At 42.3% G+C, this 72,089-nt stretch overlaps 3 non-coding genes across 3 annotated transcripts; 1 reads left to right on the forward strand and 2 right to left on the reverse strand.

The window, feature by feature from the left end:
* The first annotated feature begins 6,862 nt into the window (after window positions 1-6,862).
* On the forward strand, window positions 6,863-6,969 carry LOC148578413 (small nucleolar RNA R71). Its single transcript, XR_015903696.1, has one exon. It is a non-coding gene; the product is annotated as a small nucleolar RNA R71 (small nucleolar RNA).
* A 37,408-nt stretch (window positions 6,970-44,377) lies between these two features.
* Window positions 44,378-44,485, reverse strand: LOC148578414 (small nucleolar RNA R71). The gene has a single exon (XR_015904497.1). It is a non-coding gene; the product is annotated as a small nucleolar RNA R71 (small nucleolar RNA).
* A 4,556-nt stretch (window positions 44,486-49,041) lies between these two features.
* Window positions 49,042-49,149, reverse strand: LOC148578415 (small nucleolar RNA R71). Its single transcript, XR_015903394.1, has one exon. It is a non-coding gene; the product is annotated as a small nucleolar RNA R71 (small nucleolar RNA).
* Window positions 49,150-72,089: the final 22,940 nt, after the last annotated feature.

The raw sequence follows: 72,089 nt of genomic DNA on the forward strand, positions 1-72,089 counted from the left end.
CTAAGTTAACGTGGCAACTAACGTGGCCACTTATGAGCTTGGTCCAACGTTAGTGATAATGTTTAGTATCACTAACGTTGGCTCCATTTCCTTTCTTCCACGTTAACTTAGTTAACGTGACTCTTAACGTGGGCAATGATGGCTTCGAGAGCGTTATTGGCAATTACTTTTCTCATTAACTTTGCAAGTTACTCCCATTCCACGTTAGTGTTAACGTTAGTGTAACTAACGTAGCCACTAATGTGGTTCTTCTTTGCTTCCTTTGTCCTGAAATCAAGCAATAAAGTGCATCAAAGTTCTAGTCCAAGTCATGGGAAATGCAACATCCAATTTGTCCTTAAATTCATGCAAAATCCTCATGAAATCATGTAAAGTGCACAATGTATGCTTGAATCAAGATGTAAGTGAATATCTACCCAAAATTAGCTTATTTCCTAAGAAAATGCATGAAACTACCCTAAAAACAGTAAAGAAAAGGTCAGTGAAACTGGCCAAAATGCCTTGGCATCATAACACCAAACTTAAAGCTTGCTTGTCCCTAAGCAAGTATTGGAACAAGAGAATGATGAATGGAATGCCAAGAGAAATGAGTCATTCTTGTGGAAGTCATGTCCCTGGTTTTATGGTGGTTTCATGCATAGCAACTTAGGTTCATTCCTGGCTTTCAGACCTTTATCATGTCCTAGAATACTCACTGTGATTGCATCCCATGAGACTTTTATTCATTGTTCCTTTTGTTGTTATTTCAGGGCTTATTTTTGTTCTTAAGCTATGTGCTCTGTAAGGGGGCAACTCTTTAAAATAAGCTTTCAGCCAACACTCCCGAACCAGTTGGTTCAAGGTGCTAGGTGTTGAAGCACCCCTAAGGACTTACTTGCTCAAGCCTCTCCCCCATACATACACACCACAGGCACATGGTTTGTTTGTTTTCTTTCTTGAGACCTTGGTGTCCAGCACCTCTTTGGGTTACTAAATGCTCTGTAGTGAAGGTTACTCTTGATAGTGGACTTTCAGCTGATAATCCCGAGTTAGTTAACCCAAGTTACCAAGTGATAAGGCACCCCTAAGAGCTTATTCATCCAAGTAGATCCCTCACACAGAAGCACCACAGACACATGCCTCAAGATTAAAAACTATTGGTGCCTAGCCTTATTGCTTATTCTTTTTCTTTTATTCCTCAACTTTGATTGTTCTTTCCCTTTTTCTTATTAGGATCTTCTTATTTAGCTAGTCTCATGGGGTGTGTCTCAAGCATAGTATTCATGACAGATAGTTGTCCTCCCACCTTGTGGTTGAACCAACTTAGCTAACTTATGACTATACCATAAACTCATGAACTTATTCCATAGTATGAACTCCTCTTTGGTCTTTAAAAACACTCATTCTCTTTTCATTTGATTTAAAGGGACAAACATACAAGTAAGCAAAGTAAGGGTGCAGTGACATAAAGACCAGCAAGCATAGACCTCTTCAACACAAAACTCAAGAGACAGAGTTGAAAAAGGTTCCAACTACGAGTAACTATTAATCAAAAGTGCATTCGGACTTCCAATTTTCAACAATTCCGAGTATAATGGAATTAAGTAACAATGCAACCTTCGGGTGATGATTTCTAGTTGCCCTCTTTCTTTGTCATCATCCTAGTCCTTGCTACTTCACTTCCTTGGGTGAAGATGCACCATTTCCTCATAAGATTCCTGCAAAGTTATTGGAAGTTGCTTGTTCCCAAAGCACTTGAGACATAGTTAGCTTGCATGTATGCTTGTGGCTTTTGAATTTAATTTAGTGTGTGAACACCAAACTTAGTTCCTTGCCCAGTACAAAACATTGCATATATGCAGAGAACCTCATATCTTGTTGTTAACAAAACAATTATTACTTAAGTCTAACTACATCTAAGTGGTTTCCCTTGATTGGTTGGAGCTAGAAATGTGTTTTGGGAATGGGGTGTAATTCTAACTAATGTCTTTGGTGGAACACCAAACTTAGAATCACACTTTCACTCTTGAATTATTTTGGTGTGGAACACCAAACTTAGCTCCTCGCAATACAGGGGAAACAACTTGCGATCCTTATTGAAATAAAGATGAAAAGGAAACTACCTGAGGTTGGGTTGCCTCCCAACAGAGCGCTTTTTTATCGTCGCTAGCTCGACGGTTCCTCCTTTACTTGAGATGGTAATTTACTCTGGGGTTTTCCCCCATGTTTCCCAGATAATGATTGAGTCTTTGTCCGTTCACTGTAAAAGTCCTCTCTGAACCTTCATCCATGATTTCGATGTGTCCATATGGCGAAACTTTTGTAACAAGAAAAGGTCCGGACCACCTTGATTTGAGTTTTTCTGGGAATAGTCTCAATTTGGAATTGTAAAGGAGTACTCGCTGCCCCTTTTCGAAACTCCTGGGTGCAAGATGCATGTCATGTCTTCTCTTTGATTTCTCTTTATACATCTTGGTATTTTCATAGGCTTGTGACCTGAATTCCTCCATCTCTTGCAGCTGCAAGATCCTCTTTGCACCAGCAGCAATGCTGTCAAAATTTAGTATCTTGATAGCCCAGAGAGCTTTGTGTTCTAGCTCCAGTGGTAAATGACAAGCTTTCCCATACACTAGTTGATATGGGGACATTCCAAGTGGTGTTTTGAATGCTGTTCTGTATGCCCAAAGAGCATCATCTAGCTTTTTCGACCAATCCTTTCTTGATGCACCCACAGTCTTTTCCAGAATCCTCTTTAGCTCTCTGTTGGATATCTCAGTTTTTCCACTTGTTTGGGGATGGTAAGGTGTGGCTACCTTGTGTTTTATCCCATATCGTAGGAGAAGAGCTTCTAGTGGTCTGTTACAAAAATGGCTCCCTCCATCACTGATGAGTGCTCGTGGGACTCCAAACCGGCTAAAGATATTCTTCCTGAGGAAGTTCATGACTACCCTGTTATCATTCGTTGGGGTTGCAATAGCCTCTACCCACTTGGAAACATAATCCACTACTACCAAGATGTACTTGTTTGCATATGAGGTTGGGAATGGTCCCATGAAATCGATTCCCCACACATCAAACAATTCCAGTTCCAAGATGAAATTTTGTGGCATCTCATCTCTTTTGGGCAAGTTTCCAGATCTTTGGCATTCATTGCAGCTCTTTACTAGTTCTTTGGCATCCTTGAAAAGGGTGGGCCAAAAGAATCCGCTTTGTAACACCTTAGCTGCAGTTCTATCCCCTCCAAAATGGCCTCCATAGCATGAGCCGTGGTAATTCCATAGGACCTCTCGTCCTTCTTCTTCCGAAACACATCTTCTAAGGATTCCATCTGAACACTTCTTGAATAGATATGGCTCATCCCAGACAAAGTACTTTGCATCATTCATGAGCTTTCTTTTTTGATGTTTATTGATCTCTGGAGGTAATGCCCCAGTTGCCTTGAAGTTGGCAATGTCTGCGAACCATGGTGCTTTATGAACTATCATCAACTGCTCATCAGGGAAGAACTCGTTCACACTTGTATCATGTGTTCCACCTTTATCATGAGGAATCCTGGATAGGTGATCTGCTACCTTGTTCTCCACTCCTTTCTTGTCTCTGATTTCAATATTGAATTCCTGCAGCAATAAGATCCATCTTATTAGTCTTGGTTTTAATTCTTGCTTGGCAAACAAATATTTAAGTGCTGTGTGATCTGTAAAAACAATCACTTTAGCACCAATGAGGTATGATCTAAACTTGTCAAATGTAAAAACTATTGCTAGTAACTCCTTTTCAGTAGTGGTATAATTTCTTTGAGTATCATTAAGGACTTTGCTAGCATAGTATATCACATGGACTAAGTTGTCTTTCCTCTGTCCTAACACTGCCCCAACTGCAAAATCAGATGCATCACACATTAATTCAAACGGTAAATTCCAATCAGGTAGGGAAATGATAGGAGCAGAGGACAACCTCATTTTCAAATTTTCAAAGGCTAACATGCATGTTTCATCAAAGATAAATGGTGTATCAGATACAAGGAGATTGCTTAAGGGCTTGGCTATCTTTGAAAAATATTTAATAAGCCTTCTGTAAAAACCAGCATGCCCCAAAAAGCTCCTAATTGCCCTGACATCACTGGGTGGAGGCAGTTTTTCAATAAGTTCTACTTTAGCTCTGTCAACCTCAATGCCTTGGTTAGAAACTTTGTGACCAAGGACTATTCCTCCTGTCACCATAAAGTGACATTTTTCCCAGTTCAAGACCAAATTGGTCTCTTGGCATCTTTTCAATACCAAGGCGAGGTGATGTAGGCAACTAGGGAAGGAATCTCCGAATACCGAGAAATCATCCATAAAAACTTCAATGAATTTTTCTATCATATCTGAAAAGATAGAAAGCATGCAGCGTTGGAAAGTCGTAGGTGCATTACATAGCCCAAATGGCATGCGCTTGTAGGCAAATACTCCATATGGGCAAGTGAATGAGGTTTTCTCTTGATCTCTGGGATCAACCACTATTTGGTTATATCCTGAATAACCGTCGAGAAAACAATAATATGCGTGCCCTTCAAGTCTTTCCAACATCTGATCCATGAATGGGAGGGGAAAATGATCTTTTCGTGTAGCCTCGTTGAGCTTCCTGTAGTCTATGCACATCCGCCATCCTGTGACTGTCCTTGTAGGAATTAGTTCGTTCTTCTCATTGGGAACCACGGTAATTCCTCTCTTTTTTGGGACGACATGCACGGGGCTAACCCAGGGGCTGTCTGAGATTGGGTAAATTACCCCCCCTTGCCATAACTTCATAACTTCCTTCTGTACCACTTCCTTCATGATTGGGTTCAACCTCCTTTGGGATTGAATGGATGGTTTGGCATCATCTTCCAGCAGTATCTTGTGCATGCATATGGCCGAACTTATCCCCTTCAGGTCAGCAAGTGTCCAACCAATGGCATCCTTGTGCTGTCGCAGTACTTTGATCAGTTCATCCTCTTGATCTTTGCTGAGGCATGAGCTTATGATCACTGGGTAATTTTCATTTTCTCCTAAGTATGCATATTTGAGAGTGGGTGGAAGTGCTTTGAGTTCAAGTTTAGGTGCCTCTGACTTTTCATTCTCTTCCTTTGGTGCACCTGGTATGCCAATTTCTGTTGTTGCAACCTCTTCACTTGATGTACACTCTTCTTCTATTATTATTTCGGGTTCTTCAGACTCTTCTTCTTCAAGACTCTCCTGTACCTCCTCTTCAAGTGAGTCCAACCTCATACATTCTCCATGTTGTTCTTGTGGGTAACTCATGGCCTTCAACACATTGATTGTCATCTTTTCCTTGTGTAATCTCAGGGTGAGATCACCTTTTTGGACATCAATGACAGCTCCAGCAGTGGCCAAGAACGGCCTTCCTAAGATAATAGAGGTCTTGGCTTCCTCTTGCATGTCCAGCACTACGAAGTCTGCCGGGAATATGAAGTCTCCCACTTTCACCAGCAAATCCTCTACTACGCCATGAGGGAACTTGAACGATCTGTCTGCCAACTGTAAGGCCATTTTTATTGGTTTAGCTTCCTCTATCTTCATCTTCCTCATCATAGCTACTGACATCAAGTTGATGCTGGCTCCTAAGTCACAAAGAGCTTTCTCCACTATGATTTCCCCTATAATGCAAGGGATCTGAAAACTCCCAGGATCCTTCAATTTCTGGGGCAGTTTGTACTGAATGATAGCACTACATTCTTCAGTTAGTATCACAGTCTCGTTATTCTTCCAGCTTCTCTTCTTAGTCATAAGCTCCTTCAAGAACTTGGCGTAGAGTGGCATTTGTTCTATTGCTTCAGCAAAGGGTATGTTGATTTGCAGTTTCTTGAAGATTTTCAAAAATCTCGAAAACTGATTGTCATCTCCCTTCTTCTTTAATTGCTGAGGGTATGGGACTCTTGGGACGTCTGGCTTCAGCACTCCTTCCCCTTTTTGTGAACTCAAAGTCGGAACTCGAGCTTCGTCCTGCTCTTCTTCCTCTTTATTTGAGTCCTCTTCTTGTGGTTTCTGGGGGGTTTCCTTCAGTTCCTTCCCACTCCTAAGGGTGATAGCCTGACACTCCTCCCTTTTGGTTGAGTTAGTATTACTGTGAAGGTTGTGGCTGGAAATTTGCTTGAATAAGTAGCCAATTTGTGTCTCAAGTTTCTTGATGGCAGCATCCTGATTCTGCATATTGGACATCACTTCTTCTCGGAACGCTTTACTGTCTTGAATCTCTTTGCCTATGCCTTCAAGTAGATTCTCAATCCTTGAGAGTCTGTCATCAAATAATTGTAGATCGGGATTAGATGTGGAAGGATGAGGTAAGTTATTTTGGTTTTGATATGGATGTGGAGATGTGTTGTTATGGGGGTGTTGATATGGTCTAGATGTGAAATGTTGGTGGGCTGCATTGTTGGGATTTGGGCGTCTTTGATCAAGGCTTTGGTCTTGTTGATTTTCCCACCCAAAGTTTGGGTGATTCCTCCATCCGGGGTTGTAGGTCTTGGAGTATGGATCATGGTTTTGCTTAGGTGAATTCCCAATGTAGTTGGCTTGCTCCTGACTACCCTCTGCTTCTTCATTCACTCCTTCTTGGGTTGTTGATGAAGTGGTGATTGCTGCTACTTGGTTCCTCTCTATCTTCTTGGTGAGGTCAGCCAGCTGCTGGGTAATGAGCTTGTTTTGGGCCAGCAGAGCATCTACATTGTTTAACTCCATTACTCCTCTTGAAGTAGTTATTCTCTGCTACAGTTTCAATGACATCTATGGCCTCCTCTATGGTCTTCTTCTTGTTCAAAGATCCTCCGGATGAATGGTCTACGGCCTTCTTTGACTCATAAGAGAGCCCTTCATAGAAAATGTGCAGCTGCACCCATTCATTGAATATATCTGGTGGGTACCTCCTTGTTAGGTCTTTAAACCTCTCCCATGCTTCATACAGAGTCTCACCATCTTGTTGCCTGAAAGTTTGGACCTCAGCTCTTAGCCTATTGATTTGTTGAGGGGGGTAAAATCTTGCTAAGAATTTGTTTACCACATCTTCCCAAGTTGTCAAGCTCTCCTTCGGGAAAGACTCCAGCCACTTGGCTGCCTTATCCTTGAGTGAGAATGGAAATAAGAGCAGTCTATAGGCGTCAGGATGAACACCATTAGACTTCACTGTGTCACATATTCTCAGGAAGGTGGTTAGATGTTGATTGGGGTCTTCTTGGACACTTCCTCCGAACGAACAGTTGTTCTGCACAAGGGTGATGAGCTGTGGTTTTAGTTCAAAATTGTTGGCATGGATGGTTGGCTTTTGAATGCTACTTCCACAGTTTCCTGGGTTTGGATTGATATAAGAGCCTAAAACTCTTCTATCCTCCCCAGCATGATTTGCTCGTCCTCCTCCGCCATGGTTGTGAGCTTCTTCTTCAGGATGGTTTTCCATGTTTTTTTCCATGTTTGGTTCAAAGTATTCCTCAAAGTGTTCCTCCTCTTCTTCAGCACCAACTACACGTTTTTCTCTTGCCTCCCTCCTTAGTCTAAGGAAGGTTCTCTCAGGTTCAGAATCAAAGGAAGTTGAAGCCCCGCTTCTTCTCCCTGTCATACAACCAACAAGTACAAGCAAAGAGAATAGGTGCAGAAAGTATATCTGTCAGAATTACTGTTAGTGTGAGTGATGCAATATATCAAACACTTAGTGGGTTAGTGAAATAAATGGTAAATAACAAAGAAAAAATAGGGGGAAGGGAAGAAATTAACTATAACAGAATGTAAATGACTCAAACAGAAAATTAAATCAAACAAAAATAAAATGCTCAATCTAGTTATCCTCCAATTTAATCATTGTTGATGCACAATCAATCCCCGACAATGGTGCCATAAACCTGATACACGGATAACTTGTCTCGCAACAAATTTCCTTCGGTAAGTGTACCAAATTTGTCATCAAGTAAAAACTCACAATAGAGTGAGGTCGAATCCCACAGGGATTGATTGATCAAGCAACTTTAATTAGAGGAATGTTCTAGTTGAGCGAATCCAGAATTTGAGTTGAGAATTGCAGAAAATTTAATGGCGGGAAAGTAAATAACAGAAAAGTAAATGCTAGAAATAAAAAGCTGAATGTAAATGACGGAAAGTAAATTGCAGAATCTTAAATGGGGATGGGGTAATTGCTCATAAAAGTAAATGACAGAAATTAAAGAGAATGGGTAAGATCAGAAATGGGGAGTTCATTGGGCTTAGGAGATGTTGCATTCTCCGGATCAATTTCATTTTCCTCTCTTCCTCAATCAATGCACTCATTGATCTCCTTGGCAATCTTAAGTGATTGAATTACAATTTCTTGTAATTCAATCTCTCAAATCTTGATCAATAGCCAATTCCTTGGTCAATTGCTCATGAGAAGAGATGAAGTATGGTCACTGATTATACCACATGCATTTCCCAAATCAAGTATTGAGAGGATTATAGTCACATATCCATCCAAACCCAATTTGGTCCAGCATGAGAAAGCATTTCTAGCATGATCTCTTCATTCCTCTTTCAAGGTTCAGAAGAGATCCAAGTATGAATAGCTTCTTTTCCAAGATAACTACCCAATTGGATGAAGATCGAAAGCTTTCAAGTAAAATCAAGAGAAAAGATAGAAGAAGAATAATGAAAACTAGTATTGATCCATCAAATTACAACAGAGCTCCCTAACCCAATGAAAGGGGTTTAGTTGTTCATAGCTCTAAAAAATGAAAACAAAGATGGAGAATACATGATGAAACTAGAAGTGTAGAGAAAGTAAATACAGAGAGTAATTCTATGCCCAGAGTCTCCCTATAATTTCCAACTCCCAATTTAATTCAAAGCTACTCCTATATATACTACTCTTCTGTTCTTCTAGTTGGCTCTTCAAGTCTTGGGTATGGGCCTCTAGATCTTGAGTTTGAAGCAGTTCTCTTCTTTATTGGGCTTGGCTTTACTTGCAGAGAGAAAGTGTGAAGTGGGCAGAGACTTTAGCTCAGGACGTTAGTGGTGTTAACGTTCAGTGAAAATATGGGTTCGAGAACGTTAGTGACAATCACCTTTTTCACTAACGTTCCTCACCCAAGTAAGAGCCATGTTATCTTCAACGTTAGTGGCACAAACGTTGCCACTAACATTGCCTCTTTGTCCTTCGCACACGTTATTGGGACTTGCCTTTCCCAATAACATTGAGAAGTCTCCCCTTTCCCCACGTTAGAGTCCACGTTAACTTAGTTAACGTGGCTCTTTTAACGTAGGCTTGCCAACCTTCGAGAACGTTAGTGACACTTACCATTGTCACTAACGTTCCAATGTGCCCCTATTTCTCACGTTAGAGTCCACGTTAACTAGGTTAACGTGGCTTCTAACGTGGCCATGCTAGCCATCTCCAACGTTAGTGACAAAAAGTTGAGTGTCACTAACGTTGGCTCATCATTCCCTTATCCACGTTAGCTTCCACGTTAACTAAGTTAATGTGGGAGTTAACGTGGCTCATAGTGGCTTATGTGGGCTAATTCCAACGTTATGACAATGTTGGGTGTCACTAACGTTGGCGATCACCTCCCTTCTTCACGTTAACCTCCACGTTAACTAAGTTAACGTGGGAGTTAACGTGGCTTATTGGGGCTTGTGTGGGTTCCTTCCAACGTTAGTGACAATGTTTGGTGTCACTAACGTTGTCGACCACTTTGTCTCCTCACGTTAGCTTCCACGTTAACTAGGTTAACGTGGAAGTTAACGTGGCTTATTGTGACTTGGCCAACATTAGTGACAATGTTGAATGTCACTAACGTTGGCTTCCCCTTTACTTCTTAACGTTAGAGGCCATGTTAACTAAGTTAACGTGGCAACTAACGTGGGCACTTATGAGCTTGGTCCAACGTTAGTGATAATGTTAAGTGTCACTAACGTTGGCTCCATTTCCTTTCTTCCACGTTAGAGTTCACGTTAACTTAGTTAACGTGACTCTTAATGTGGGCAATGATGGCTTCGAGAGCGTTATTGGCAATTACTTTTCTCATTAACTTTGCAAGTTACTCCCATTCCACGTTAGTGTTAACGTTAGTGTAACTAACGTAGCCACTAATGTGGTTCTTCTTTGCTTCCTTTGTCCTGAAATCAAGCAATAAAGTGCATCAAAGTTCTAGTCTAAGTCATGGGAAATGCAACATCCAATTTGTCCTTAAATTCATGCAAAATCCTCATGAAATCATGTAAAGTACACAATGTATGCTTGAATAAAGATGTAAGTGAATATCTACCCAAAACTAGCTTATTTCCTAAGGAAATGCATGAAACTTCCCTAAAAACAGTAAAGAAAAGGTCAGTGAAACTGGCCAAAATGCCCTGGCATCAAGGGAGTCCGAAGACCCCTCCCAATGATTGATGATGATTCCCCCAGCATAGCATCTCTAATTCTATGAAACTAAGGCCTCTATATAAGCTCTCCTAAATTACAAACTTAAATGAAATTAAAAGCAAATTACAATTAAATAAAAATAAACTATTCTAGATGCTTCTTGTGGCCTTGATTGGTTGACAATTATGGCTTGACTTGGGCTTGGTTAAAGGTTGGGGCTGCAGGGAGAGTTGGCGTGTGGTTTCAAGTGCCACGCCCAATAGATGGAGTATGACCCACTTTGCACGCTGAATAGATGGAGTAGTTTAGGCCTCAAATTGAATGTCCACTATGAAATATTATATATTGTTGGAAAGCCCTTGATGTTAGCTTTCTAATGCCTCTAGAATCAACACATTTGGATCTCTGTAGCTCAAGTTATGCCCATTTAAAGGTGAAGAGGTCAGTCTGTCAAGTATCTCGGCGTGCCACGCCCACTTCTGAAGTGCCACGCCCCTTGTGTTGTAAAACTGGCGTGCCACGCCCACCCTTTGGTGTGCAACACCTTCAACGATGCACAAAATCTTCCTCTTTGGCCATTAGAACTGGCGTGCCACGCCCAGAACCTAGCGTGCCATGCCCATCTTAGGAAAGGGATTGGCATGCCACGCCCTCGAGCTGGCGTGCCACGCCCAGGTTTTACAATGCTGAAATAATGGCCTCTTGTAGCTTCATATTTAACGTTCACTATAACCTGTTATATATTTTTGGAAAGCTCTTGATGTCAGCTTTCTAATGCTACCAAAATCATGTCATTTGGATCTCTACAACTCAAGTTATGTTCCTTTGAAGATGAAGAGGTCAGGCTGGTAACTCTGTAGGGACATGTTTTGCTCCTTGTATTTTCGGGGTCAATATCTTCTTCAATTCCAGTGTTCATTATAAAGTGTTATATATAGTTGGAAAGCTCTAGATGTCTACTTTTTAATGGAACTGAAAGGACCTCATTTGAAATCGTGTAGCTCAAGATATCTTCATTTGAATGAAAGGGAGTCAGGCTGGCATATGCCCTGGCGTGCCACGCTCATAGTGGGGATCAAAATCACTCCTCTGGAACATAAGCCTGGTGTGCCACGCCCAAAACACCAAGTGGCACGCCTTCTTTGAGATCTTGGCTTCACAAACTTGGCGTGCCATGCCCATAGCACCAAGTGGCACGCCCAAGTCAAAATTAAGGTTGGCGTGACACACCTTCGATATCAAATGGCACGCCCATGGTGAACTCTTCAATCTCCCTTGCTGGAATGTTGGCCTGGTGTTCCGATGGTTACCTGAAAATGTAGGTCGATCTCGGACGAGATCTTCTGTACTGGTCGGAGCTGACGTGTCCGGCTGGTGGGTGGCGGTCAGAGCTGTCGTGTCCGACTTGTTTGACTAGCTATGCTGCTGATCCTTTGTCACCGGGGGGTGGTGGTACCTGCAAGGGACTCTGATGCTTAAGTTAGCAAGGGTATTAAGCAGGTTTTTAGTAGAATCAGAGTATGAGTTATACCTGGGTGCTCCAGTGTATTTATAATGGTGAGGAGTGACTTCCCTAGAGATAAGATAGTTATCTTATCTTATCTTATCTTTGAGTGAAGTCATCTTATCTTTAAGGGAACCGCCTTATCTCTATAGGCTTGGGCTGCCTTTGGATTTGGGTCGTGTTCCTCTGTTTGGGCCCTTTTTGGGCTTTCCTGGTGATTTGGCCGAGTTCTTTGAGAAGAGGTCGGATAGTCCTGACCTGAAGAGGTCAGTCGACTTGCCGTCAATCAACCCGGGTCGGACAGCTCGACCCAAGGTATGAACAGTGCCCCTGCTTGAGCTCGGTCTTTTTTAAGGTCGAGTCCTTTATACTTCGATCCTTTCCGGGGGAAGCCGAGCTCGAGCATTTTGTTGATCTCTTTTTTTGTATAGCTTCCTTTTGAATGCTGAACATTTTTAATTTTGAAAACATGTGTTCCTTCCCTTGGAAATGTGCGAGGGTTTTTTAATGCCCCATTAACTCTTTTTCGTTTTCCTTCTTTCATTTTGAATTGCCAAAAGAGACTTTTGCTTTCGTTTCTTCTCTTCGCTTACTGTAACTCCATCCTTTCCTTCCATTTTTCTGGCTTGCCTGTGACTTTTGTTTTCACGCTTCTCTCTGCGGTGTCATTGGTGGTTTACTGGAGCTTCACTTTATTTGAAAGGTGATTCTTGGTCTCGTTCCCTGCTTTCAACCTATTCATCGCCTTCCTCCTTTTGCAGGTTGGTTCTTCTTTCTGTTTCTTTCTTTTACTTCTTTTGTCGTTCTTTCCTTGCACTTGCATTGTTCTATTTTTGGTAAAGTTTTGGCTTTGCTTGAGTTTACGTTTGGAAAGCTTGAAGCTTTTCGTATTACCGTGCTTGGTTGTCACTGTGCATGTTTTCAAGTATTTCTTTTGATTTTATGTATGCTCCTAGGTGGATTCCCTGGTAGTTTGACGCTTTTAGGGTTTCGCCTGCTGTTGCTGCTTCTGATCGTACTTTGATTTTTGAGGTTTATAAACTGCTGTTTGTTTCTAAAAAAAGATTGCTCCTTTGATGACTTTCGCCCTGTTGATAGTTTTCTTTGCTGATAGATTTGTAAAAGATAACGATTTTCTGATGACTTTTTGATTTGCGATTTTCTTCTCGAAGTGTTGCTTGTCGGAAGAGGGTTATTTTCTTTGTTTGAGAGATTTGTTGGGATGTAGCCTTGTAGACTTTTCTGAGAGATTGCTCTGTTACTGCCTCCAAAGGATGCCCCTAGACCTTGGTGTGCGTCTTGGGGTTTTTCTTTTACTGCTTGAGTCATGTGTGCCTTAGGTCGAGTTATATCTATTTTTGTCTGAGCTGCTTTTTGTTATGCCCGAGTTGTTTTATTTAGTAATCTCTTTCTCTGTTTTTTTGCTGTAGGACTAGTTGACCATGTCTTCTCGCAAAAATATTGTCGAGACCTCCTCCAAAGTCCTCGTGGATATGTCTGATTGGCTGGACTCCCTCGTTCTGATGTGTGTTTCAGTAGTTAATTCCGAGTACCTTGTGGAACTTAGAAAACATCACCGTATATGTAGTCGTAGAGATCAGGTGAAAAACTATGAATTGGTAGCACCTGACTCCGATGAAAGAGTTTTCTTTCCTTCTTTGACCCATGGAGAACGTCCCTTCTTCTATGCCTACGACTATTTTTTCAGCCAGCTGATCATTAATTTTCCTTTTACCTCTTTTGAGACCGACTTGTTGTGGTCGTGTAATGTGGCTCCATCCTAGCTCCTGGGGCTTTATCAAGATCTTTCAGTTGCTTTGCCAAGAGTTGGATGTCACACCTTCTCAAACTCTCTTTCTATATCTTTTTGTTTTGACCAAGCCTGGGACTACCAAAAAGAAAGCTTCTTGGGTTTCTTTCAGGTCTGCCCAAGGGCACAAAGTGTTTTCTATGTACGATGAGTCTTTTAGGGATTTTAAGAACTACTTTTTAAAGGTCCGAGCTGTTGAGGGAGCTCGACCATTTTTCTTAGAGTCGAACGGTGAACCTGCCTTCCCCTTATGTTGGCAAAAGAAAGTTATAGTATCTAGATATACGTGGAAGATGCTTGATGAGGTTGAGCAAGCTTTTGTGACTTTGTTGGAGGGGATTTGGGGACAACCTCCTCATCTTGACACAAAGAGATTTTTAGGAGACCCTTCCCTTGTCCGAGCCGAGCTGGGTAGTGGTCGACTTCTTTTTACTTTGGCTTACTTATTTCTTATTTTCAATTTCTTCCAGCTTTGTAACTTATTTTGTTTGTATTTTTCAGAAATGGTTAAAAATAATGACTCCATGAGGGACTTTAAGAAGGCGGAAAAGGCCACCGCCGCGCAGAACATCTCGGCAAAAGCTGCAGGGGAGGGATCTTATCAAGTTCCTCCTAAGAAGCCGATCTTGAGCTCTACTGGGCCAAGGAAGATGATTCCAACTCCTCAGGTTCATTTAGTTGATCCTCCCCCGACTTCTGCTGCTACTTCTTCTACTATTGGTCCTTCTCCAAAAAGACAGAGGACTGTCGAGCCATTCAATTTGGATGCCCCCGACTTTGATGCCGTTGGGTTTGTCGATCAACAAATTGCTCCTTATGGTGGGGTTCCAACTGACGATGTATCCATTCTTCGTCATTTGGACTTCATCACTCGGAGTAGTATAAAGATGGCTCATATGGGAGCGGCTTTATACCGAACTGCCCAGGATCTTTCTGTTCATGCAACAAAGGCTTTCATGGAGGAAGCCAAGTCGTAGTTCGACCAGATCAAGGGTTTGAAGGAGGAGCTTGAGGTGAAGCTGGCGAGGCTAGAAAAAGAGTTGGAGGGTGAGAAGACTCAGGCTACTGCTGCTGTGGCTTCTGCAAAGTTGGCTGAGGATATGGTGCTGAAGCATAAGGAGAGCTATGTCACAACTTATGGGGAGATGATGGATCTTAGGAAGAGTTTGGAATCTGTTCGAGCTGACTATGCCGAGCTCCAGGGTCATCTTGTAGGCAGTGTGAATGCTGCTTATGAGAATTTGAAGGATCAGGTTTGAGTTCTCGCACTTGAGCTCGACCTCACCCTTTTTAGCTTGGACAACATTGTAAAAGATGGTAAGATTGTTCCTGACGATCCTGATGATGATTATGTAGATGTGGATCCCCCTCCTGTGTCATCTGCCAAAGCCTCTGTTGCCCTGCTTTCCTCAACTCCGGCAGTAGAGGTCGGTCAGCCCAAGTTCGATCCTGACGTCCAGATCCTGAACCGGGATGATGGGACGGTAGATGCGGTACCCCTTCAGACTCGTCCTCTTTCATCCTGAGATGATGCTACTGGAAGTCTTTGGATCCTTTATAATTTTCCTTTGATGTATCTGTGTATAGCTCGGTCTTGTGGGTTTTTGAACTCTTTATTTCTGTAATTGGTGGTTTGTTTTGACTTTGGATATTTTAGTTGCTTTTCTGTTAGCAACTTTATTTTTAGAAAAACAAAGTAGTTTCTCAGGCTCTTGGGGTCGACTTCAAGTGACTTCTTGAGTCCGTTATTACAATAGCCTTGTCTCTTTGTGATATGTTTGTCTGCATCTTTTTCTTGACACTTTTTGGCATCTTGAGAGTGCTGGAATCTTACTGTCTGACCTCTTTTGATTGCCTTTGTGCTTTATTTCCTGCTTTAGTTGAAGCTAGCTTTGTTCAGCTAGTCTTTTTTGCATTCTTTGATATAATACTTGTAGATTACTTTTATTGAGGTCATGGCTTTCGGGGTCCAACTTGGGTCCCTTGTAGCGCGTGCCTTCTGTTGGCCGACTTTTTCATCTTGGTCTTTTCGAAGTTATTTCTTAATAATCCATTTTTTGCTCGGACTTTGTCATGTCTCTTTTTATGGATTACTGATTTATAACTTTTTGTAGCTTTGTCGGGCCGACTTCGTCATGTTGGTTCCTTCTAAGTTATTTATAGTAATCCATATTATTTGGACATTGGTCAGGTCTCTTTTATGGATAACTTTTATAACTTTGTGATTTTGTTGGGCCGACTTCATCATGTCGGTCCCTTCTAATTTATTTCTAGTAATCCATTTTATTTGGACCTTTGTCTGGTCTCTTTTATGGATTACTTTTATAACTTTGTGATTTTGTTGGGCTTACTTCATCATGTCGGTCCCTTCTAAGTTATTTCTGGTAATCCTCTTTTTAGGGCTGGCCAGGCCTCTTTCTAGGGATTTACTTTTTATAACTTTTGTTTGTTGTGATTGATTGGTCCGACTTCTTTACGTAGGTCTGTCTTTAAGTTATTTTTAGCAACCCATTTTTATTAAGACTTCGTCAGGTCCTTTCATATGGATTACTTTCGATAACTTCTTGCATTATTCTATTTTTGTCGCTTTTCATCTTTGCCGATTTTGTAGAAATTGAGTTTGATCCTCGTTTGGTTGACCTTTGATGAATTTGGTTTTCATCTTCATTAGTCTTTATCGTGATCGAGCAGTGAATTTGATTTTCACTTTTTGCCGATCTGTAGCTTTATAATCGGGCGATGAATTTTTTTGCGTTTCAGATTAATGCGTCTTGATAAAAGGATTTGTGAAAAATCTGAAAAACTTTATTCAAAAATAGAAAATATGCAAATATATACATGTGGGAGTTTTACCCCTATAAGTCAGGTATTTCATGGATCTTGGCTTGGTGCCTCGTTGAAAAACCTTTTTCAGGAAAAAGAGTGCACCTCATCCTAATATCTTTATTACCTCCTAACTGTAATACCTTCTTAAGTTGCAGGCGTACCATGATATTGGAAGCTCTCACCCTTCGAGTTTGGACAACCTGTAGTAGCCCTTTCCGAGTACTTCTATAACTCGGTAGGGTCCTTTCCAGTTTGCTGCCAGCTTTTCTTCTCCAGGTTGACTTGTTCCGATATCATTTCGGATTAGGACAAGGTCGTTCTCGGCAAAACCTCATTGTACTACCTTTCGGTTGTATCTTGAGGCCATTCGACATTTTAATGCCTCTTTCTTGATCCGAGCTCTTTCTCGGATCTCTGAAAGTAAGTCGAGTTCTTTCCTTTGAAGTTAGGAGTTGGCTAGTTTGCTATAGTGGATCACCCTGGGCGATCCTTCTTCGACCTCCATTGGGATCATTGCCTCCATTCCGTAAGCTAATCGAAAAGGTGATTCCTTTGTGGTGGAGTGTGGAGTTGTCCGATATGCCCATAGGACTTGTGGGAGCTCTTCAGCCCAGGCTCCTTTTGCGTCCTGTAATCTCCATTTTAACCTAGCCAGTATGACTTTGTTGGTGGCTTCTGCTTGTCCATTAGCCTGGGGGTGTTCTACGGATGTGAATTGGTGCTTTATTTTCAAGTCGGCCACCAATTTTCTGAAGCCTGTGTCTATAAATTGAGTGCCATTGTCTGTGGTGATGGAGTATGGAACCCCAAACCTTGTGACAATGTTTCTATATAGGAATTTTCGACTTCTTTGAGCAGTGGCGTTAGCTAAAGGTTCTGCCTCAATCTACTTTGTGAAATAATCTACTCCAACGATGAGGAACATGACCTGTCCTGATCCTTGGGGGAAGGGCCTAAGGAGGTCGAGTCCCCATTTTGCAAATGGCCAAGGTGAGGTTACGCTGATGAGCTCCTCTGGTGGGGCGATGTGAAAATTGGCATCTTTCTGACATGGTGTACATGTCTTCACGAATTCTGTTGCTTCTTTTTGTAAAGTTGGCCAATAGAATCCGGCCCGGAGTACTTTTTTGGTGAGAGCTTGTGCTCCGAGATGGTTGCCACAGATGCCACTGTGTACTTCTTCTAAAACTTCCTTTGTGTTGGAAGTCGGCACACATTTTAATAGTAGTGTTGAAATTCCTCTCTTGTATAGAGTATTGTTTATGATGGTATAGTATTGTGCCTCCTGTTTTAACCTCTTTGCCTCCTTTTTATCTGTAGGGAGTGTTTCTGTTTTGAGGTAGTTAATTATGGGAGTCATCCATCCTTGATCCGGACCTGTTATGGCTAGCACTTTTTCTTCTTCCGAGATTGATGGGCTCTGCAGCATTTCCTGGATGAGGCTTCTGTTGTTGCCCCCTGGTTTGGTGCTGGCTAGTTTTGAGAGTGCATCAGCTAGAGCATTCTGTTCCCGAGGTATGTGGCGGACCTCGTATTCCCCGAGTTGTCCGAGCTGTTCCCTGGTTTTGTCCAAGTACTTTTTCATGGTGGGATCCTTAGCTTGGTAGCTTCCTGCTATTTGTGAGGTGACTACTTATGAGTCGCTAAAGATGATAAGTTTTTGAGCTCCGACCTCTTTAGCCAGCTTCAAACCAGCTAGTAATGCCTCATATTCGGCTTGGTTGTTCAAAGCAGGGAACCCGAATTTGAGGGAAAGTTCGATTTGGGTTCTCTGATCGCTTTCTATTATCACGCCTGCGCCACTTCAGGTTTTGTTTGAGGAACCGTCTACGTAGAGATTCCATTCTGTAGAATTTTTGGGGTGTCCGTAAACTCTGCAATGAAGTCGGCCAGATACTGTTATTTGATGGCTGTCCGAGCTTCATATTGAAGGTCGAATTCGGACAACTCGACTGCCCATTGTAAGATTCTTCCTGCCAAGTCTGTTTTCTGTAGAATGCCTTTTATGGGTTGGTTGGTCCGAACCTTGATGATGTGGGCTTGGAAATATGGGTGAAGTCGTCGAGATGTTAGTATGAGAGCATAGGCAAATTTTTCTATTTTTTGGTAGTTCAGTTCGGACCCTTGTAGTGCTTTCCTGATGAAGTATATAGGTTGTTGTCCACTGTCGCCCTCTCGGACTAGTGTTGAGGCTACTGCCCGATTGCCTACTGCGAGGTACAATACAAGTGGCTCTCCTTCCCATGGCCGAGTTAGAATAGGTGGTTATCCCAGGAACCTTTTGAAATCCTGGAAGGCCTGCCCGCACTCCGTTGTCTATTCAAACTTCTTTCCCTTCCTTAGAGTGGCGTAGAAGGGGAGAGATCTTATTGCCGATCTAGCTAGAAATCTGGATAAGGTTGCCAATCTTCCATTGAGTTGTTGTACCTCTTTGACACAGGTTGGACTCTTCATGTCGAGTATAGCCTGGCATTTATTTGAATTTGTCTCGATTCCTCTTTGTGTGAGCATAAAACCCAAGAATTTGCCAGCTTCTACTGCGAAGGTGCATTTTGCAGGGTTGAGTCACATGTCATGCCTTCTTATAGTGTCGAATACTTGGGTGAGGTCGGATAGTAACGACTCTTCACTTTGCGTCTTTATTAATATATCGTCCACGTAGACTTCCATGACTTTTTCGATGTGGTCTGAGAAGACCTTATTCATTAATCTTTGATAAGTGGCTCCCGCATTTTTGAGTCCGAATGGCATGACGATGTAGCAGTAGTTTGCCTTTGGGGTTAAGAATGAGGTTTTTTCTTGATCAGGTGGGTACATCAGGATTTGATTGTATCCTGAATAGGCGTCCATAAACGAGAGGTATTTGTATCCGGAGAAGGCGTCCACCAGAGCGTCGATACTTGAGAGTGGATAACGGTCTTTTGGGCAAGCTTTGTTGAGATCGGTGTAGTCAGTGCACATCCGACACTTCCCATTTGATCTTTCCACCAAGATGACGTTTGCTAGCCATAGTGGGTACTTGACTTCTCTTATGAATCCTGCCTCGAGTAGAGCTTGTATGGTCTTCCACAGCTTGGGATCGTTCTGGTCTGAGCTTTCTACGTCTTTGCTGTACTGGCAGAGATCCTGGGTAAACTGCCAACTTGTGGCACATTAACTTGGGGTCTATGGGCGGCATGTCTGTGGCCTTCCATGCAAAGAGATCGACATTGTCTCTTAAGAACTGTATGAGGGACTCCCTTACGTCTCTTTTTAGGATTGTGCCAATACTGGTTGTTTTATCTGGAGTATCTCTGATTTGGACTTTTTCTGTCTCGCCTTTAGGTTGTGGGTGAAGTTCTTCCCGACCTCAAACTCTCCCGAGTTCAATGGTGTGGATTTCTTCTCCTTTTCCCCTGAGGTTCAGACTTTCGTTGTAACAGCGGCGTGCTGTCTTCTGGTCTGCTCTTACTGTAGCGATCCCTTCTATGGTTGGGAACTCCATGCACAGGTGTGGAGTCGAGACTTCTGCATCGAGCTGATTTAGCGTTGTCCGACCTATCAGTGAATTGTAGGTTGTACTCACATCGACCACGATGTAGTCTATGTTGAGTGTCCTTAACCGATTTCCTTTTCTGAATGTTCTGTGAAGTGATATGTATCCAAGTAGTTGGATTGGAGTGTCTCCCAGTCCGAATAGGCTATTCGGATATGCTCTTAGTTCTTTTTCCTCTAGGCTGAGTTTGTCGAAAGCGGTTTTGAACAGTATGTCAGCCGAGCTTCCCTGGTCTACCAATGTGCGGTAGAGATTAGCATTGGCCAATATGAATATGATAGTGATGACCATGGGATCGTCATGTCCCGAGATGATGCTGGCTGCATCTTCTTTGGTGAAGGTGATAGTGGGGAGTTCGGGTGCTTCTTCTCCTCCTTCGACATGATATACTTCCTTCAGATATCTTTTGCGAGATAATTTGGAGATTCCTCATTCCGCAAATCCTCCATGTATCATGTGGACATGTCTCTCTGGGGTACGAGGTGGTCGTTCAGTTCGTCCGACCTCTTCGTCTCTTCTTCTTTTTCTTGGCTCATCTGTTTTGCTAGCTAGGTACCGATCTTGTCTTCCTTCTCTTACTAATTTTTCTATGACATTCTTCAAATCAAAGCACTCGTTGGTGGGATGTCCATAGATTCGATGGTATTCATAGTATTCTGTCTAATTTCCTCTTCCTTTCTTGCTTTTGAGTGGGCGAGGTGGGTGTATCTTTTCAGTGTGGCATACTTCTTGTTCATACCCTGGGTCGAGATATCCGACCCGGGATGTTTAGCGACAAGACGACCGACCTCTTCAAGTCAGACTATCTGACTTCTTCTCAAAGAGTTCGGCCAAATTGCCAGAAAAGCCCAATAAAGGGCCCAGATAGAGGAACACGACCCAAATCCAAAGGCGGCCCAAGCCTACAGAGATAAGGGCGGTTCTCTTGAAGATAAGATGACCTCACCCAAAGATAAGATAAGATAAGATAACTAACTTATCTTATCTAAAAAGGTCACTCCACACTACTATAAATACACTAGAGCACCCGGGTATAACTCATACTCTGATTTTACTAAAAACCTGCTTAATACCCTTGCTAACTTAAGCATCGGAGTCCCTTGCAGGTACCCCCACCCTCTGGTGACGAAGGATCAGCAGTGCAGCTAAGCTCAACAAGTCGGATACGATAGCTCCGGCCGCCACTCACAGCTGGACACGTCATCTCCGATCAGCACAGAAGATCTCGTCCGAGATCGACCTACAGTTTCAGGTAACCCTCGAAACATTGGCGCCGTTGTCGGGGACCTGGAAGTCATCCCATCACCATGGCAGACAACCATGACAACGACCACGATTCAGATTTAGAAGATAGAACGCCGCACAAGAACGCGGACACTACACCAAAAGATACCCCTCAACCTAACAAAAATAATAATTCACCAAATATGGGAGCAGTGGAGGCACTTCAGGATCACTTGAAGCAACTCGAAAAGGAGGTGGAGCATCAACGAGAAGTTGAGAGAGACCTACGAAGGGAAGTTAGGCGACGCTGTGAGTTAAAGGACAAGCTCCTAAAACTCGAAGCCGATCTCAAAACCAAGACTACTCGATCAAGTCACGAAGATGACTCCCGTAAAGACCAAGATCCGTTCACAAAAGAGATCATGAGGGCCAAAATCCCAAAAGACTTTAAACTTCCCGACATGACTCTGTATGATGGGACTACAGATCCCGGCCATCATCTCAGCAATTTCAGAAGTAGAATGTACCTCACCGACGCCTCAGATGTAGTTTACTGCTAAGGCTTTCCGACTACTTTAACAAAGACAGCAATTAGATGGTTCCACAATCTACCTCCTAGGTCCGTCTCAAGCTTCGACGACCTAGCCAAGAAGTTTCTAGCCAGATTCTCCATCCAAAAAGATAAAGCTAAGCACGCCCCAAGTTTATTAGGAATCAGGCAAGGAGATTGAGAAAGTCTTCGCAACTACATGGAAAGATTCAACACAACATGCCTGGACATACAAAGCCTACCAATAAAGGCTGCCATTATGGGCCTCATCAATGGCTTGCGAGAGGGACCTTTTAGCCAATCTATATCGAAAAAACACCCTATATCTCTGAACGAAGTGCAAGAACGAGCAGAGAAGTACATCAATATGGAGGAGAACTCACGACTAGGAGAAACTTCAAAATCCGGATTCACCTATTCCTCTCGAGATAAGGATAAAGAGTCCAAAAAGAAAGAAGATCGACATGGGGAAAAAAATCAAAAAATACCATAATTACACCCCTCTTCGGGTATCCCTTGTGGATGTCTACAGAGAAGTCTGCCATACTGAAAAAATACCCCCAGCTCGACCACTCAAAGGCAAAAAAGGAGGAGGAAATCGGTCTGAATATTGCGAATACCATAGAATCCGCGGACATTCCACCAACGAATATTTTGACTTAAAGAATGTCATAGAAAAACTAGTAAGAGAAGGAAAATTAGATCGGTACCTGGCCACCTGAGAAGATGAGCAAAGAAAAAGAAGAAGGGACGAAGATGTCGGATGAACCGAGCGATCACCTCGTACACCAGAAAGACACGTCCACATGATACATGGTGGATTTACGGGAGGAGGAATCTCCAAATCATCTCGCAAAAGATATCTTAAAGAAGTATATCATGTTGAGGGGAAGGAGGAAGCACCCGACATACCCGTAATTACTTTCACCAAAGAAGACGCATCCAGTATCATCTCAGGATATGACGATCCCATGGTCATCACCATTATACTGGCAAATGCAAATCTCCACCGCACACTGATAGACCAGGGGAGCTCCGCCGACATCTTATTCAAAACTGCTTTCGACAAGCTCGGCCTGGAAGAAAAAGAACTCAGAGCATATCCGAACAGCCTGTTCGGACTAGGAGACACCCCAGTTCAACCACTTGGATACGTCTCACTACACACAACCTTCGGAAAAGGAAGCCAGTCAAGAACACTCAAGATAGACTACATCGTGGTCGATGTAAGTTCGGCCTACAACGCCTTAATAGGTCGGACAACGTTGAATCAGCTCAGCGCAATAGTCTTGACCCCACATCTATGCATGAAATTCCCAACTGTAGAAGGGATAGCTACAATAAAAGCAGACCAGAAGACGGTGCACTGCTGCTACAACAAAAGTCTAAACCTTAGAGGCAGAGGAGAAGCGTTCTACACAATCAAAATAGAGGGAGTTCAGAGGCGGGAAGAACTCCACCCACAGCCCGAAGGTGAAGTAGAGAAAGTCCAGATCAGAAACATCCCAGACAAAACAACCAATATTGGAACAATCCTAAAGGGAGACATAAAAGAGTCACTCGTACAGTTCTTACGAGATAACATCGACCTCTTTGCATGGAAGGCTGCAGGCATGCCAGGCATAGACCCCGAGTTAATGTACCACAAGCTAGCAGTCTACCCAGGATCTCGGCCAGTACAACAGAGACGTAGAAAGCTCGGACCCGAACGATCCCAAGCTGTGGAAGAGCAGGTACAAGCTCTACTGGAGGCAGGATTCATAAGAGAAGTCAAGTACCCACTATGGTTAGTGTTCATACCCTGAGTCGAGCTATCCGACTTGGGATGATTGGAGATAAAGCGACCGACCTCTTCAGGTCAGACTATCCGACCTCTCTCCAAAAGAGGTCGGCCAAATCGACAGGAAAGCCCAAAAAAGGGCCCAACTCAAGGAACACAAACCAAATTCAAAGGCGGCTCGAGCCTACAGAGAGAAGGGCGGTTCCATTGAAGATAAGCTGACCTCACCAAAGATAAGATAAGATAAGATAACTAACTTATCTTATCTAAGAAGGTCACTTCTCACTACTATAAATACACTGGAGCACCCAGGTATAACTCATACTCTGATTCTACAAAAAACCTGTTTAATACCCATGCTAACTTAAGCATCGGAGTCTCTTGCAGGTACCCCCACCCTTCGGTGACCAAGGATCAGAAGTGCAGCCAGTCCAACAAGTCGGATACAACAGCTCCGGCCGCCACTCGCCAGCCGGACACGTCATCTCCGACTAGTACAGAAGATCTCATCCGAAATCGACCTACAGTTTCAGGTAACCCACGGAACATTGGCGCCGTTGCCGGGGACCTGGAAGTCATCCCATCACCATGGCGGACGAACAGGATAACGACCACAACTCAGATTTAGAGGACAGAACGCCGCACAAAAACACGGGTGCCACACCAAAGGACACTCCGGAATCTAACGGAGACAAAAACTCATCACATCCGGGAGTAATAGAAGCCTTTCAAGATCGCCTAAAGCAACTCGAAAAAGAAAGCCAGTACCAGCAAGAAGTCGGAAAGGATCTACAGAGAGAGGTAAGACGACGCGAAGAATTAGAAGATAAACTTCTACAACTTGAAGCCGATCTCAAAGCAAAGACTACCCGGACCACCCCTGAGACAACCCTCGCAAAGATCAGGATCCATTCACTAGGGAAATCATGAAGACTAAAATCCCTAAAGACTTCAAACTTCCGGATATGACTTTGTATGATGGCACTACAGATCCCAACTATCACCTCAGCAACTTCAGAAGCTGAATGTACCTCACTAACGCCTCAGACGCCGTTCGCTGCAAAGCTTTTCCAACGACTCTCACGAAGACAGTAATTAGATGGTTCGACAACTTACCTCCAAAGTCCATCTCCAATTTTGACGACCTGGCCAAAAAATTCTTGGCCAGATTCTCCATCCAAAAAGACAAGGCTAAGCACGCCCCCAGTCTACTAGGTATCAAGCAAGGAGATTGGGAAAGTCTCTGCAACTACATGGAAAGATTCAACAAAACGTGCCTAGACATACAAAGCTTACCAACAGAGGCTGCTGTCATGGGCCTCATCAATGGCCTATGAGAAGGACCCTTCAGCCAATCTATATCAAAGAAATACCCCATATCCCTAGACGAAGTACAAGAGCATGCAGAGAAGTACATCAACATGGAAGAAAATTCTTGACTTGGAGAAGCCTCAAAATCCGGTTTCACCTATCAAGATAAAGAATCCAAGAAGAAGGAAGATCGAACGGGCGAAAAAATCAAAAAGTATCATAATTACACACCTCTTCGGGTGTCCCTTGTGGATATCTACAAAGAAGTCTGTAACACAGAAAAGATACCCCCAACTCGACCACTCAAAGGCAAAAAAGGAGGAGAAAATCGGAACGAGTACTGTGAATATCATCGGGTCCGAGGACATTCCACCAACGAGTGCTTCGACTTAAAAAACATCATAGAAAAATTAGTAAGGGAAGAAAAACTAAATCGGTACCTAGCCACCCGAGATGATAAACAAAGAAAAAGACGAAGAGATGAAGACGTCGGACGAGCTGAGCGATCACCTCGCACACCAGAAAGACATGTCCATATGATACACAGAGGTTTTGCAGGAGGTGGAACCTCCAAATTATCCCGCAAAAGATACCTCAAAGAAGTATATCATGTCGAAGGGAAGGAGGAAGCACCCGACATCCCTACAATCACATTCACCAAAAAAGACACATCCGGTATCATCTCAGGATACGACGATCCCATGGTCATCACCATCATACTGGAAAACGCCAATCTCCACCGCATATTAATAGACCAAGGGAGTTCTACCGACATCTTATTCAAAACTGCTTTCGACAAACTCGGCCTAGAAGAAAAAGAGCTTAGAGCATACCCGAATAGCCTGTTCGGACTGGAAGATACCCCAGTACAACCACTGGGATATGTGTCACTACACATAACCTTCGGAAAAGGGAATCAGTCCAGAACGCTCAAGATAGACTACATCGTGGTCGACGTGAGTTCAGCCTACAATGCCTTAATAGGTCAGACAACACTAAACCAACTCAGCGCAATAGTCTCAACTCCACATCTATGCATGAAATTCCCAACTCCAGAAGGGATAGCTACAATAAAAGCAGATCAAAAGATAGCACGCCGCTGTTATAATGAAAGTCTAAACCTCAGAGACAGAGGAGAAGAGTTCCATACAATTGAGCTTGGTGGAATTCAGATACGAGAAGAACTCCGCCCACAGCCCGAAGATGGAATAGAGAAAGTTCAGATCGGAGACACCTTGGACAAAACGACTAACATCGGCACGATCCTGACAGGAGAGGCAAAGGAATCACTAGTACAGTTCTTGCAAGATAATGTCGATCTTTTTGCATGGAAAGCTGTAGACATGCCAGGCATAGACCCCAAGCTAATGTGCCACAAGTTGGCGGTCTATCCAGGATCTCGGCCGGTACAGCAGAGGCGAAGAAAACTTGGACCAGAACGATCCCAAGCTGTGGAAGAACAAGTACAAGCACTACTGGAGGCAGGATTCATAAGAGAAGTCAATTACCCACTATGGCTAGCTAATGTCGTCTTGGTGAAAAAATCAAACGGGAAGTGACGAATGTGCACCGACTACACCGACCTCAACAAAGCCTATCCAAAAGATCCCTACCAACTCCCAAGTATCGACGCCCTGGTAGATGCTTCCTCCGGATATAGATACCTCTCGTTTATAGATGCATATTCCGGATACAACCAAATTCCCATGTATCCACCAGATCAAGAAAAGACTTCGTTTTTAACGCCAAAAGCAAATTACTGCTACATTGTGATGCCTTTCAGCCTCAAGAATGTGGGAGCTACTTATCAAAGGCTGATGAATAAAGTCTTTTCAGATCATATTGGAAAAATCATGGAAGTCTACGTGGATGACATGTTAATAAAGACACAAAGTGAAGAAACATTATTGTCCGACCTGGCCCAAGTGTTCAACACTATAAGGAAGCATGACATACGACTCAATCCCACAAAGTGCACCTTCGTAGTAGAAGCGAGCAAATTCTTAGGTTTCATGCTCACACAAAGAGGAATTGAAGCAAATCCAGACAAATGCCAGGCTATACTCAACATGAAGAGCCCGACTTGTGTCAGAGAGGTACAACAACTCAACGGGAGATTGGCAGCCTTATCCAGATTCTTAGCAGGATCAGCAATAAGATCTCTCCCCTTCTATGCCACTTTAAGGAAAGAAAAGAAGTTCGAATAGACAACAGAGTGCGAGCAAGCCTTCCAGGATTTCAAAAGCTTCCTGGGACAACTGCCTATCCTAACTCGACCACGAGAGGAAGAACCACTCGTATTATATCTTGCAGTAGGAAGTCAGGCAGTAGCTTTAGCACTGGTTCGAGAGGACGACAAAGGGCAACAGCCTGTATATTTCATCAGTAAAGCACTGCAGGGATCTGAGCTGAACTACCAAAAAATAGAAAAATTCGCCTACACTCTCATACTGACATCTCGACGACTTCGCCCTTACTTCCAGGCCCACACCATTAAGGTTCGGACCGACCAGCCCATAACGGGGATACTGCAAAAAACAGATCTAGCAGGCAGCATTTTACAATGGGCAGTCGAGTTATCCGAGTTCGACCTCCAATACGAAGTTCGGACAGCCATCAAATCACAATACTTGGCCGACTTCATTGTAGAATTCACAGATACCCAAGAAACCCCCACAGAATGGAATCTCTATGTGGACGGGTCTTCAAATAAGACTGGAAGCGGCGCAGGTGTGATAATAGAAAGCAACCAAGGAACCCAAGTTGAGCTTTCCCTCAAATTTGGGTTCCTGGCCTCAAACAACCAGGCAGAATATGAGGCGTTACTAGCTGGTCTGAAGCTGGCTAAGGAGGTTGGAGGTCAAAAACTCAACATCTTCAGCGACTCACAAGTAATCACCTCACAGATAACAGGGAGTTACCAAGCCAAAGACCCCACCATAAAAAAGTATTTGGATATAACCAAAGAACAGCTCGGACAACTCGGGGAATATAAAATCTGCCACATATCCCGCGAACAAAATGCCCAAGCTGATGCACTCTCAAAGCTAGCCAGCACCAAACCAGGGGGTAACAATAGAAGCCTCATCCAGGAAATGCTACAGAACCCATCAATCTCGGAAGCAGAAAAAGTCCTAGCTATAACAAGTCAGGATCAAGGATGGATGACCCCCTTAATTAATTACCTCCAAAAAGAAACACTCCCCACAAATGAGAAGGAAGCAAAAAGGTTAAAACGAGAGGCTCAGTACTACACCATCATAAACAACACCCTATACAAAAGAGGAATTTCAATACCATTGTTAAAATGTGTGCCGACCTCTAACACAGGGGAAGTTTTAGAGGAAGTACACAGCGGTATTTGTGGCAATCATCTCGGGGCACAAGCTCGCACCAAAAAGGTACTTCGGGCGGGATTTTACTGGCCAACTCTACAAAAAGAAGCTACAGAATTCGTAAAGACATGTCCCCCATGCCAGAAACATGCCAACTTTCACATCGCCCTGCCAGAAGAACTCATCAGCGTAACTTCACCTTGGCCATTTGCAAAATGGGGACTCGATCTTCTTGGACCCTTTCCCCAGGAATCAGGACAAGTCAAATTCCTCATAGTCGGAGTAGACTATTTCACAAAGTGGATTGAGGCAGAGCCCCTAGCCAATGCCACTGCTCAAAGAAGCCGGAGATTCCTATATAGGAACATTGTCACAAGATTCGAGGTTCCATACTCCATCACCACAGACAATGGCACTCAATTCACAGATGCAGGCTTCAGGAAATTAGTAGCCGACTTGAACATAAAGCACCAGTTCACATCCGTCGAACATTCTCAAGCCAATGGGCAAGCTAAAGCTGCCAACAAAGTCATATTGGCTGGGTTGAAACGGAGACTGCAAGATGCGAAGGGAGCTTGGGCTGAAGAACTTCCACAGGTCCTATGGGCATATCGAACCACGCCACATTCCACCACAAACGAATCGCCGTTCCGATTAGCGTATGGAGTGGAGGCAATGATTCCGGTAGAGGTCGAGGAAAGGTCCCCTAGAGTGGTCCACTACAATGAACAAGCCAACTCTCAGCTTCAAAGAGAAGAGCTCGACCTACTTTCAGAAATCTAAGAAAGAGCTCGGATCAAGGAGGAAGCGCTAAAGCGCCGAATGGCTTCGAAGTATAATCAGAAGGTAGTGCCAAGAAGTTTCATTGAGAATGATCTCGTCCTAATCTGAAATGATATTGGAACAACTCGACCAGGAGAGGAAAAGCTGGCAGCAAACTGGAAAGGACCCTACCGAGTTACAGAAGTACTGGGAAAGGGCTACTACAGACTGTCCGAACTCGAGGGACGAGAGCTCCCCAGATCATGGCACGCTTGCAACCTAAGAAGGTACTATAGCTAGAAGATCTCGTCATAGGATGCACTCTTTTTCCTGAAAAGGTTTTTTAATGAGGCACCAAGTTGAGATCTAGAAATTATTCGACTTAAAGGGATAAAAAACTCCCGCATGTATATATTTGCATTTTCTTTTGAATAAAATATATTTTAGATATTCTACAAATTCTCAAGACGCATTAATCTGAAGCATTCATCGCCCGATTATAAAGCAACAGATCGGCAGAAAGTGAAAAACAGATTCACTGCACGATCACGATGGAAGACCAATAAAGATGAAAACGCGATTCATCTAAAGGTCGACCAAACAAAGACAGAAATCACCTTCTACAAATCGGCAAAGATGAACACAGAATAATGCAAGAAGTTATTGATGCCAGGGTATTTTGGCCAGTTTCACTGACCTTTTCTTTATGGTTTTAAGGTAGTTTCATGCATTTTCTTAGGAAATAAGCAAGTTTTGGGTAAATAATCACTTACATCTTGATTCAAGCAAACATTGTGAATTTTACATGATTTCATGAGAATTATGCATGAATTAAAGGACAAATTGAATGATGCATGTCTCATAACTTGGATTAGAGCTTTGATGCACTTTATTGCTTGATTTCAGGATAAAGGAAACAAGGAAGAACCACGTTAGCAGCCACATTAGTCTAGCTAACATGATCACTAACGTGGAATGAAGGCTAGCTTGTAACGTTAATGAGAAAAGTGATTGCCAATAACGCCTTCGTGAGCCATCATAGCCCACGTTAGTTACCACGCTAACTATGTTAACGTGGAAGCTAACGTGGAAGAGAAGTAGAACTCCAACGTTAGTGGTAAAAATAATTGCCACTAACATTCCAAAAGGGGCAATTGGCCACGTTAAGAGCCACGTTAACTTAGTTAACGTGGGCTCTAACATGGAAGAAGAAGATGATGCCAACGTTAGTGACACTCACTTTTGTCACTAACATTGGACTAAGCTCATATTGGCTACGTTAAAAGCCACGTTAACCTAGTTAACGTGGACTCTAACGTGGAGGGAGCAAGAATCACCAATGTTAATGACACTCACCTTTGTCACTAACATTGGATTGAGCAACTATGAGCCACGTTAGTTTCCACATTAATTATATTAACGTGGAAGCTAACGTGGAGAAGAGGGATGATGAGCCAACGTTAGTGACACTCACCTTTGTCACTAACGTTGGAGATGGCTATCAATACCACGTTAGAAGTCACGTTAACCTAGTTAACGTGAACTCTAACGTGGGAAGTAGGGGCGTTCTGAAGTGTTAGTGACAAAGGTAAGTGTCACTAACGCTCTCAAAGATTTGGCAAGCCTACGTTAAAGGTCACGTTAACTATTCTAACGTGAACTCTAACGTAGGGAGAAAGGGGTACTCTCAACATTATTGAAAAAGGTAAACCCCAATAACGTTTGCGAAGGGCCAAGGATCAACGTTAGTGGTCACGTTAGTGCCACTAACGTTGAAGTTAACGTGGACCACTTTGGGTTAGGAACGTTAGTGAAAAAGGTGATTGTCACTAACGTTCTCAACCCCACATTTTCACTTAACGTTAACACCACTAACGCCCTAAGCTAAAGTCCCTGCCTACTTCACACTTTCTCTGCAAGTAAAGCTGAGTCCACTGAAGAAGATAACTGCTTCAACTCAAGATCCAAAGGCCCATATCCAAGACTTGAAGAGCCGACTAGAAGATCAGAAGAATAGTATATATAGGAGTAGCTTTGAACTAGAGAAGGGAGCTTTTGGCATTATTAGAATTACTCTCTGTATTTTACTTTCTCTGCACTTCTAGTTTAACTTTCAGAATGTACTTTCCATCTTTGCTTTTCATTCCCAGAGCTATGAACAACTAAACCCATTTCATTGGGTTAGGGAGCTCTATTGTAATTTGATGGATCAATAATAGTTTTCATTATTCTTCTTCTTTCTTTTCTCTTGATTTTACTAGAAAGCTTTCAATCTTCATCCAATTGAGTAGTTATCTTGGAAAAGAAGCTATTCATACTTGGATCTCTTTTGAACCTTGGAAAAGGGATGAAGAGATCATGCTAGAAATGTTTTCTCATGTTGGACCAAATTGGGGTTTGGGCGGATATGGTGACATATAATTCTCCCAATACTTTGATTTGGAAATACATATGGTATAATCAGTGACCACACTTCATCTCTTCTCATGAGCAATTAGACCAAGGAATTGGCTATTGATCTAATTTGAGAGATTGAATTACCAAGGAATTGGAATTCAATCACTTAAGATTGCCAAGGAGATCAATGAATGCATTGATTGAGGAAGAGATGAAAATGAACTTGATCCGGAGAATGCAACATCTCCTAAGCCCAATGAATTCCCCATTTCTGATCTTACCCATTCTCTTTACTTTATGCCATTTACTTTCATGCTAAACTCCCCTTCCCCATTTAAGATTCTGCAATTTACTTCCTGTCATTTAATTTCTGCTATTTACTTTCCCGCCATTTAATTTCCTGCAATTCTCAACTCACTTTCTGCTTAGCTCAACTAGAACATTCTTCTAATTAAAGTTGCTTGACCAATCAATCCCTGTGGGATTCGACCTCACTCTACTGTGAGTTTTTACTTGACGACAATTCGGTATACTTGCCAAAGGAAATTTGTTGAGAGACAAGTTTTCGTGCATCAGTTATCGAAAGTGATCCGAAAAAGAACCTGACGAGGTTTTATGGATTGCTAAATAATAACTTAAAGACTGGCCGACATTGAGAAGTCAGACCAAGTCAACCCAAGTTATCAGCAAATCCCTGGAAAGAGGTCTGACCAACCCTATAAAAGAGGAATTACTATAACTTAGAAGAGATCGACTTAACGAAGTCGGTTTCCTACAAAACAAGTTATAAAAGTAATCCCTGAAAGAGACCTGAAAAAGGTCCAAGAAAGAGGACTACGAAATAACTTAGAAGAGATCGACATAAAGAAGTCGGTCTCCTACAACGAACAAGTTATAAAAGTAATCCCTGAAAGAGACCTGACAAAGGTCCAAGAAAGAGGATTATGAAATAACTTAGAAGAGATCGACATAAAGAAGTCGGTCTCCTACAACGAACAAGTTATAAAAGTAATCCCTGAAAGAGACCTTACAAAGGTCCAAGAAAGAGGATTACGAAATAACTTAGAAGAGATCGACATAAAGAAGTCGGTCTCCTACAACGAACAAGTTATAAAAGTAATCCCTGAAAGAGACCTGACAAAGGTCCAAGAAAGAGGATTACCAAAATAACTTAAAAGAAGATGACATAAAGAAGTCGACCTCCTACAAAAAAGTTATAAAGTAGTCCCTGAAAAAGACCTAGCAAAGGTCCAAGCAAGAGGACTGCAAAGGTAGCTAAGACGAGGACCAACGTAAAGAAATCGGCTATGGATTGCTAGAAATACAAGCAAGAGCAAGAAAACCGAGAAACAAGTTGGACCCGCCCATTCACGACCTCAAAGGAGTCAACCCACAAGCAACAGGTGCAAAGCGATCCAAAGAGGCCGAGAAGTAAGGCTTCAACATCTCCAAAAAGTGCTAAGACAAGCGCAAACGAGCAGGACATAAAACACAATATTATAACGAGCTTCAGGGTCAACCCCGAAAGCTTGAAAACTAATTGTTGTTTTTCAAAACAAAAGTTGCTAGACAAGCAACCCAAAGGAGTATCCACAGTCAAGCAAAACATTTTAAAAGCCCACAAGCCGGGCCAACTACACAAATACCCGAAGAGAAATCAGCAAAGATCAGGAGCCCTATCAGCAGCATCAGTACGAGGAGAGGGAGGGCGAGTCTGAATAGGCATAGCATCCATGGTTCCATCATCACGGTTCAGAATCTGACAATCTCGATCAGACACAACCGGAGGAACTGAAGAGGTCGACACTTTGGCAAAAGACACAGGGGGAGGTTCAACATCATCATCATCCTGGTCATCAGGGACAATCTTACCATCCCTCACAACATTATCCAGGCTGAAGAGAGTAAGGTCGGCCTCGGGAGCAATAATCCGAACCTGCTCCCTCAAGTTCTCATAGGCAGCAGTTACGCTGCCAACAAGATGACCTTGGAGCTCGGAGTAACCAGCCCGGGCATTCTCTAACTCCTCCCTCAGGTGCACCACCTCCCGATAAGATGTCATATAGCTGTCCTTATGCCTCAGTTGCCGTGTCCTCGGCCAGCCTCACAGAAGCCGCCAGAGAAAGGAAACTCGCCTTCTCGTTCTCCAGATCCTTCTCCAGCTTGGCTACCTTTACTTCAAGCTCCTCCTTCAGGCCCTTTATCCGATCAAACTCCTATTTAGCCTCCTCCATAAAGGCTTTGGTGGCATGAAGAGGAAGATTTTGAGCAGTTCGGTATAGGGCAGCCCCCATATATACCATCCTAACACTGCTTCGAGTTATAAAGTCCAGATGGCGAAGGAGCGACACATCATCCATAGGAAGGGCACCAAAGGGACCAATTTGCTGATCTACGAACTCGATCGCATCAAAATCAGGGGCATCAAGGTTGAAAGGCTCAATTGTTTTTTGCTTCTTGTTAGGAGGAGCACCAGAAGCAGCGGCAGAAGATTCAGGAGGCTCAGCTAGACGAACCCGAGGAGTGGGGATCACCTTCCTCGGCCCAGGAGAACCCGGCACAGGCGGCTTCACTTGAACTTGAGAAGATCCCTCTATGGCCGCCTTGGCCGAGATGTTTTGAGCAGCAGCAGCCTTCTTCGCCTTCTTGTAGGTCTTTATGGAATCATTGTTTTTCGACATCTCTGAAAACACAGAATCAACCACAATAACGAGTTATAACATAGGAGAAGAAAAACTCAGAAACATATATAGAAACAAGTCAGACAGTACCCAAAGCAGTTCGAACCAAAGATGGATCACTCAAGAATCTTTTTGTATCCAGATGGGGTGGTTCCCCCCACAAATCTTCAAGAACAACTACAAAAGCCCGCTCAACCTCATTAAGCATCTCCCATGTATAACGTGGCACTCTCACATTCTTTTGCCACTCTAGAGGAAAAGCAGGCTCGTCATTCTCATCAAGAAAAAAGGGGCGGACCCCCTCAACAGCATGGACTCGGAAGAAATAATTCTTAAAATCTTTAAAAGACTCATCATATATGGCAAAAACTTTATGCCCCTGGGCCGATCTGAAAGAAACCCAGGAAGCTTTCTTTTTGGAAGAACCTCCGGGCTTGGCCGAGACAAATAGATAGAGGAAAAGAGTTTGAGAAGGTGTTATGCCTAAATCTTGGCAAAGAAGTTGAAATATCTTGATAAAAACCCAGGAATTCGGATGAAGCTGGGATAGAGCAATGTTACATGACCACAACAAGCCGATCTCGAAAGCAGTAAAAGGAAAAGTAACATCCAACTGGCTGAAGAAATATTCATAGGCGTAGAAGAAGGGACGCTCCCCCTCGACGAAAGTAGGAAAACAAGCCCTTTCATTAGAGTCAGGAGCTACAAGCTCATAGTCCCTCTCCCGAGCACTGTTACCACAGATCCTATGACGTTTCCTCAGCTCTACACAAAATTCAGCATCCACGATAGAGGCACACATTAGGACAAGGGAGTCCAGCCAATCGGACATCCCCTCGGGAACTTTGGAAGACATCTCTACAATGTTATTGCGAGAAGACATGAGGCCGACTAATCCTACAATAAGAAAAGAAGATTGGATTACTAAAAAGCATCTCGGACGAGGGGCAAAACGACTCGACTAATATGATACAGGCAAACAAACAGAAAAGGAAAACCCCAAGACTCAAACTAAAGTCCTGGGGCATCCTTTGGAGGCAGTAACAAAGCAAGGTTTCAGGAAATTTCTACAGCTTAGGTCTCGGCATTCATCAAACGAGAAAAGAAGGTTTCAAATAAGCAGACAAGGAAAGTAGAAACACAAAAGTCATCTAAACCACTATCTTTCTACAGTCTAACAGCGAAGAGCATAGCCAACATCAAGCATGCCAAGCAGAGAATCGTCAAAACCCTTTTTTGAAGTAAGCAAAAACCATCATCAAAAGCACAAAGCAGAAACGGAGACAACATGCAAAAACCCTAAAAGCATCAAGCAACAAGAAAGGCAAAGAAATCCATACAAAAGACGAAGAAACTCCAAAATACGCAACAATCAGGCGCAGTAAAAGCAGCAAGATCCAAACTTTCTCCAAGCGAAAATCAAACTTTCTCAAAATCAGACATAAAAATGACAGAGGAGGAAAAAATCGAACCTGGAAAATAGGAGAAAACCTCGAAAGAAAGCTGAGGAGCAGGAAGCGACAGATCCAACCTTCGAATGGAAATCAGCGGAAGAAGACGAAGAGAGAAATCCATAATCACTCCTTTTTTCCACAGAAAAGCGCTAGTAAAGCAGGCGTCGCAGGAAGAAACTGTGAAAAACTAGGAAAAAAACAGAAAATGAGAGAGCAAAGGGAGATGTTACGAAGGGAAACGAAGAAGAGAAAACCGTTTCTGATGGCAAAATTCAAACCAAAGGAAACGGGGCATTTGAAGTCAATTAATGAGGGCATTAAACCCTCGCACGTTCCCAAAGCGCTGATATAAAAGCGCGCGCTTTTAAAGGAAAAATGTTCTGCATTCAAAAAGGCCCTACAAAGAAAGGAATCGACAAAATGCTTGAGTTCGATTTCACTAGAAAAGGACCGAAGTCAAGGACTCGACCTCAACAAAAAGACCGAGCTCAAGCAGGGGCACTGTTCATACCCTGAGTCGAGCTATCCGACTTGGGATGATTGGAGATAAAGTGACCGACCTCTTCAGGTCAGACTATCCGACCTCTCTCCAAAAGAGGTCGGTCAAATCGACAGAAAAGCCCAAAAAAGGGCCTAACTCAAGGAACACAGCCCAAATTCAAAGGCAACTTGAGCCTACAGAGAGAAGGGCGATTCCGTTGAAGATAAGCCGACCTCACCAAAGATAAGATAAGATAAGATAAGATAACTAACTTATCTTATCTAAGAAGGTCACTTCTCACTACTATAAATACACTGGAGCACCCAGGTATAACTCATACTCTGATTCTACAAAAAACCTGTTTAATACCCATGCTAACTTAAGCATCGGAGTCTCTTGCAGGTACCCCCCACCCTCCGGTGACCAAGGATCAGAAGTGCAGCCAGTCCAACAAGTCGGACACAACAGCTCCGGCCGCCACTAGCCAGCCGGACACGTCATCTCCGACCAGTACAGAAGATCTCATCCGAAATCGACCTACAGTTTTAGGTAACCGACGGAATAGTTTGCTAACGTCGTCTTGGTGAAAAAATCAAATGGGAAGTAGCGAATGTGCACCGACTACACTGATCTCAACAAAGCCTACCCAAAAGATCGTTATCCACTCCCAAGTATCGACGCTCTGGTAGATGCCTCCTCCGGATATAAATACCTCTCGTTTATGGACGCTTTTTTGGGATACAATCAAATCCCAATGTATCCACCTGACCAAGAAAAAACTTCATTCTTAACCCCAAAAGCAAACTATTGCTACATCGTCTTGCCTTTTGGTCTTAAAAACGCGGGAGCTACTTACCAAAGATTAATGAATAAGGTCTTCACGGATCATATTGGAAAAATCATGGAAGTCTATGTGGACGACATGTTAATAAAGACACAAAGTGAAGAGACTTTGCTGTCTGACCTCGCCCAAATATTCGACACCATAAGAAGGCATGTCATGCGACTTAATTCTGCCAAATGCACCTTTGCAGTAGAAGCTGACAAATTCCTGGGTTTTATGCTCACACAAAGAGGAATCGAGGCAAATCCGAATAAATGCCAAGCTATACTCGATATGAAGAGCCCGACTTGCATCAAAGAGGTACAACAGCTTAATGGAAGACTGGCAGCCTTGTCCAGATTTCTAGCGGGATCAGCGATAAGATCTCTCCCCTTCTATGCTACTCTAAGGAAAAGAAAGAGGTTCGAATGGACAACGGAGTGCGAACAGGCCTTCTAATATTTCAAAAGATTCCTAGGACAGCCACCTATCCTATCTCGGCCACGAGAAGGAGAACCACTCATATTATACCTAACGGTAGGAAGTCGGGCAATAGCCTCAGCACTAGTTCGAGAAAACGACAGTGGGCGACAACCCGTATACTTCATCAGTAAATCATTACAAGGATCCGAGCTGAACTACCCAAAAATAGAAAAATTTTGCCTATGCTCTCATACTAACATCTCGACAACTTAATCCATACTTCCAAGCTCACACCATTAGGGTTCGGACCAACCAGCCCATAAAAGGGATATTACAAAAAACAGACCTAGCAGGCAGAATCTTGCAATGGGCGGTCGAGTTGTCCGAATTCAATCTTCAATACGAAGCTCGGATAGCCATCAAATCACAATATCTGGCCGACTTCATTGCAGAATTTACAGACACTCCAGAAACTCCCACATAATGGAATCTCTACGTGGACGGCTCCTCAAATAAGACTGGAAGTGGCGCGGGTGTGATAATTGAAAGCGACCAAGGAACCCAAATTGAACTCTCTCTCAAATTCGGGTTCCCTGCCTCAAACAACCAAGCTGAATATGAGGCACTACTAGCTGGTTTGAAGCTGGCTAAAGAGGTTGGAGCTTAAAAACTCATCATCTTCAGCGACTCACAGGTGGTCACTTCACAAATAGCAGGGAGCTACCAAGCCAAGGATCCCACCATGAAAAAGTACTTGGATAAAACCAGGGAACAGCTCGGACAACTCAGGGAGTATGAGGTCCGCCACATACCCCGCGAACAGAATGCCCAAGCTGATGCACTCTCAAAACTAGCCAACACCAAACCAGGGGGCAACAATAGAAGTCTCATCCAGAAAATACTACATAACCCGTCAATCTCAGAAGAGAAAAAAGTCCTAACCATAACAGGTCTGGATCAAGAATGGATGACTTCTATAATTAACTACCTCAAAACAGAAATACTTCCTACAGATGAGAATGAGGCAAAAAGGTTAAAATGGGAGGCACAATACTACACTATCATAAACAATACTCTATACAAAAGAGGAATTTCAATACCATTGTTAAAATGTGTACCGACTTCCAACACAAAGGAAGTTCTAGAAGAAGTACACAGTGGCATCTGTGGCAATCATCTCGGAGCACAAGCACTCACCAAAAAAGTACTCCGGGCAGGATTTTATTGGCCAACTCTACAAAAAGAAGCCACAAAGTTCGTGAGGACATGTCCACCATGTCAGAAACATGCCAACTTCCACATTGCCCTGCCAGAGGAGCTCATCAGTGTAACCTCACCCTGGCCATTCACAAAATGGAGACTCGACCTTCTCGGACCTTTCCCCCAAGGATCCAGACAAGTCAAATTCCTCATAGTAGGGGTAGACTACTTTACAAAATGGATCGAGGCAGAACTCCTAGCTAACGCCACTGCTCAAAGAAGTCAAAAGTTTCTATATAGAAACATTGTCACAAGGTTCGGAGTTCCATACTCCATCACCACAGACAATGGCACTCAATTCACAGATACAGGCTTCAGAAAATTAGTGGCCGACTTGAACATAAAACACCAGTTCACTTCCGTAGAACATCCCCAAGCTAATAGACAAGCCGAAGCTGCCAACAAAGTCATATTGGCTGGGCTAAAACGGAGATTACAAGACGCAAATGGAGCCTGGGCTGAAGAGCTCCCACAAGTCCTATGGGCATATCGAACAATGCCACATTCCACCACAAAGGAATCACCCTTCCGATTAGCGTTCGAAATGGAGGCAATGATCCCAGTAGAGATTGAAGAAGGGTCACCTAGAGTGATCCACTATAATGAAGAAGCCAACTCCCAACTTCAAAGGGAAGAACTCGACCTACTTCCAGAAGTCCAAGAAAGAGCTCGGATCAGGGAAGAGGCATTAAAACGTCGAATGGCTTCGAGATACAATCAAAAGGTAGTGCCACGAGGTTTCGACGAGAACGACCTCATCCTAATCCGAAATGATATCGGAACAATCCGACCTGGAGAAGGAAAGCTGGCAGCAAACTGGAAAGGACCTTACCGAGTCATAGAAGTACTTGGAAAGGGCTACTACAGACTGTCCGAACTCAACAGGCGAGAGCTTCCTAGGTCATGGCACGCCTGCAACCTAAGAAGGTACTATAGTTAGGGATGATAAAGGATCTTGGGATAAGGCGCACTCTTTTTCCTGAAAAGGTTTTTTAATGAGGTGCCAAGCCAAGACCTACAAATTGCCCAACTTAGAGGGATAAAACTCCTGCATGTATATATTTGCATTTTCTTTTAATAAAATATGTTTAGATCTTCTAAAAATTCTCAAGGCGCATTAATCTTAAACATTCATCGTCCGATTATAAAGCTACAGATCGGCAGAAAGTGAAAATCAAATTCACTGCACGATCACGATAAAGACCAACAGAGATGAAAGCCAAATTCATTAAAAGGTCGACCAAACGAGGGTTAAACCCAATTTCTACAAAATCGGCAAAGATAAAAACAGAATAATGCAAGAATTTATCGAAAGTGATCCATAGAAAGGACCTGACGAGGTCTTAATAAAATGGATTGCTAAAAAAAATAACTTAAAAGACTGGCCGACGTAAAGAAGTCAGACCAGTCGCAATAACCAAAGTTATAAGTAAATCCCTGGAAAGAGGTCTGGCCAGCCCTATAGAAGAGGATTACTATAACTTAGAAGGGCCCGACATGATGAAGTCGGCCCAAAACATAAAAGTTATAAAAGTAATCCCTGAAAGAGACCTGAACAAGGTCCAAGAAAGAGGATTACAAAAATAACTTAGAAGGGCCCGACATGATGAAGTCGGCCCAAAACATAAAGGTTATAAAAGTAATCCCTGAAAGAGACCTGAACAAGGTCCAAGAAAGAGGATTACAAAAATAACTTAGAAGGGCCCGGCATGATGAATTCAGCCCAAAACAACAAGTTATAAAAGTAATCCCTGAAAGAGACCTGACAAAGGTCCAAGAAAGAGGATTACTAGAAATAACTAACATGACAAAGTCGGCCTCCCAAAAACCCTAACGTTATAAAAAGTAATTCCCAACAGAGACCTCACAAAGGTCCAAACAAAACGGATTACTAAAAATAACTCCAGACTAAAGCGAGGAAGCCGACATACCAGTAGATCCAAACATCCATAACCTCAAAGGAATCAAGCCACAAGTATGAAACACAAAGGCAATCCAAAGAGGTCGAGCAACATGGCTCCAACACTTCCAAAAAAACCTAAAAAAGGTATCAAGATAGATAAAAACAGACATGACATAAAAAACATGAAGTTATAATAATAACAAGCTCAAGAGGCTACCAGAACCACCCACAAAAGCTTGGAAACCATTTTGTTTTTCAAAAACAAGTTGCTAAACAAGCAACTAAGAAAGAGTCAAGGGCCAGCAACCACCAATTATAAAATAAAGAGTTCAAAAGCCCACAAGCCGGGCTATTTACACAAACATTCATAAAATTCATTTAAAATCTGAAGGCTTCTCGGCAGCATCAGCACGGGGTAAAGGAGGGCGAGTCTGAAGAGGCACTGCATCCACTGTCCCGTCATCCCTGTTTAAGATCTGGCAATCAGGTTTCGATTCAAGATGACCAACCTCGGATGAAGGAGCTGAAGAAGTCGGCACAACAGAAGTCTTGGCGGCAGGTACAGGAGGGGGTTCAACATCATCATCATCAGGGTCGTCAGGGATAATCTTGCCATCCTTTACAACATTGTCTAGGCTGAAGAGAGTAAGGTCGACCTCGGGTGCAAAAACTCGAACCTGCTCCTTCAGGTTCTCATAAGCAGCATTTACGCTGCCTACAAGGTGACCCTGGAGCTCGGCATAATCAACCCAGGCAGACTCCAACTCCTCCCTGAGACGCATCACTTCCCTGTAGGTCGTGACATAGCTATCTGATGCCAGGGCATTTAGGCCAGTTTCACTGACCTTTTCTTTACTGTTTTTAGGGTAGTTTCATGCATTTTCCTAGAAAATAAGCTAGTTTTGGGTAGATATTCACTTACATCTTGATTCAAGCATACATTGTGCACTTTACATGATTTCATGAGAATTTTGCATGAATTTAATGACAAATTGGATGTTGCATTTCCCATGACTTGGATTAGAACTTTGATGCACTTTATTGCTTGATTTCAGGACAAAAGAAGCAAGGAAGAACCACGTTAGCAGCCATGTTAATCTAACTAACGTGACCTCTAACGTGGAATGGGAGCTAACTTGCAAAGTTCATGAGAAAAGTAATCGCCAATAACGCCCTCGAAGCCATCATAGCCCACGTTAAGAGTCACGTTAACTTAGTTAACGTGAACTCTAACGTGGAAGAAGACAATAAGGCCAACGTTAATGACACTCCCCTTTGTCACTAACGTTGGACCAAGCTCATAATTGGCCACGTTAGTTGCCACGTTAACTTAGTTAACGTGGCTTCTAACGTTAAGAAGCAAAAGGGAAGCCGACGTTAACTCCCACGTTAACTTAGTTAACGAGGAGGCTAACGTGGAGAGAGCAATGGGTCGCCAACGTTAGTGACACTTACCTTTGTCACTAACGTTGGGGTGAACCACCAAGAGCCACCATGAGCAACGTTAACTCCCACGTTAACTTAGTTAACGTGGAAGCTAACGTGGATGAAGAGATGATGAGCCAACGTTAGTGACACTCACCTTTGTCACTAACGTTGGAGATGGCTAGCATGACTACGTTAGAAGCCACGTTAACTTAGTTAACGTGGACTCTAACGTGAGAAAGAGGGGCACATTGGAACGTTATTGACAAAGGTAAGTGTCACTAACGTTCTCGAAGGATTGGCAAGCTTACGTTAAGAACCACGTTAACTAAGTTAACGTGGACTCTAACGTAGGGAAGGGAGAGGCTTATCAACATTATTGGGAAACGTAAGTCCCACTAACGTGTGCGAAGGACCAAGAGGCAACGTTAGTGGTAACGTTTGTGCCATTAACGTTGAGGTTAACGTGGCTCATACTTGGGTGAGCAACGTTAGTGAAAAAGGTAATTGTCACTAACGTTCTCGAACCCACACTTTCACTTAACGTTAACACCACTAACGTCCTGAGCTAAAAGTCCCTGCCTACTTCACACTTTCTCTCTGCAAGCAAAGCTAAGCCCAATGAAGAAGATAACTGCTTTAAACTTAGGATCCAAAGGGCCATACTCAAGACTTGAAGAGCCAACTAGAAGATCAGAAGAGTAGTATATATAGGAGTAGCTTTGAATTAGTTAGAGAGCTGAAAATTTTAGGGAGCCTTGTGGCATAGAACTACTCTCTGTATTTTACTTTTTCTGTACTTCTAGTTTTACTTTCATGATGTATTCTCCATCTTTGTTTTCATTTTCCAGAGCTATGAACAACTAAACCCCTTTCATTGGGTTAGGGAGCTCTGTTGTAATTTGATGGATCAATTTTAGTTTTGATTCTCCTTCTTCTATCTTTTCTCTTGATTTTACTAGAAAGCTTTCAATCTTCATCCAATTGGGTAGTTATCTTGGAAAAGAAGCTATTCATACTTGGATCTCTTCTGAACCTTGAAAGAGGAATGAAGGGATCATGCTAGTAATGCTTTCTCATGCTGGACTGAATTGGGTTTGGATGGATATGTGACTATAATTCTTCCAACACTTGATTTGGAAAATGCATGTGGTATAATCAGTGACCATACTTCATCTCTTCTCATGAACAATTGATCAAGAAATTGGCTATTGATCAAGATTTGAGAGATTGAATTACAAGGAATTGTAATTCGATCACTTAAGATTGCCAAGGAGATCAATGAATGCATTGATTGAGGAAGAGATGAAAATGAACTTGATCCGGAGAATGCAACATCTCCTGAGCCCAATGAACTCCCCATTTCTGATCTTACCCATTCTCTTTAATTTCTGCCATTTACTTTTATGAGCAATTACCCCATTCCCATTTAAGATTCTGCAATTTACTTTCCGCCATTTACATTCAGCTCTTTAATTTTAGCCTTTACTGTTTCTGCTATTTACTTTCCCGCCATTTAATTTTCTGCAATTCTCAACTCAAATTCTGGTTCGCTCAACTAGAACCTTCCTCTAATTAAAGTTGCTTGATCAATCAATCTCTGTGGGATTCGACCTCACTCTATTGTGAGTTTTTACTTGACGACGAATTCGGTACACTTGCCGAAGAAAATTTGTTACGAGACAAGTTTTCCGCGTATCAAGTTTATGGCGCCGTTGCCGGGGATTGATTATGTATCAACAATGATTAAGTTGGAGGATAACTAGATTGAGCATTGTTATTTTGTTTGATTTAATTTTCTGTTTGAGTAATTTACTTTCAGTTTAGTTAATTTCTTCCCTTCCCCCTACTTTTTTGTTTATTTCCAGTTGTTTACACTCTGTTTCACTCACCCACTAACTGTTTGATATATTGCATCACTCACACTAACAGTAATTCTAACAGAAATACTTTCTGCATCTTTTTTTCCTTGCTTGAGCTTTGTTGGTTATATGACAGGGAGGAGAAGCAGGGCTTCAACTTCCTTTGATTCTGAACCTGAGAGGACCTTCCTTATATTAAGGAGGGAAGCAAGAGAAAAACGAGTAGTTGGTACCGAGGAAGAGGAGGAATACTTTGAACCAAACATGGAAGAAAACATGAAAAATCATCATGAAGAAGAGGCTCACAACCATAGGGAGGATAGAAGAGTTTTAGGCTCTTACATCAATCCAAACCCAGGAAACTGTGGAAGTAGCATTCAAAAGCCAACCATCCACGCCAACAATTTTGAACTAAAACCACAGCTCATCACCCTTGTTCAGAACAACTGTTCATTTGGAGGAGGCGTCCAAGAAGACCCCAATCAACATCTAACCACCTTCCTGAGGATATGTGACACAGTGAAGTCTAATGATGTTCATCCTGACGCCTATAGACTGCTCTTATTTCTATTTTCACTCAAGGATAAGGCAGCCAAGTGGCTGGAGTCTTTTTCGAAGGAGAGTTTGACAACTTGGGAAGACGTGGTGAACAAATTCTTAGCAAGATTCTATCCTCCTCAAAGAATCAACAGGCTGAGAGCTGAGGTCCAAACTTTCAGGCAACAAGATGGTGAGACTCTGTTTGAAGCATGGGAGAGGTTCAAGGATCTGACAAGGAGGTGTCCACCAGATTTGTTTAATGAATGGGTGCAGCTACACATTTTCTATGAAGGTCTTTCTTATGAATCAAAGAAGGCAGTAGACCATTCATCTGGAGGATCTCTGAACAAGAAGAAGACCATTGAAGAAGCCATAGATGTCATTGAGACTGTAGCAGAAAATGATTACTTCTATGCCTCCGAAAGAGGGAACACTAGAGGAGTAATGGATCTAAACAATGTGGATGCACTGCTGGCTCAAAACAAGCTCATCACCAAGCAGCTGGCTGACCTCACCAAGAAGATGGAGAGGAACTGATGAGCGGATAATTTATACGCTTTTTGGCATTATTTTTAGTAGGATCTAGTTACTTTTAGGGATGTTTTCATTAGTTTTTATGTTAAATTCACATTTTTGGACTTTACTATGAGTTTGTGTGTTTTTCTGTGATTTCAGGTATTTTCTGGCTGAAATTGAGGGACTTGAGCAAAAATCAGATTCAGAGGTTGAAGAAGGACTGCTGATGCTGTTGGATTCTGTCCTCCCTGCACTCAAAGTGGATTTTCTGGAGCTATAGAATTCAACATGGCGCGCTTCCAATTGCGTTGGAAAGTAGACATCCAGGGCTTTCCAGCAATGTATAATAGTCCATACTTTGCCCAAGTTTAGATGACGCAAACTGGCGTTCAACGCCAGCTCTCTGCCCAATTCTGGAGTTCAGCGCCAGAAAGGGATCAAAAACCAGAGTTGAACGCCAGAAATGGATCAAAACCTGGCGTTCAACTCCACAAATGGCCTCTGCACGTGGAAAGTTAAAGCTCAGCCCAAGCACACACCAAGTGGGCCCCGGAAGTGGATTTATGCATCAATTACTTACTTCTGTAAACCCTAGTAGCTAGTTTATTATAAATAGGACCTTTTACTATTGTATTAGACATCCTGGATCCTGGATTGTATTTTTGATCCTGTGATCACGTTTTGGGGGCTGGCCATCTCGGCCATGCCTGGACCTTTCACTTATGTAATTTTAACGGTAGAGTTTCTACACTCCATAGATTAAGGTGTAGAGCTCTGCTGTTCCTCAAGGATTAATGCAAAGTACTACTGTTTTCTATTCAATTCATCTTAGTTCGCTTCCAAGATATTCATTCGTACTTCAACCTGAATGTGATGAACGTGACAATCATCATCATTCCCTATGAACGCGTGCCTGACAACCACTTCCGTTCTACATTAGATTGAATGAGTATCTCTTAGATCTCTTAATCGGAATCTTCGTGGTGTAAGCTAGAATGATGACGGCATTCAAGAGAATTCGGAAGGTCTAAACCTTGTCTGTGGTATTCCGAGTAGGATTCAATGATTGAATGACTGTGACGAGCTTCAAACTCGCGATTGCCGGGCGTAGTGACAGACACAAAAGGATAGTAAATCCTATTCCAGCAGGATCGAGAACCGACAGATGAATAGCCGTGCCGTGACAGGGTGCGTTGACCATTTTCACTGAGAGGATAAGATGAAACCATTGACAAGGGTGATGCCTCCAGACGATTAGCCGTGCCGTGACAGGGCATTTGGATCATTTTCCCGAGAGAAGACCGAAAGTAGCCATTGACAATGGTGATGTATCACATAAAGCCAGCCATGGAAAGGAGTAAGACTGATTGGATGAAGGCAGCAGGAAAGCAGAGGTTCAGAGGAACGAAAGCATCTCTATTCGCTTATCTGAAATTCTCACCAATGATTTACATAAGTATTTCTATCCCTATTTTATTAATTAATTTCGAAAACTCCATTACTATTTTATATCCGCCTGACTGAGATTTACAAGGTGACCATAGCTTGCTTCATACCAACAATCTCCGTGGGATTCGACCCTTACTCACGTAAGGTATTACTTGGACGACCCAGTGCACTTGCTGGTTAGTTGTGCGAAGTTGTGAACCATGGTATTGGCATCATGTTTTTGGCGCCATTACCAGGGAAAGAAAGAGCCATGAATTTTACATAATCAAAGTGTAATCACAATTTCTGCGAATCAAGTTTTTGGCGCCGTTGCCGGGGATTGTTTGAGTTTTCGGCAAGCTTTTGGTCCGGTAACATCAGTGCCAAGTTTGGATCCGGCAACAGCACCAAGTTTTTGGCGCCGTTGCCGGGGATTGTTCGAGTTTGGACAACTAACGGTTCATCTTGTTGCTCAGATTAGGTAATTTTCTTTTTATTTTGTTTTCAAAAATTTTTCAAAAATCTTTCAAAAACTTCTCATCTATTTTCGAAAAAAAAAATTTAAAAATAATATGTTTTCAAAAATATATTTTTCTTCAGAATTTTTAAGAATGAATTCTAGTGTTTCATGAAGCCTGGCTGGCTGTAAAGCCATGTCTAATTCTTTTGGACTGAGGCTTCCACTCATAAGTATATGAAGTTGGATGAAATATCAGCTGTTGTATACATGAGAGGTATCTATGTTTGCTGAAGCTTGGCTGGCCATTGGCCACGTCTAGTGTTTTGGACTGGAGCTTTCATTGAAAGCTTGGCTGGCTAGTGAGCCATGTCTAATTCCTAGACTGAAGCTTTAGACTAACAATGCAAGATTCCTGGAATTCATATTAAAAATTTTGGAATCCTTATTTTTCTTTTTTCTAAATAATTTTCGAAAAAAATCCAAAAAAATTAGAAAATTATAAAAATAAAAAATATTTCATGTTTCTTGTTTGAGTCTTGAGTCAAGTTGAAAGTTTGGTGTCAATTGCATGTTCATCTTGCATTTTTCGAAAATTTTCATGCATTCATAGTGTTCTTCATGATCTTCAAGTTGTTCTTGGTAAGTCTTCTTGTTTGATCTTTGCATTTGCATGTTTTGTGTTTTTTCTTGTTTTTCATATGCATTCTTGAATTCTTAGTGTCTAAGCATTGAAGAATTCTAAGTTTGGTGTCTTGCATGTTTTCTTTGCATTAAAAATTTTTCAAAAATATGTTCTTGATGTTCATCATGATCTTCATAGTGTTCTTGGTGTTCATCTTGACATTCATAGCATTCTTGCATGCATCACATGTGTTGATCTAAATATTTCATGCATTGCATCTTTTTAGTGTTTTTCTCTCTCATCAAAAAAATTTCAAAAATAAAAAAAATATATTTCCCTTTTTCTCTCTCAAAATTTTGAAAATTAGATTTGACTTTTTCAAAAATTTTTAAAATCTAGTTGTTTTTATGAGTCAAATCAAATTTTCAATTTGAAAATCCTATCTTTTTCAAAATCTTTTTCAAAAAAAAATAAAATCTTTTTCATTTTTCTTAGTTATTTTCGAAAATTATAAAAATATTTTTCAAAAATCTTTTTCTTATTTTTATCACATAATTTTCGAAAATAACATCAACAATTAATATTTTGATTCAAAAATTTCAAGTTTGTTACTTGCTTGTTAAGAAAGATTCAAACTTTAAGTTCTAGAATCATATCTTGTGATTTCTTGTGAATCAAGTCATTAATTATGATTTTTAAAAATCAAATCTTTTTCAAAAACTAATTTCAATCATATCTTTTCAAAAATATCTTCTTATCTTATCTTTTTCAAAAATTTGATTTCAAAATATCTTTTCTAACTTCCTAACTTCTTATCTTTTCAAATTTTGTTTCAACTAACTAACTAACTTTTTGTTTGTTTCTTATCTTTTTCAAAACTACCTAACTAACTCTCTCTCTAATTTTCGAAAATATCTCCCCCCCCTTTTTTCAAAATTTCTTTTTAATTAACTAATTATTTCAATTTTAAAACTTAATTTTCGAAAATCACTAACCTTTTTCAAAAACTATTTTCAAAAATCACTAACTCTTTTTCAAAAATTATTTTCGAAATTTTTCCTCTCTCATCTTATTCTATTTATTTATTCATCTACTAACATCTCTCCCTCACCCACCAAAAATCTGAACTCCCTCTCTCTCTCTCTCTGAGTTCAGATATTCTTCTTCTTTTCTTCTACTAACACAAGGACCTCTATACTGTGATATAAAGGATCCATATTATTATTATTTTCTCTGTGCCCTCTTCTTTGTCATATGAGCAGGAGCAAGGACAAGAACATTCTTGTTGAAGCAGATCCAGAACCTGAAAGGACCATGAAGAGAAAATTAAGAGAAGCTAAATTACAACAATCCAGAGATAACCCTTCAGAAATTTTCGAACAAGAAGAGGAGATGGCAGCCGAAAATAATAATAATGCAAGGAGGATGCTTGGTGACTTTACTGCACCTAATTCCAATTTACATGGAAGAAGCATCTCCATTCCTGCCATTGGAGCAAACAACTTTGAGCTGAAACCTCAATTAGTTTCTCTGATGCAGCAGAACTGCAAGTTTCATGGACTTCCATCTGAAGATCCTTTTTAGTTCTTAACTGAATTCTTGCAGATATGTGATACTGTTAAGACTAATGGAGTAGATCCTGAAGTCTACAGGCTCATGCTTTTCCCTTTTGCTGTAAGAGACAGAGCTAGAATATGGTTGGACTCTCAACCCAAAGACAGCCTAAACTCTTGGGTTAAGCTGGTCACGGCTTTCTTAGCCAAGTTCTTTCCTCCTCAAAAGCTGAGCAAGCTTAGAGTGGATGTTCAAACCTTCAAACAGAAAGAAGGTGAATCCCTCTATGAAGCTTGGGAAAGATACAAACAGTTGACCAAAAAGTGTCCTTCTGACATGCTTTCAGAATAGACCATCCTGGATATATTCTACGATGGTTTATCTGAGCTATCAAAGATGTCATTGGATACTTCTGCAGGTGGATCCATTCACCTAAAGAAAACGCCTGCAGAAGCTCAAGAACTCATTGACATGGTTGCTAATAACCAGTTCATGTACACTTCTGAAAGGAATCCTGTGAGTAATAGGACGCCTATGAAGAAGGGAGTTCTTGAAATTGATACTCTGAATGCCATATTGGCTCAGAACAAAATATTGACTCAGCAAGTCAATATGATTTCTCAGAGTCTGAATGGATTGCAAGCTGCACCCAACAGTACTCAAGAGGCTTCTCCTGAAGAAGAAGCTTATGATCCTGAGAACCCTGCAATAGCAGAGGTGAATTACTTAGGTGAACCTTATGGAAACACCTATAACTCATCATGGAGAAATCATCCAAATTTCTCATGGAAGGATCAAAAGCCTCAACAAGGCTTTAATAATGGTGGAAGAAACAGGTTTAACAATAATAAACCCTTTCCATCATCCACTCAGCAACAGACAGAGAATTCTGAGCAGAATCCATCTAGCTTAGCAAATCTAGTCTCTGATCTATCTAAGGCCACTGTGAGTTTCATGAATGAAATAAGGTCTTTCATTAGAAATTTGGAAGCACAAGTGGGCCAGCTGAGTAAAAGAATCACTGAAATCCCTCCTAGTACTCTCCCAAGCAACACAGAAGATAATCCAAAAGGAGAGTGCAAGGCCATTGACATAAGCACCATGGCCGAACCCAAAGAAGGAGAGGAGGACGTGAATCCCAAGGAGGAAGACCTCCTGGGACATCCAGTGAACAATAAGGAGCTTCCCTCTAAGGAACCAAAGGACTCTGAGGCTCATCTAGAGACCATAGAGATTCCATTGAACCTCCTTATGCCCTTCATAAGCTCTGATGAGTATTCCTCTTCTGAAGAGAATGAGGATGTCACTGAAGAGCAAACTGCCAAGTTTCTTGGTGCAATCATGAAGCTGAATGCCAAATTATTTGGCATTGAAACTTGGGAAGATGAACGTCCCTTGTTCACCAATGAACTAAGTGATCTGGATCAACTGACATTGCCTCAGAAGAGACAGGATCCTGGAAAGTTCATAATACCTTGTACCATAGGCACCATGATCTTTAAGGCTCTGTGTGACCTTGGTTCAGGAATAAACCTCATGCCCCTCTCTGTAATAGAGAAACTGGGAATCTATGGGGTGCAAGCTGCTAAAATCTCATTGAAGATGGCAGACAATTCAAGAAAACATGCTTATGGACAAGTAGAGGACGTGTTAGTAAAGGTTGAAGGCCTTTACATCCCTGCTGATTTCATAGTCCTGGATACTAGAAAGAAAGAGGATGAATCCATCATCCTAGAAAGACCTTTCCTAGCCACAGCAAGAGATGTGATTGATGTGGACAGAGGAGAATTGATCCTTCAATTAAATAAGGACAACCTTGTGCTTACAACTCAAGGATCTCTCTCTGCATCCATGGAGAGGAAGCAGAAAAAGCTTCTCTCAAAGCAGAGTCAACCAAAGCCCCCACAGTCAAACTCTAAGTTTGGTGTTGGGAGGCCACAACCAAACTCTAAGTTTGGTGTTGGGAGGTCTCAACAAAGCTTTGCACATCTGTGAGGCTCCATGAGAGCCCACTGTCAAGCTATTGACATTAAAGAAGCGCTTGTTGGGAGGCAACCCAATTTTTATTTATCTAACTATATTTTTCTTAGTTATATATCTTTATAGGTTCATGATCATGAGGAGTCACAAAATAAATATAAAAATTGAAAACGGAATAAAAAAACAGCAGAAGAAAAATCACACCCTAGAGGAAGCATCTGCCTGGCGTTCAACGCCAGAACAGAGCATGGTTCTGGCGCTGAACGCCAAAAATAGGCAGTGTCTGGGCGCTGAACGCCCAAAATGGGCATCATCTGGGCGCTGAACGCCAGAATTGCACCCTGGAGAGAAGCTGGCGCTGAACGCCCAGAACAAGCATGGTTCTGGCGTTCAACGCCAGAAATGGGCAACAAATGAGCGTTGAACGCCCAAAATGGGCACCAACCTGGCGCTGAACGCCTAGAGTTGTGTGCAAGGGCATTTTGCATGCCTAAATTGGTGCAGGGATGTAAATGCCTTGACACCTCAAGATCTGTGGACACCACAGGATCATCTCAGGATCTGTGAATCTCACAGGATCCTCACCCACCTCACCCTCACTCTATCCATTCATGATCATCCCTTCTATTTTCCATTCACCACTCACATCCATACACACTTCCCTCCATCTCCTCCATATCTTTTTCTTCTTCTTCTATTCTTTCTTCTTTTGCTCGAGGGCGAGCAACATTCTAAGTTTGGTGTGGTAAAAGCATAAGCTTTTTTTTTTGTTTTTCCACTACCATTGATGGCACCTAAGACCGGAGAAACCTCTAGAAAAGGGGAAGGGAAGACAAAGGTTTCCACCTCCGAGTCATGGGAGATGGAAAGATTCATCTCAAGGGTCTATAGCTCAGTGGTAGAGCATGTGGCTGTAAATCAAGAGATCCCTGAGATACCTCAGGGGATGCATCTTCCTCCACAAAACTATTGGGAGCAAATCAACACCTCCCTAGGGGAATTGAGTTCCAATATGGGATAACTAAGGGTGGAACATCAAAAGCACTCCATCATCCTTCATGAAATTAGAGAAGATCAAAAAGCAATGAGGGAGGAGCAACAAAGACAAGGAAGAGACATAGAAGAGCTCAAGGACATCATTGGTTCCTCAAGAAGGAAACGCCATCATCACTAAGGTGGACTCATTCCTTGCTCTTACTTTCTCCGTTTTTCGTTTTCTATGTTAAGTGCTTATCCATGTTTGTGTCTTCATTACATGATCATTAGTAGTTAGTAACTATGTCTTAAAATTATGAATGTCCTATGAATCCATCACCTCTCTTAAATGAAAAATGTTTTAATTCAAAAGAACAAGAAGTACATGAGTTTCGAATTTATCCTTGAACTTAGTTTAATTATATTGATGTGGTGACAATGCTTCTTTTTTTCTAAATGTATGCTTGAACAATGCATATGTCTTTTGAAGTTGTTGTTTAAGAATGTTAAATATGTTGGCTCTTGAAAGAATGATGACTAGGAGACATGTTATTTGATAATCTGAAAAATCATAAAAATGATTCTTGAAGCAAGAAAAAGCAGCAAAGAACAAAGCTTACAGAAAAAAATATAGGCGAAAAAAAATAGAAAGAAAAAGAAAAAGCAAGCAGAAAAAGCCAAAAGCTCTTAAAACCAAGAGGCAAGAGCAAAAAGCCAATAACCCTTAAAACCAAAAGGCAAGGGCAAATAAAAAGGATTCCAAGGCTTTGAGCATCCGTGGATAGGAGGGCCTAAAGGAATAAAATCCTGGTCTAAGCGGCTAAACCAAGCTGTCCTTAACCATGTGCTTGTGGCGTGTAGGTGTCAAGTGAAAACTTGAGACTGAGCGGTTAAAGTCAAGGTCCAAAGCAAAAAAAAAGAGTGTGCTTAAGAACCCTGGACACCTCTAATTGGGGACTTTAGCAAAGCTGAGTCACAATCTGAAAAGGTTCACCCAATTATGTGTCTGTGGCATTTATGTATCCGGTGGTAATACTGGAAAACAAAGTGCTTAGGGCCACGGCCAAGATTCATAAAATAGCTGTGTTCAAGAATCATCATACTGAACTAGGAGAATCAATAACACTATCTGAACTCTGAGTTCCTATAGATGCCAATCATTCTGAACCGCAATGGATAAAGTGAGATGCCAAAACTATTCAAGAGGCAAAAAGCTATAAGTCCCGCTCATATGATTGAAGCTATGTTTCATTGATAGTTTGGAATTTATAGTATATTCTCTTCTTTTTATCCTATTTGATTTTTAGTTGCTTGGGGACAAGCAACAATTTAAGTTTGGTGTTGTGATGAGCGGATAATTTATACGCTTTTTGGCATTGTTTTTAGTATGTTTTTAGTAGGATCTAGTTACTTTTAGGGATGTTTTCATTAGTTTTTATGTTAAATTCACATTTTTGGACTTTACTATGAGTTTGTGTGTTTTTCTGTGATTTCAGGTATTTTCTGGCTGAAATTGAGGGACTTGAGCAAAAATCAGATTCAGAGGTTGAAGAAGGACTGCTGATGCTGTTGGATTCTGACCTCCCTGCACTCAAAGTGGATTTTCTGGAGTTATAGAACTCAAAATGGCGCGCTTCCAATTGCGTTGGAAATTAGACATCCAGGGTTTTCCAGAAATGTATAATAGTCCATACTTTGCCCAAGTTTAGACGACGAAAACTGGCATTCAACGCCAGCTCTCTGCCCAATTCTGGAGTTCAGCACCAGAAAGGGATCAAAAACCAGAGTTGAACGCTAGAAATGGATCAAAACCTGGCGTTCAACTCCACAAATGGCCTCTGCACGTGGAAAGTTAAAGCTCAGCCCAAGCACACACCAAGTGGGCCCCGGAAGTGGATTTATGCATCAATTACTTACTTCTGTAAACCCTAGTAGCTAGTTTATTATAAATAGGACCTCTTACTATTGTATTAGACATCCTGGATCCTGGATTGTATTTTTGATCCTGTGATCACGTTTTGGGGGCTGGCCATCTCGGCCATGCCTGGACCTTTCACTTATGTAATTTTAACGGTAGAGTTTCTACACTCCATAGATTAAGGTGTAGAGCTCTGCTGTTCCTCAAGGATTAATGCAAAGTACTACTGTTTTCTATTCAATTCATCTTAGTTCGCTTCCAAGATATTCATTCGTACTTCAACCTGAATGTGATGAATGTGACAATCATCATCATTCCTTATGAACGCGTGCCTGACAACCACTTCCGTTCTACATTAGATTGAATGAGTATCTCTTAGATCTCTTAATCGGAATCTTCGTGGTGTAAGCTAGAATGATGACGGCATTCAAGAGAATCTGGAAGGTCTAAACCTTGTCTGTGGTATTCCGAGTAGGATTCAATGATTGAATGACTGTGACGAGCTTCAAACTCGCGATTGCCGGGCGTAGTGACAGACGCAAAAGGATAGTAAATCCTATTCCAGCAGGATCGAGAACCGACAGATGAATAGCCGTGCCGTGACAGGGTGCGTTGACCATTTTCACTGAGAGGATAAGATGAAACCATTGACAAGGGTGATGCCTCCAGACGATTAGCCGTGCCGTGACAGGGCATTTGGATCATTTTCCCGAGAGAAGACCGAAAGTAGCCATTGACAATGGTGATGTATCACATAAAGCCAGCCATGGAAAGGAGTAAGACTGATTGGATGAAGGCAGCAGGAAAGCAGAGGTTCAGAGGAACGAAAGCATCTCTATTCGCTTATCTGAAATTCTCTCCAATGATTTACATAAGTATTTCTATCCCTATTTTATTAATTAATTTCGAAAACTCCATTACTATTTTATATCCGCCTGACTGAGATTTACAAGGTGACCATAGCTTGCTTCATACCAACAATCTCCGTGGGATTCGACCCTTACTCACGTAAGGTATTACTTGGACGACTCAGTGCACTTGCTGGTTAGTTGTGCGAAGTTGTGAACCATGGTATTGGCATCATGTTTTTGGCACCATTACCAGGGAAAGAAAGAGCCATGAATTTTACATAATCAAAGTGTAATCACAATTTCTGTGAATCAGGAACCAAGTAGCAGCAATCACCACTTCATCAGCAACCCAAGAAGGAGTGAATGAAGAAGCAGAAGGTAGTCAGGAGCAGGCCAACTACATTGGAAATTCACCTAGGCAAGCATATGACCCATACTCCAAGACCTACAACCCTGGTTGGAGGAATCACCCAAACTTTGGGTGGGAGAATCAACAAGATCAAAGCCAAGATCAGAGACGTCACAACCCCAACAACAATGCAACTCACCAACAACTCACACAGAGAACATATCAACACCACCATAACAACACCTCTCCACATCCATATCAAAACCAAAATAACACTCCTCATCCTTCCTCCTCCAATCCCAATCCACCATCATTTGATGACAGACTCTCAAGGATTGAGAATCTACTTGAAGGCATAGGCAAAGAGATTCAAGACAACAAGGTATTCAAAGAGGAGGTGCGAGCTAGCATCAAGAACCAGGGAGACACCATCAAGAGGCTGGAATTTCAAGTGGGATACTTATCTGAAAGAATTCCCAAACCTACTGATAGCTTCCCAAGTGACACAGAGAAAAATCCGAGAGGTGAAACAAAGAAAGTAAGATGGGAAGATTGCAAGATGGTCACTATAAGTGATAAGGAAACTGAGGTCAAGCCAAGCAAGCCGTCAGAACAACCTGGAGATACCTCAGCAGAGGAGAAGGAAAAAGATCACCAAGAACCAAAAATCTCACAACATGAGCTGCTGAGACTCTATGCACCCTTTCCCCAACTACTCAATGGTGCTGTGGAGAAGAGAATATACTCAAGATTTCTTGACTTGTTCGCATCTCTGCATGTAAACATACCATTCATCAAGACCATCCAACAAATGCCTGCATACATCAAGTATATGAAGGCACTGCTTCCCAGGAAAAGTTCACTCAAGGGAGGCTAAACTATAGTGATGAACAAGGAGTGCAGTGCTCTCATTCAACCAGAGTTTCCTACAAAAAGAAAGGACCCATGGAGTTTTCACATACCCTGTGCCATAGGAAAAACAATGTTTGATAGAGCAATCTGTGATTTGGGAGCAAGCATCAACTTAATCCCCTTATCCCTTGTGAAGAGGCTGCAGATCAATGAGATAATGCCCACAGATGTAGTCATCAGGCTGGCTGACAAAACTCAAAAACAAGCAATAGGAGTAGTGGAAAATGTGTTGGTAAAGGTTGGAAAATACTTCCTCCCAACAGACTTTGTCATATTGGACATGGAAGAGAGTCACACTCACCCAATCATATTGGGAAGACCATTCCTAGCTACAGCCAAAGCACTCATAGATGTGGAGCGAGGGGAGCTAATCTTGAGGATCTATGATGAACTGCTCGCCTTCACTATTTTCAAACACTCACAAGAAACAGATCAAGAGAACAAGGAACCAAGGAAGGATCACAGTGAGATCCTGAAGGAAGAGATAAGTACTGAAGAGCAACAAGCTCATCCGGAGATTCCCTTGGATGATGGACAAGGAAACAAGCAGTTGTCACAGCTCAAGGAAAAGCTGGAGGAACCTAAACCACTAGAGGCATGTGAAGACAACATCAAAATTCCATTAGAAGAAGAGGCCACAAAGAGCAAGGCAACATCAAAAGAAACAAAGAAGAAGGTACCAAGGAGATGGAGGAACAAAAAGATCCCTACAGAGGACTTCTCTCCAGGGGATAAAGTGATCTCAGCTTACTTCCCAGATATCCCCCCTGATCTCCCCACTGTACCATCTCAGCTACTTAAGGTCTTTGCTATCAACAGAGTTCTCTCCTTGGAACATGTAGAGATTATTGATACAACTACTGGATATAGGTCTACTACCAGAGGAGAAGACTTGAAGCATTATCGACCTCCCTGATGAAGGCGAAACGTCAAGCTAGTGACGCTAAAGAAGGGCTTCATGGGAGGAACCCATGTTTTATATGCTTTTAGAAAATACTTAATAAGTCAATTTTTATGAATTCCAACCCAAACTTGACAAACACCTGGTGAAATCCTTATTATGCAGTATATAGTGAAGAACAAGTTTGGTGTTCAAAGTATGCCAAGAAAGCATGAATGCAACTTAGAGCATGCTAGTCTTGGAGCTTTGAACAAAACTTTTTCATCACAGTGCTACAAACTAAGTTTGGTGTCACCCAAGGTGCCACCAATGTGCATATAAGGATACACAGTTAGTTAGTTGGTGTTCACGAATAAACAATCTACTTCTTTTCTTTTGTTATTCTAGCCGTAAAATTTAAATTTTTTTTATGATATTAATTTTTCTTATTTTATTTTTATAGGAAAAAGGAAAGGAGCATTGAAGGGGATTGATTGGACAATTAAATGAAGAAGGTTCGGACACCACAAAAGGAGGATACAACACACGTGCCCCAAGGGAGGATGCATTGGAAAATGTTGCCATGCAACATTGAAGAAAGGAGACCCTTGAAGACCGAACCAATAGTCCTCATAAAGATGAAGATCCTTGTGCTCATGCTCTGCAAAACCCCATCCGTCCATCCAACAACCACCACATCAATCCATACCTTTCATTCCCTCATCATCTCCCTATATAAGTGAGTCCTAGTGCGTACTTACCCCTCACACTCAAATTCCCACTCTCCACACTTCACACTTTCGGCATCCAAAACTCCTTCATCACATCTCGTCCTAACCAACCAAATTCCTCATCTATCCGTACCTTCCAACCCCCTCACACAGCAACTCAAATTCATGGCATCATCAAGCTCCAAGAGGCAAAAGAGGAAGGAACCAATGGAGAGCATTCCTTTCAATGAGAAGAGGTTCAAAACTGCGTTCCATGAACAAAAATTTGAGCGGATAAAGCTCAAAAAGATACTGCCCGAGTTAACCTTCCAAATCAATGAAGACGAGTGCCCACAGATTCGGGAGAAAATTGAACAAAGAGGGTGGCAAAGGCTCACGAATCCAGAGGGAAAGATCAATGCAAACCTCATCAAAGAGTTCTATGCAAATGTGGTTAGAGAAGACAAAACCAAGGCCCCAACCTTCAAAAGCTACGTAAGAGGAAAGGAGGTGGACTTTAGCCCAAATGCTATAACAAGAACTCTTCACTTGAAATCACCACATTTTGATGAGCTCAGTTATCATGCAAGAATAAGTAAGAGCCCTGACAATGATGAGCTCACAGAAATTGTGACTGACATCTGTGTTATAGCAGTTGACTGGGAGAGGTATGCAGATGGGAGACCCCGGTTCATCAAGAGGGGAGACCTTAGCCCTGAAGCCAAGGGATGGTTTGAACTCGTAAGGAGGTCTATCCTCCCAGCTGCAAATAATTCAGAGGTCAATATTAATCGAGCAACTATGGTACATTGCCTAGTACAAGGTGGAGAAATCAATGTGCATGAACTCATAGCTGAGGGGATTCAAGAGTCAGCTGAGAAGGTTGATTCGGGTGCCAGGCTTTGGTACCCCAGCACTATTCTCAGATTGTGTACAAGAGCCAAGGTAGTCTTCGAGGATAGCAATCCAGACTGGGTGAATCCTGGGAGGCTAGTTACGCTCCAGCGTCTGATCTATACTACTCCCGCCCAACAACAAAGAAGACCCCAAATAGGAAAGAAAAAAGCGAAAGAAGGAGCTCATCAAGAGGAATATCATCAGGAAGAATATCAACAAAAAGAACATCATGACCTAGCCGACTTGAATATGAATCACCTTCTAAGAACCATTGAAGATTTGGGGATGAGACATATGGAAGGACAAGAGCAAATACTAAACCTTCAGTCCAACTGGATGAGCCAACAAGAAAAGTGGAAGAAACAACAAATGGAACAGCAACAGGAACACTACTCCCAGCTCACTCAAGCCATCCACCAAGTTACTGAGAGGCAAGAACGTCAAGATAAGCACTTGCAAGAACTCAATCAGTGGCAAATAGCTCAGATGAAAGCATTCAATGAGTTCACTGTACTTAATGAAGGACGGTAACTACATAGGGAGGAGTTCAACGTAAACACTCAAGCCAAGTTGAACTACATGTCTAGTCATATGCATCATCTATACTATGCTATCCCTACATATGATGAGGTTCAAAAAGATTTTATAGAACAAGAAGAAAGGAAAGTGAAACAGCAGAAGAAAACACTAAAGAAGAAGATGGAAGATGGTGGTTTCTGGAAGAAGTTGATTGGAAAGAGCAAAGGGAGTGGGAGTACGAGCACTCAAGAGGGACACAAAGAGGACAAGCAAGAAGGGGAGCATGGGCATCCACATGAGTAAAAGGTGGTGGAGTTCCTTCTTTGGTCCATCTTTTTCTATGCTTTAAATAAGGAAGATCTTGTATGAAATAGAACATGCTTCCATGATAGTTTGAACATTTTTAAATTCTGTCTTTTAACTTTTTGTTGATTAGGTCTATGCTTGCTAGTCTTTATGTCACTGCATCCTTACCTTGCTTACTTGTATGCTTGTCCTTTTGAATCAAATAAAAAGAGAATGAGTGTTTATTAAAAGACCAGAGTGGAGTTCATACTATGGAGTAAGTTTCTGAGTTTGTGGTGTGGTCATAAGTTAGCTAAGTTGGTTCAACCATAAGGTGGGAAGACAACTATCTGTCATAAATACTATGCTTTGAACATACCCATGAGACTAGCTAAATAATAAGATCCTAATAAGAAAAAGGGAAAGAACAATCAAAGTTGAAGAACAAAAGAAAAAAAAATAGCAAGAAAAGAGGCTAGGCACCAAGGGTTTGAGCCTTGAGGGATGTGTCTGTGGTGTTCATGTACCAAGGATCTGCTTGGATTACTAAGCTCTTAGGGGTGCTTTATCACCTGGTAACTTGGGTTAACTAACCCGGGATTATCAGCTGAAAGTCCACCATCAAGAGCAATCTTTGCTACAGAACATTTAGTAGCCCAAAGAGGTGCTGGACACCAAGACCTCAAGGAAAGAAAATAAACAAACCATGTGCCTGTGGTGTGTATGTATGGGGGAGAGACTTGAGGAAGTAAGTCCTTAGGGGTGCTTCAATACCTAGCACCTTGAACCAACTGGTTCGGAAGTGTTGGCTGAAAGCTTATTGTAAGAAGTTGCCCCCTTACAGAGCACTTAGCCTAAGAACACAAATAAGCCCTAAAATGACAACAAAAGGATCAATGAATAAAAGTCTCATGGGATGCAATCACAATGAGTATTCTAGGACATGATAAAGGTCTGAAAGCCAGTGAAGGAATGAACCTAAGTTGCTAGGCATGAAACCACCATAAAACCAGAAACATGACTTCCACAAGAATGACTCATTTCTCTTGGCATTCCATTCATCATTCTCTTGTTCCAGTACTTGCTTAGGGACAAGCAAGCTTTAAGTTTGGTGTTGTGATGCCAGGGCATTTAGGCCAGTTTCACTGACCTTTTCTTTACTGTTTTTAGGGTAGTTTCATGCATTTTCCTAGAAAATAAGCTAGTTTTGGGTAGATATTCACTTACATCTTGATTCAAGCATACATTGTCCACTTTACATGATTTCATGAGGATTTTGCATGAATTTAATGACAAATTGGATGTTGCGTTTCCCATGACTTGGATTAGAACTTTGATGCACTTTATTGCTTGATTTCAGGACAAAAGAAGCAAGGAAGAACCACGTTAGCAACCACGTTAATCTAACTAACGTGACCTCTAATGTGGAATAGGAGCTAACTTGCAAAGTTAATGAGAAAAGTAATCGCCAATAACGCCCTCGAAGCCATCATAGCCCACGTTAAGAGTCACGTTAACTTAGTTAACGTGAACTCTAACGTGGAAGAAGACAATAAGGCCAACGTTAGTGACACTCCCCTTTGTCACTAACATTGGACCAAGCTCATAATTGGCCACGTTAGTTGCCACGTTAACTTAGTTAACGTGGCTTCTAACGTTAAGAAGCAAAAGGGAAGCCAACGTTAGTGATATTCACCTTTGTCACTAACGTTGGCCAAGCTTCCATAGGCCACGTTAACTCTCACGTTAACTTAGTTAACGAGGAGGCTAACGTGGAGAGAGCAATGGGTCGCCAACGTTAGTGACACTTACCTTTGTCACTAACGTTGGGGTGAACCACCAAGAGCCACCATGAGCAACGTTAACTCCTACGTTAACTTAGTTAACATGAAAGCTAACGTGGATGAAGAGATGATGAGCCAACGTTAGTGACACTCACCTTTGTCACTAACGTTGGAGATGGCTAGCATGACTACGTTAGAAGCCACGTTAACTTAGTTAACGTGGACTCTAACGTGAGAAAGAGGGGCACATTGGAACGTTATTGACAAAGGTAAGTGTCACTAATGTTCTCGAAGGATTGGCAAGCTTACGTTAAGAGCCACGTTAACTAAGTTAACGTGGACTCTAACGTAGGGAAGGGAGAGGCTTATCAACGTTATTGGGAAACGTAAGTCCCACTAACGTGTGCGAAGGACCAAGAGGCAACGTTAGTGGTAACGTTTGTGCCACTAACGTTGAGGTTAACGTGGCTCATACTTGGGTGAGCAACGTTAGTGAAAAAGGTAATTGTCACAACGTTCTCGAACCCACACTTTCACTTAACGTTAACACCACTAATGTCCTGAGCTAAAAGTCCCTGTCTACTTCACACTTTCTCTCTGCAAGCAAACCTAAGCCCAATGAAGAAGATAACTTCTTCAAACTCAGGATCCAAAGGCCCATACCCAAGACTTGAAGAGCCAACTAGAAGATCAAAAGAGTAGTATATATAGGAGTAGCTTTGAATTAGTTAGAGAGCTGGAAATTTTAGGGAGTCTTGTGGCATAGAACTACTCTCTGTATTTTACTTTTTCTGCACTTCTAATTTTACTTTCATGATGTATTCTCCATCTTTGTTTTCATTTTCCAGAGCTATGAACAACTAAACCCCTTTCATTGGGTTAGGGAGCTCTGTTGTAATTTGATGGATCAATTTTAGTTTTCATTCTCCTTCTTCTATCTTTTCTCTTGATTTTACTAGAAAGCTTTCGATCTTCATCCAATTGGGTAGTTATCTTGGAAAAGAAGCTATTCATACTTGGATCTCTTCTGAACCTTGAAAGAAGAATGAAGGAATCATGCTAGAAATGCTTTCTCATGCTGGACCAAATTGGGTTTGGATGGATATGTGACTATAATCTTTCCAACACTTGATTTGGGAAATGCATGTGGTATAATCAGTGACCATACTTCATCTCTTCTCATGAGCAATTGACCAAGGAATTGGACTTTTGGTCAAGTCTCTTTCAGAGATTACTTCTATAACTTTGTTTTTTGGGCCGACTTCTTCGTGTCGGGCACTTTTGAGTTATTTTGTAATCCTCTTTCTTGGACTTTTGTTCAAGTCTCTTTCAGGGATTACTTCTATAACTTTATGTTTTGGGCCGACTTCTTCGTGTCGGGCCCTTTTGAGTTATTTTGTAATCCTCTTTCTTGGACTTTTGTTCAAGTCTCTTTTAGGGATTACTTCTATAACTTTATGTTTTGGGCCGACTTCTTCGTCATGTCGTGCCCTTCTAAGTTATTTTTGTAATCCTCTTTCTTGGACCTTGTTCAGGTCTCTTTCAAGGATTACTTTTATAACTTTCGTGTTTCTGGGCCGACTTCGTCATGTCGTGCCCTTCTAAGTTATTTTTGTAATCCTCTTTCTTGGACCTTGTTCAGGTCTTTTTCAGGGATTACTTTTATAACTTTTATATTTTGGGCGTGTCGTGCCCTTCTAAGTTAAAGTAATCCTCTTTTATAGGGTTGGCCAGACCTCTTTCTAGGGTTTACTTATAACTTGGCTTGACTTGGTCCGACTTCTTAACGTCGGCCAGTCTTTTAAGTTATTATTTAGCAATCCATTAGGACCTCGTTAGGTCCTTTCTCCGGATCACTTTCGATAACTTCTTGCATTATTCTGTTTTCATCTTTGCCGATTTGTGGAAGGTGGATTAAATCCTTGTTTAGTTGACCTTTAGATGAATTTGGTTTTCATCTCTGTTGGTCTTTATCGTGATTGTGCAGTGAATTTGTTTCACTTTCTGCCAATCTGTCGCTTTATAATCGAACGATGAATGTTTCAGATTAATGCGTCTTGAAAACTTGTAGAACATCTAATATATTTTATTTAAAATGAAAAATGAAAATATGTACATATAGGGTTTTTATCCTTTTGAGTCGGATAATTTCTGGATCTCAACTTGGTGCCTCATTAAAAAACCTTTTCAGGAAAAAGAGTGCATCCTATGATGAGATCTTTCACCTTCTCTAACTATAGTACCTTCTTAGGTTGCAGGTGTGCCACGACCTAGGAAGTTCTCATTCGTCGAGTTCGGCTAGTCTGTAGTAGCCCTTTCCAAGTACTTCTATGACTCGGTAGGGTCCTTTCCAGTTTGCTGCCAGCTTTCCTTCTCTGGGTCGAGTTGTTCCAATATCATTTCGGATTAGGATGAGATCGTTCTTAGCGAAACCTCTTGGTACTACCTTTTGATTATATCTGGAAGCCATTCGACGTTTTAGTGCTTCTTCCCTGATCCGAGCTCTTTCTTGGATTTCAGGAAGTAGGTCGAGCTCTTCCCTTTGAAGTTGAGAGTTAGCTTCTTCATTGTAATGGACCACTCTAGGCAACCCTTCCTCGATCTCTACTGGGATCATTGCTTCCGTTCCGTATGCTAATCGGAAGGGTGATTCCTTTGTGGTTGAATGCAGCGTCGTTCGATATGCCCATAGGACTTGTGGAAGTTCTTCGGCCCATAGGACTTGTGGAAGTTCTTCGGCCCAAGCTCCCTTTGCATCTTGTAACCTCCGTTTTAACCCGGCCAATATGACTTTGTTAGCAGCTTCGGCTTGTCCATTGGCTTGGGGATGTTCGACGGAGGTAAACTGGTGCTTTATGTTCAAGTCGGCTACTAATTTTCTGAAGCCTGCATCTGTGAATTGAGTGCCATTGTCTGTGGTGATAGAGTATGGAACCCCGAACCTTGTGACAATGTTCCTATATAGGAATTTCTGGCTTCTTTGAGCAGTGGCGTTGGCTAGAGGCTCTGCCTCAATCCACTTTGTGAAATAGTCTACCCCTACTATGAGAAATTTAACTTGTCCCGATCCTTGAGAAAGGGTCCAAGAAGATCGATCCCCATTTTGCAAATGGCCAAGGTGAGGTTACGCTGATGAGCTCTTCTGGCGGGGCGATGTGAAAGTTGGCATGTTTCTGGCATGGTGGACATGTCTTTACAAACTTTGTAGCTTCCTTTTGTAGAGTTGGCCAATAAAATCCCGCCCGGAGTACTTTTTTAGTAAGAGCTTGTGGTCCGAGACGATTGCCACAAATGCCACTGTGTACTTCCTCTAAGACTTCCCTTGTGTTGGAGGTCGGCACACATTTTAATAATGGTATTGAAATCCCTCTTTTGTATAGGGTGTTGTTTATGATAGTGTAGTATTGTGCCTCCTGTTTTAACCTCTTTTCCTCCTTTTCATCTGTGGGGAGTGTTTCTGTTTTGAGGTAGTTAATTATGGGGGTCATCCATCCTTGATCCTGACTTGTTATGGCTAGGACTTTTTCCTCTTACGAGATTGACGGGGTCTATAGCATTTTCTGGATGAGGCTTCTATTGTTGCCCCCTGGTTTGGTGCTGGCTAGTTTTGAGAGTGCGTCAGCTCGGGCATTTTGTTTGTGGGGTATGTGGCGGATCTTATATTCCCCGAATTGTCCAAGTTGTTCCCTGGTTTTATCCAAATACTTTTTCATGGTGGGATCTTTGGCCTGGTAGCTCCCTGTTATTTGTGAGGTGACTACTTGTGAGTCGCTGAAGATGTTGAGTTTTTGAGCTCCAACCTCCTTAGCCAGCTTCAAACCAGCTAGTAGTGCTTCATATTCTGCCTGGTTGTTTGAGGCCGGGAACCCGAATTTGAGGGAAAGCTCAATTTGGGCTCCTTGGTTGCTTTCAATTATCACACATGCGCCGCTTCCAGTCTTATTCGAGGAGCCATCCACGTAAATATTCCATTCTATGGGGTCTTTGGGGTGTCTGTAAATTCTGCAATGAAGTCGGCTAAGTATTGTGATTTAATGGCTATCTGAGCTTCGTATTGGAGGTCAAATTCGGACAACTCAACTGCCCATTGTAGGATTCTGCCTGCTAGATCTGTTTTCTACAATATCCCTTTTATGGGCTGGTTGGTCCAAACCTTAATGGTGTGAGCTTGGAAGTACGGACAGAGACGTCGAGATGTTAGTATGAGTGCATAGGCAAATTTTTCTATTTTTTGGTAGTTCAACTCGGATCCTTGTAGCGCTTTACTAATGAAGTATACAGGTTGTTGCCCTTTGTCATCCTCTTGAACCAGTGTTGAGGCTACTGCCCGACTTCCTACTGCGAGGTATAATACGAGTGGTTCTTCCTCTCGTGGCCGAGTTAGGATAGGTGGTTGTCCCAGGAAACTTTTGAAATCCTGGAAGGCTTTCTCGCACTTTGTTGTCCATTCGAACTTTTTTCCTTTCCTTAGAGTGGCGTAGAAGGGGAGAGACCTTATTGCTGATCCCGCTAGAAATCTGGATAAGGCCGCCAACCTCCCGTTGAGTTGTTGTACCTCTTTGACACAGGTTGGGCTCTTCGTGTTGAGTATAGCCTGGCATTTATCTGGATTTGCCTCGATTCCTCTTTGTGTTAGCATAAAACCTAAGAACTTGCCAGCTTCTACTGCAAAGGTACATTTTGCAGGATTGAGTCGCATGCCATGCTTCCTTATAGTTCGAACACTTGGACCAAGTCGAACAATAATGTCTCTTCACTTTGTATCTTTATCAGCATGTCGTCCACATAAACTTCCATGATTTTTCCGATATGGTCTGAAAAGACTTTGTTCATTAGCCTTTGATAAGTTGCTCCCGCGTTTTTAAGACCAAAAGGCATTACGATGTAGCAATAGTTTGCTTTTGGTGTTAGAAACGAGGTTTTTTCCTGATCAGGTGGATACATTGGGATTTGGTTGTATCCAGAATATGCATCCGTAAACGAGAGGTATTTATATTCGGATGAGGCATCCACCAGAGCGTCGATACTTGGGAGTGGATAAGGATCTTTTGGGCAGGCTTTGTTGAGATCGGTGTAGTCGGTGCACATTCGCCACTTCCCATTAGATTTTTCCACCAAGACGACGTTGGCTAGCCATAGTGGGTACTTGACTTCTTTTATGAATCCTGCCTCCAGTAATACTTGTACCTGTTCTTCCACAGCTTGGGATCGTTCTGGCCTAAGTTTTCTTCGTCTCTGCTGTACCGGCCGAGATCCTGGATAGACCGCCAACTTGTGGCACATTAGTTTGGGGTCTATGCCTGGAATGTCTGCAGCTTTCCATGCGAAGAGATTGACATTATCTTGTAAGAGCTGTACTAGTGATTCTTTTGCGCCTCCTTGTAGGATCGTGCCAATATTAGTTATTTTGTCCGAGGTGTCTCCGATCTGGACTTTCTCTACTTCACCTTCGGGCTGTGGATGAAGTTCTTCTCGTCTCTGAACTCTACTAAGCTCAATTGTATGGAATTCTTCTCCTCTGCCTCTGAGGTTTAGACTTTCGTTATAACAGCGGCGTGCCATCTTTTGATCTACTTTTATTGTAGCTATCCCTTCTGCAGTTGGAAATTTCATGCATAAATGCGGAGTTGAGACTATTGCGCCGAGTTGATTTAAGGTTGTCTGTCCTATTAAGGCATTGTAGGTTGAACTCACGTCGACCACGATGTAGTCTATTTTGAGTGTTCTAGATTGGTTTTCTTTTCCGAAGGATGTATGTAGTGGCACGTATCCCAATGGTTGTACCGGGGTATCTCCCAGTCCGAACAGGCTGTTCAGATATGCTTTAAGCTCTTTTTCTTCTAAGCCGAGCTTGTCGAAGGCAGTTTTGAATAAGATATCGGCGGAGCTCCCTTGGTCTATTAATGTGCGGTGGAGATTGGCGTTTGCCAGTATGATGGTGATGACCATGGGATCATCGTGTCCTGAGATGATACCGGATGCATCTTCCTTAGTGAACATAATTGTAGGGATGTCGGGCGCTTCCTCCTTTCCTTCGACATGATATACTTCTTTAAGATATCTTTTGCGGGATGATTTGGAGATTTTTCCTCCTGCAAATCCTCCGTGTATCATATGAACATGTCTTTCTGGTGTATAAAGTGATCGCTCGGTTCGCCCGGCCTCTTCATCCCTCCTCCTTTTTCTTTGCTCATCGTCTCGGGTGGCCAAATACCGATCTAGTTTTTGTTCTCTTACTAACTTTTCAATGACGTTCTTTAGATCGAAGCATTCGTTGGTGGAATGTCCACGGACACGATGGTATTTGCAATACTCGTTTCGGTTTCCTCCTCCTCTTTTGCCTTTGAGTGGTCGAGCTAGGGGTATTTTTTCTGTGTGGCAGACTTCTTTATACACATCTACAAGAGACACCCGAAGGGGGGTGTAATTATGATATTTTTTAATTTTTTCCCCATGTCGGTCTTCCTTCTTTTTGGGTTCTTTATCTTTATCTCGGTAGGAGAATCCGGATTTTGAGGTTTCTCCTAGCCGAGAATTTTCTTCCATGTTGATATACTTCTCCGCCCGTTCTTGCACTTCGTCCAGGGATGTGGGGTATTTCTTTGATATAGATTGATTGAAAGGTCCCTCTCGTAGACCATCGATGAGGCCCATGATGGCGGCCTCTGTTGGTAAACTTTGTATGTCTAGGCATGTTTTGTTGAATCTCTCCATGTAGTTGCGAAGACTTTCCTGATCTCCTTGCTTGATTCCTAGTAGACTGGGGGCGTACTTAGCTTTGTCTTTTTGGATGGAGAATCTGGCCAGGAACTTTTTGGCTAGATCATCAAAGCTTGAGATGGACTTTGGAGGTAGGTTGTCGAACCATCTGATTGTTGTCTTTGTGAGAGTTGTTGGAAAAGCTTTGCAATGGACTGCATCTGAGGCGTCGGTGAGGTACATCCTACTTCTGAAATTGCTGAGGTGATGGTTGGGGTCTGTAGTGCCATCGTACAAGGTCATGTCCGGAAGTTTGAAGTTATTAGGAATTTTGGTTTTCATAATTTCCCTAGTGAATGGATCTTGATCTTTGCGTGGCTATCCTCAGGGGTGGATCGAGTAGCTTTGGCTTTGAGATCGGCTTCAAGTTTTAGAAGTTTATCTTCTAATTCTCGACGTCGCCTTACTTCTCTCTGTAGATCCTTCCCGACTTCCCGTTGATGATGGGTTTCTTTTTCAAGTTGCTTTAAACGATCTTGAAGTGCTTCTATCACTCCCGGATTTGATGAATTTTTGTCCCTGTTGGATTCCGGAGTATCTTTTAGCGTAGTGTCCGCATTTTTATGCGGTGTTCTATCCCCTAGATCTGAATCATGGTCGTTGTTGTGATCGTCCACCATGGTGATAGGATGACTTCCAAGTTCCCCGGCAACGGCGCCAATATTCCGAGGGTTACCTGAAACTGGAGGTCGATCTCGGAGAAGATCTTCTGTACTGGTCGGTGCTGACGTGTCCGGCTGGTGAGTGGTGGCCAAAGCTGTCGTGTCTGACTTGTTGGACTGGCTACACTGCTGATCCTTGGTCACCGGAGGGTGGGGGTACCTGCAAGAGACTCCGATGCTTAAGTTAGCATGGGTATTAAGCAGGTTTTTAGTAGAATCAGAGTATGAGTTATACCTGGGTGCTCCAGTGTATTTATAATGGTGTAGAGTGACCTTTTTTAGATAAGATAAGTTAGTTATCTTATCTTATCTTATTTTTGAGTGAGGTCATCTTATCTTCAAGGGAACCGCCTTTATCTCTGTAGGCTTGGGCTGCCTTTGGATTTGGGTCGTGTTCATACCCTAGGTCGAGCTATCTGACCTGGGATGATTGACAGCAAAGCGACCGACCTCTTCAGGTCGAACGGACCGACTTCTTAAAAGAACTCAGCCAAATCGACAGGAAAGCCCATAAAGGGCCCAAGTAGAGGAACACGACCCAAATCCAAAGGCCGTCCAAGCCTATAGAGATAAGGGCGGTTCCCTTGAAGATAAGCTGACCTCAACTCAAAGATAAAGATAAGATAAGATAACTAACTTATCTTATCTAGAAAGGTCACTCCACAACTACTATAAATACACTGGAGCACCCAGGTATAACTCATACTCTGATTCTACAATAAACCTGCTTAATACCCGTGCTAACTTAAGCATCGGAGTCTCTTGCAGGTACCTCCCACCTTCCGGTGGATAAGGATCAGTAGTGCAGCAAGTCCAACAAGTCAGACACAACAGCTCTGACCGCCATCAGCCAGCCGGACACGTTATCTCCGACCAGTACAGAAGATCTCGTCCGAGATCGACCTCCAGTTTCAGGTAACTCCCGGAACATTGGCGCCATTGCCGGGGACCTGGAAGTCATCCCATCACCATGGCGGACGACCATGACAATGACCACGATTCAGATCTCGAGGATAGAACGCCGCATAAAAACGCGGACACTATACTGAAAGATAACCTGGAATCTAACAGAGACAAAAATTTGTTAAATCCAGGAGCAATAGAAGCGCTTCAAGATCGCTTAAAGCAACTTGAGAAAGAAACCCAACAACAACGAGAGATTGGAAAGGACCTACAAAGAGAGGTACGGCAACGTCACGAATTGGAAGAAAAACTACAGCAATTAGAAGCCGACCTCAAATCGAAAGCTCCTCGGATTGTTCCTGAGGAAAATTCACGCAAAGAACAAGATCCATTCACCAGGGAAATCATGAAAACCAAAATTTCAAAAAGACTTCAAACTCCCGGATATGATTTTATATGACGGCACCACAGATCCCAACCATCATCTCAGCAATTTCAGAAGCAGAATGTACCTCACCGACGCCTCAGATGCCGTTCGTTGCAAAGCTTTTCCAACAACTCTCACGAAGACAGCAATCAGATGGTTCGACAACTTACCTCCAAAGTCTATCTCAAACTTTGACGACCTGGCCAAAAAGTTCCTGGCCAGATTCTCCATCCAGAAGGATAAAGCCAAGCACGCCCCCAGCTTGCTAGGGATCAAGCAAGGAGATCGGGAGAGCCTCCGCAACTACATGGAAATATTCAACAAAACATGCATGGATATACAAAGCTTACCAACAGAGGCCGCCATCATGGGACTCATCAACGGCCTACAAGAAGGACCTTTCAGCCAATCTATATCAAAAAAGTACCTGACCTCCTTGGATGAAGTACAGGAACGAGCAGAAAAATACATTAACATGGAAGAAAACGCTCGGTTAGGAGAAACCTCAAAATCAGGGGCCTCCTACCGAGACAGAGACAAGGAATCCAAGAGGAAAGAAGATCGACAAGGGGAGAAAATAAAAAAATACCATAATCCTTGGTCTAGATATACAAAGAAGTCTGCCATACAGAAAAAATTCCCCCAGCACGGCCACTCAAAGGCAAAAAGGGAGGAGGAAACCGGAAGGAATATTGTGAATACCATCGAGTCTGAGGACACTCCACGAACGAATGTTTCGACTTAAAAAATATCATAGAAAAATTGGTGAGAGAAGGAAAGTTAGATCGATTCCTGGCCACCCGAGATGATGATCAAAGAAAGAGACGAAGGGATGAAGATACCGAACGAACAGAACGATCACCTCGGACACCAGAAAGACATGTCCACATGATACATGGCGGATTCACAGCAGGTGGGATCTCCAAATCCTCTCGCAAAAGATATCTCAAAGAAGTATATCATGTCGAAGGATAGGAGGAAGCACTCAACATCCCGGCAATAACATTCACTAAAGAGGACGCATCTGGCATCATCGCAGGACACGACGATCCCATGGTCATTACCATCATATTAGCAAATGCCAACCTACACCGCACCTTAATAGACTAAGGGAGTTATGCCGATATCTTATTCAAAACACCCTTTGATAAACTCGGCTTAGAAGAAAAAGAACTTCAAGCATATCCAAACAGTCTGTTTGGACTAGGAGACACCCCGGTTCGACCACTAGGATACATACCACTACATACAACCTTCGGAAAAGGGAACCAATCCAGGACCCTCAAAATAGACTACATCGTGGTCGATGTAAGTTCAGCTTACAATGCTCTCATAGGTTGGACAACACTCAACCAACTCGGCGCAACAGTCTCGACCCCACACCTATGTATGAAATTTCCAACACCAAAAGGGATAGCCACGATAAAAGCAAATCAAAAGATGGCACGTCACTGTTACAACGAAAGTCTAAACCTCAGAGGCAAAGGAGAAGAGTTCCACACAATCGAGCTAGGCGGAGTTCAACGATGAGAAGAACTTCGTCCCCAGCTAGAGGGTGAGATAGAAAAGATCCAGATTGGGGATACCTCGGAAAAAAATAACTAACATTGGCACAATCCTAAAAGGAGATTCAAAGGAATTACTAATACAATTCTTACGAGATAATGTCGATCTCTTCGCATGGAAAGCCACGGACATGCCAGGCATAGACCCTAAGCTAATGTGTCATAAATTAGCGGTCTATCCAAGATCTCGGCCGGTATAGCAGAGACAAAGAAAACTTGGGCCAGAGCGATCCCAGGTTGTGGAAGAACAAGTACAAGCACTACTGGAAGCAGGATTCATAAGAGAAGTCAAATATCCACTATGGCTAGCCAACGTTGTCTTGGTGAAAAAATCAAATGGGAAGTGGCGAATGTGCACCGATTACACCGATCTCAACAAGGCTTGTCCAAAAGATCCATACCCACTCCCAAATATCGACGCTCTGGTAGACGCTTCCGCCGGATATAAATATCTCTCGTTTATGGACGCATACTCGGGATACAATCAGATCCCCATGTATCCACCAGATCAAGAAAAGACTTCGTTCCTAACACCAAAAGCAAACTACTGATACATTGTGATGCCTTTCGGTCTCAAGAACGCAGGAGCTACTTATCAAAGGCTAATGAATAAAGTCTTCTCGGATCACATCGGAAAGTCCATGGAAGTCTACGTCGACGACATGCTAATAAAAACACAAAGTGAAGAGACACTATTGTCCGACCTGGCCCAAGTGTTTGACACCATAAGAAAGCATGACATGCGACTCAACCCCGCGAAATGCACCTTTGCAGTAGAAGCAGGCAAATTCTTAGGTTTCATGCTCACACAAAGAGAAATTGAAGGAAATCCAGACAAATGTCAGGCCATACTCAACATGAAGAGCCCAACCTGTGTCAAAGAAGTACAGCAACTCAACGGAAGAT

The sequence above is a fragment of the Arachis ipaensis genome, chromosome B1, assembly GCF_059453495.1.
Source record: "Arachis ipaensis isolate K30076 ecotype BB chromosome B1, ASM5945349v1, whole genome shotgun sequence".
Lineage (NCBI taxonomy): Eukaryota > Viridiplantae > Streptophyta > Magnoliopsida > Fabales > Fabaceae > Arachis > Arachis ipaensis.